This window comes from Glycine soja, chromosome 3 (assembly GCF_004193775.1).
Source record: "Glycine soja cultivar W05 chromosome 3, ASM419377v2, whole genome shotgun sequence".
NCBI lineage: Eukaryota > Viridiplantae > Streptophyta > Magnoliopsida > Fabales > Fabaceae > Glycine > Glycine soja.
In genome coordinates this window covers 44,733,289-44,794,236 of record NC_041004.1, presented here as the reverse complement: position 1 = coordinate 44,794,236, position 60,948 = coordinate 44,733,289, and the positions used below count along the sequence as shown (strand labels likewise).

At 33.9% G+C, this 60,948-nt stretch overlaps 9 protein-coding genes across 11 annotated transcripts in view; 3 read left to right on the top strand and 6 right to left on the bottom strand.

Moving 5' to 3' along the window:
- Positions 1-3,963: 3,963 nt before the first annotated feature.
- On the bottom strand, positions 3,964-5,403 carry LOC114407503. The gene has a single exon (XM_028370621.1). The coding sequence runs from the start codon at positions 5,192-5,194 to the stop codon at positions 4,751-4,753; it is 444 nt and encodes a 147-aa protein (XP_028226422.1). The 5' UTR covers positions 5,195-5,403; the 3' UTR covers positions 3,964-4,750.
- Positions 5,404-6,644: 1,241 nt separating this feature from the next.
- LOC114407502 (translation initiation factor IF-2-like) lies at positions 6,645-11,970 on the bottom strand. Of its 2 annotated transcripts, none has more exons than XM_028370619.1 (8): positions 11,850-11,970; positions 10,790-10,830; positions 10,505-10,625; positions 10,342-10,408; positions 9,835-10,153; positions 8,184-9,224; positions 7,411-7,560; positions 6,645-7,297 (listed from the first exon to the last, which is right to left on the bottom strand). In XM_028370619.1, exons 2-8 carry the CDS (start codon positions 10,814-10,816, stop codon positions 6,866-6,868), a joined length of 2,157 nt encoding a protein of 718 aa, XP_028226420.1. In that variant the 5' UTR covers positions 10,817-10,830; positions 11,850-11,970; the 3' UTR covers positions 6,645-6,865. The 2 variants fall into 2 exon arrangements, with proteins under 2 accessions (XP_028226420.1, XP_028226421.1); XM_028370620.1 differs by having other exon boundaries at positions 10,790-10,843; positions 11,850-11,953.
- A 7,815-nt stretch (positions 11,971-19,785) lies between these two features.
- LOC114407501 lies at positions 19,786-20,627 on the bottom strand. Its single transcript, XM_028370617.1, has 2 exons — positions 20,537-20,627; positions 19,786-20,381 (listed from the first exon to the last, which is right to left on the bottom strand). The coding sequence occupies exon 2, from the start codon at positions 20,356-20,358 to the stop codon at positions 19,999-20,001; it is 360 nt and encodes a 119-aa protein (XP_028226418.1). The 5' UTR covers positions 20,359-20,381; positions 20,537-20,627; the 3' UTR covers positions 19,786-19,998.
- A 2,815-nt stretch (positions 20,628-23,442) lies between these two features.
- On the bottom strand, positions 23,443-26,921 carry LOC114407499 (cytochrome P450 72A68-like). Its single transcript, XM_028370615.1, has 5 exons — positions 26,602-26,921; positions 25,587-25,804; positions 24,833-25,077; positions 24,055-24,442; positions 23,443-23,974 (listed from the first exon to the last, which is right to left on the bottom strand). The coding sequence occupies exons 1-5, from the start codon at positions 26,873-26,875 to the stop codon at positions 23,543-23,545; spliced, it is 1,557 nt and encodes a 518-aa protein (XP_028226416.1). The 5' UTR covers positions 26,876-26,921; the 3' UTR covers positions 23,443-23,542.
- A 306-nt stretch (positions 26,922-27,227) lies between these two features.
- Positions 27,228-31,292, bottom strand: LOC114407500 (transmembrane protein 184A-like). The gene is made up of 6 exons (XM_028370616.1): positions 31,137-31,292; positions 30,973-31,046; positions 29,742-29,891; positions 29,163-29,448; positions 28,133-28,366; positions 27,228-27,934 (listed from the first exon to the last, which is right to left on the bottom strand). Exons 1-6 carry the CDS (start codon positions 31,290-31,292, stop codon positions 27,569-27,571), a joined length of 1,266 nt encoding a protein of 421 aa, XP_028226417.1. The 3' UTR covers positions 27,228-27,568.
- Positions 31,293-33,089: 1,797 nt separating this feature from the next.
- On the top strand, positions 33,090-38,811 carry LOC114407498 (DEAD-box ATP-dependent RNA helicase 3, chloroplastic-like). Its single transcript, XM_028370614.1, has 10 exons — positions 33,090-33,600; positions 33,697-33,830; positions 33,969-34,383; positions 35,058-35,156; positions 35,686-35,910; positions 36,572-36,949; positions 37,358-37,498; positions 37,620-37,715; positions 37,830-38,155; positions 38,296-38,811. The coding sequence occupies exons 1-10, from the start codon at positions 33,187-33,189 to the stop codon at positions 38,381-38,383; spliced, it is 2,316 nt and encodes a 771-aa protein (XP_028226415.1). The 5' UTR covers positions 33,090-33,186; the 3' UTR covers positions 38,384-38,811.
- A 970-nt stretch (positions 38,812-39,781) lies between these two features.
- On the top strand, positions 39,782-41,364 carry LOC114407497 (anaphase-promoting complex subunit 13-like). 2 transcript variants are annotated; one of them, XM_028370613.1, is made up of 4 exons: positions 39,790-39,950; positions 40,212-40,320; positions 40,408-40,461; positions 40,962-41,364. In XM_028370613.1, exons 2-4 carry the CDS (start codon positions 40,245-40,247, stop codon positions 41,021-41,023), a joined length of 192 nt encoding a protein of 63 aa, XP_028226414.1. In that variant the 5' UTR covers positions 39,790-39,950; positions 40,212-40,244; the 3' UTR covers positions 41,024-41,364. The 2 variants fall into 2 exon arrangements, with proteins under 2 accessions (XP_028226413.1, XP_028226414.1); XM_028370612.1 differs by lacking the exon at positions 40,962-41,364 and having other exon boundaries at positions 39,782-39,950; positions 40,408-40,573.
- Positions 41,365-43,424: 2,060 nt separating this feature from the next.
- LOC114407495 lies at positions 43,425-55,962 on the bottom strand. Its single transcript, XM_028370609.1, has 21 exons — positions 55,388-55,962; positions 55,220-55,304; positions 54,557-54,596; positions 54,223-54,465; positions 53,228-53,324; positions 53,079-53,153; positions 52,719-52,817; positions 52,201-52,317; positions 51,989-52,104; positions 51,771-51,870; positions 50,990-51,348; positions 50,344-50,668; positions 49,688-49,902; positions 49,377-49,595; positions 47,825-48,011; positions 46,729-46,973; positions 45,728-45,820; positions 45,536-45,637; positions 45,032-45,416; positions 44,563-44,700; positions 43,425-44,491 (listed from the first exon to the last, which is right to left on the bottom strand). Exons 1-21 carry the CDS (start codon positions 55,517-55,519, stop codon positions 43,829-43,831), a joined length of 4,035 nt encoding a protein of 1,344 aa, XP_028226410.1. The 5' UTR covers positions 55,520-55,962; the 3' UTR covers positions 43,425-43,828.
- Positions 55,963-58,917: 2,955 nt separating this feature from the next.
- The window catches only part of LOC114407496 (cathepsin B-like protease 2), a 6,423-nt gene continuing 4,392 nt past the window's right edge, over positions 58,918-60,948 (top strand). The window contains exons 1-8 of the mRNA XM_028370611.1: positions 58,918-59,078; positions 59,154-59,213; positions 59,592-59,672; positions 59,764-59,920; positions 60,049-60,053; positions 60,148-60,222; positions 60,414-60,539; positions 60,714-60,932. Of these exons, the coding sequence (XP_028226412.1) occupies positions 59,013-59,078; positions 59,154-59,213; positions 59,592-59,672; positions 59,764-59,920; positions 60,049-60,053; positions 60,148-60,222; positions 60,414-60,539; positions 60,714-60,932 (789 nt within the window). The 5' untranslated portion in view covers positions 58,918-59,012. The remainder of the gene's footprint in view (positions 59,079-59,153; positions 59,214-59,591; positions 59,673-59,763; positions 59,921-60,048; positions 60,054-60,147; positions 60,223-60,413; positions 60,540-60,713; positions 60,933-60,948) is intronic.

Sequence of the window (60,948 nt, the reverse complement as noted above, 5' to 3'; positions counted from 1 at the left end):
ATCCAAAGAAGAGGAAGCATAATAGCGAATGGGTGTCACGTGCAGCCCTCAAAGCAGAGAGGGTTTTACAGCATAACTACTAAAAAGTACTAACAACAACCACATCACAAGCCACAATGTGTTCCATTACAACTCGAATGATGAAAATTACACACACGGAAACATAAGCCTCTCTGTATGGTATTTACAGTGGTACACTATTTATTTGTTTATTTAGTTATTGTCGTTCGTCATGTTACAGAAACTCAGGTGATCCTTGATTTAAGTGCGTTTTCTGTTTTTATTTTTAATGAAAACAAAAAATAAGAATAAAAATACGTTTCTTTAACATTTGGATATCATTTTTCTTAAAAAATATCATAAAACATGCCAAAAATTAAAAACTAACAAATAAACTTTTTCATACTTTTTGTAAAAGTGGAAATGCAATTGTTTTTAAATCTTGAAATTTTGAAAATAAAATTTATTTTAAAGAATAAACAAAATAGCACTCAAATAAACAGTAACCTAACCTCTTCTTCGTACTATTATTAACTCTTTTTATTATGTTTAACATTTTAAGATTTTACTATAATTAAAGTTTTATTTCTATAATTTTGATATACATCATATATATCTTTTACGAAAAATAATTATATTTAAGTTGAATAAAATTATTTTAAGTAAAAAAATTCTTCCTTTCAATATTTAAGACAATCAGCATATGCATAATTCAAAATTGAGAACTCTTTTATTAAACTTAAATAACCATTTGCATGATTAATATTACTTATTAATGTGAAACTTCAAACACATGTATATTTACAATACATCTACGTTAACAATACTCCTACTAATATATTAACAATGCATCTATATTTTACTGCTATAGTAAACTCAAATTAAGGATGCTAAATTTACAGAAGCATCTCTCTAGTGCAGGTTTGGCCTTATCAGCAAAGTGTAGTGTAACTTTATCGGAAGCTGGTTTATTCAATGATAGCGTAATGTGCACGTTGGGTTGCTCTCATGTGGTGGTACTTGCGACTTGAGAGCTACAAGCTTGAAAATTGGAAAGGCTTCTAATCAACCAAACACAATAAGACCAATGACTTTTGATTTGAATCCCATGATGGATAAACCTGACTTTTTATTATCTCCATTTGGCCACACTTTAGTTAGATGTCTATAATTAAAACTTGGTCCATTGATCTTTTATTTATTAGTCTATATTATAAGATTCAATTTTTTACTTTTTAAAAATACTTTTTAATTCAAAGATAATTTTAAATTATATAATTTTTGTCCTTAAGAAAATTGTTTTACTATTTTTTAAAAGTAAAAAATATAACCTTTTAAAAAAATATTAAAATCATTAAATGACCATTTTTTTACTTTAAACAGACTAGTTCATAACAATTAATATCAAAGTAGTGTTTAGCTTCGTTCTGCCGTGTAAAGTTGAAGCAAATGATTGTTTGTAAATATTACCGTCCAAAGTAAATAACGGAATCTTCAATAATGATTATGATCCAGCAAAAGTTACGTATTGATTTAATAGCAAAGGGTGTTGCTATCTAATATCCTCAAGACACTTATTAAAGAATAAAACAAATATTGTTTTTACATTAAAATCACAGTGAGAGTGTATTAGAAATTATGATAAATTGTATTAACAATAATTTCTAATGATAATCTCATTTGTAATTTCTTAGTTTTCTGTAAAGATTTTGATTAACATTTGTCAAAAAGAATGTGAATGAGATGAACGATGGGCAACTTGTTAAAGTAGTTAGTAAGCCTCATTAATATGTGCAAATTACAGTTTGAGTTTCTCCTTAATTACGTACATTCTTCTCATTCTCTTGCTGGCTGTTCCCTACCCCACCCATATGCAAATCTGTTCCATTGATTTATTAGTTCATCTTTCAGATCATCCACCAATTCTAATGCTTTCCCCACATCCTATAAAGCTTTTCTATGTGATCCTTTCCCCACATCCATTCAAAATTAATTGTAGTGCTGAGGAGACGGGTTCCTGACGGTGATTGGTGGAGTTGTTGACATATCTATTACGAAAAGTGCCTAATTAGAGAGTTTTCTCGTTCAAAGCTTCCTATGTTAATGGAATATTCGTAGTTGGTGTCATTGACATTGTTAGGTCCGGAAAAACATTAATGTTGACAGTAATGAGCTTCATCACAGTCTACAGATAATATTTGTTGTGAAAATATAATTAAGGTATTTTATGGACAAATTATTAAATATACAATTCTTTAAGATACTTGTTACAGTCGGTTAAATTTTTATGACCATCAAGGGTTGCAAAATTAGTCACCTCCATCAATTACTAGTGTGTCTGAGAATATGTTAGGCGTTGCTGGACGTGAAACCCCAATGCAACTATTAGTTGCTTCTGCATTTTATTTATGTCATTTTGTACTAAACGTGAATCTCAAATAGAGAACCAAATAAGCACTACAACATGCTTTGGTGCCTATGCTTTGTGCTGCTTGCTTGTATTTGGGTTGTAAAGAATATGATTCAGATTCAGACCACCTTGTTTTGGTAGCAATTTGGTTTCCATCACTAGTTTATTTAAGGAAAAGCTAAATAGCAAAAAAACATTTCATGGAAACAATCACTCAGAGATAAGCCAATCAAATGAATTGTTATTCTAAAGTTGAATCTCAAGTTGGATATTATGTTTTATGGTAAAAAGAGTTTGGTTTGATCAAATCTAATCCCGACAATATTTGTTATTTGATTTTCATATTGTTTTATAATGTTTTTATTTAAAATTCAAAAATATTTTCACTTGTATCTCTGTTTATTTCGTCTTTATCATTGAATGTTAAGTTCATGTTCTTATTGTTTCATTTGTTAGTTTAGAGGGTATAAATTTGTGTGAAATTTGCCAATACGCAAGTCCTCATGAAAACAATATTTGTTACTTATTGAATACTACTTGACGACTTTGTAAGCTTGCCAATGAGTCAACATCTATCTCATCTAGAATGCACTCCATATCAGAAGAGACGAACAGCAGCACACACAGAAGTCCTCTAAACCAAGTAGACAAAGGGACAGTGCAGCAAAAGAAATTTGCCCAAACACTGCAGTACACATCAGCAGCCATCTAATGTGGAAGTGCAGGAAAGATAGTTTGCCAACCTATTAAATTCTCCATAGCACATAAATTTGAGGAGCTTATAATAGCAATATCTTACTTAAATGACAAAGTTAGACACCATAAAGGGAAGCATGTGGTGCTTCGAAATGCTTCCAGATTAAAAATATAAAAAGTCAATTAAAGGAACCTCTAGCTTTGCTATAGATCAAAGATACAAGACTCAGCCAAGATGAAGGTGTATCTCCTTTCGTTTCTACAATTCTACCATCCAAGTTTGGGACCAATCAGTAGATCACAAGCAGAAAGCCAAACCAAACCTTGCTTTTAGTTTCTTTAGTCAACATGGAAAAACGCATGGGCTTCTACACAACAAAAGAAAAGGATTTCCATCCTGCCCGATGAAAAATGGCATAAAAACCGCTATAAGTTTGCTTTTAGCTGGAATTTGGAGCAAATAATTTTTTCTGGCAAAAACTATATTAATTTTCTTAAGATGAAGTACCAAAATTATATATTAAAAGTGATAAATGTCTGAATTAAGTAGTAACCTTACAATTTGAAAACACTTATGTGAATTGAACCCATTAATTAGAAAAGTTCACAATTTAAATCCCTAGAAATTAGATTTGAGCATCCAAATGAAAAGAGAGCACAAAAATTGTTGGACGCAGAAAAGATCTTGCAGTTGCAGGGAACCATAGAGAACTCAGTATCTGGAAGAGAAAGATAAGATACTAACTATGTATACAACTACTACTTATTATGAAAACCCATTGATGCCAGCAGCCTAACCAAAATGAGTGACAAACATATAATCTGTATTAAAAAACTTGTATATAGCAACAAACATATGTCAGGCCAATCTACTATCCAACAAATTTGTCCAGCTTTACAACATACTTAAAAACGTTGCTTCCTAAGTCTCTATGCTTTTCCAAATATGTGCAGACTCAAGAATGGGAGCCATTGCCAAAGATCATCGAACACATATGAGGACATGAAAAATCAAAAGAATCAGAACAAACTAATGATGAGAAGAACAATTTGTGTTTAAATCGCTATGCAGAAAACTTTCCAAAATTACAACCACTCAAGACCTCTCACAAAGCCGAATGAAAAATTTGTATGCACGAGTAAAGCACCAAAAGTTTTAACAGCTGGAAAGAGAATATGAAAATAGCAGAGTCCAAAAAAAATTATGTATTGATATGTACAGTGTACAGTTGTACACCACTTCTCCAACCTCTGAGAACAAGTGGAGATAATACCAGAATGACAAAAAATCCAGTTTTCACCAACCGCTCCAACAGCAGAAGTTGATCAAGCAACCCTTTCATTTTTCCAATCCACATTAACCTGTTCCAATTCTTCAATCCTTAATAATTGAATTGCAGCAAGTTCCCTGTCTATAAACTCTTGAACCACATTACTCTAAATGAATACAAACGCAAACAAACAAGGGTTTGACATTTCACTGTTCCCACCTCTCAGGCTTCAACTCTACCATTTTAATTGAACATCCAATCCAATCCAATCATTGCCCCTTTTGAGCCATACTGTTACAATCTCATCATTTTTCAAATTGAAATTGGACAGAAAAGGCACCAACGCAAGGAATCTTCAACATTAATAACTAAACTAATCCAGGTCCAAGTGGGGGTTGCATTCTTTGGAATAGAAATCATTCGTGTCCAACAAAGTTGTCAACATGGCATGAGTGAAATTAGGGTCATTAGGATCACTCGTTGGAGACTCCTCATAAAGCGATTCCAACACTTTGGGCCGAGAAAAACAAAACCTGCACCCACTCCTTCCACTAACGCCACCTTCAACATTCACCACCTTACCTTTTGGTTTCGGAACAAGACTCTTTCTGCTACTGATCCTGCGCACTTGCTTCTTCGCTTTCGTGAATTGGTGCACCACCACCTTTCCAAAACCACTACCCATTCTTCTTCTTCTGCTGCTGCGATGTTCATTCTTTCCGATTTCGGAATCGTCATCGTCACTGCCTCCTTCGTAACCGTGACGATCGGATTCTGAGAACGAAATCTCCTCCTCCTCATTGGAACAACCAGACATGAAATCAAACCTCGTTTGTTTCACGGTCGCAGCGAATTAGGTAGCGCAAATTAGGATTCTTCTCAACAATCATCAAAGTTGAATTTCGGAAACAATAATGAACAGTTAAGAGGAGAGAGAAAGAAAGATAGCGTGAAGTTTGCTATGGTAAGTAAATCAAATGAATGCGTAGTAGAAAAACGTGTATCGGAACCTAGCTGGATTTAAAATTCAACCTTATATATATGTGAATGTGTTTCGTTCACTTGATTTCAATATGCGAACCCGTCTTGTTCACTTTTACGACTCTCGCCAACGCAGAGACTTCCACGTGTTAGATGTTCATTTTAGGTAATGCCTAGTGCTCGTTTTTAAGATAAAACAATTAAAACTTAAGTTTATTAATAAAAAATTATTTTTTTGTTAGTTTTTAAAAATTAAAAAGACATCATATGCTATGTTGATAAAAAAAAAATCATTGACATTTGAAAAATAAATCTATTATATATCTATCTTATTTAAAATAAATTATTTTTAAAAATTTTATTTTGGGTCTGTTTCGTCATTAGACCCACCCCTGACGGTGGCAGCTTTATCTTTCAGTTTAGTGTTATTTTTGGTTAGTTTCGTCTTGATATTGATTTTATGTGGTCTCTCTGACACATTATTGCTTTTGGGACCAAACCAATTGCTCAATCCTGTGAAACAACCATCCGCGTCCACCTCATCATAAAGGCCAAAAATTAAAAAAGGAGATCACATTACAAATTTTTTTACATAGAGGGAAAATTATGACTAACCAATCAAAATAGAACAACATAGTGAATCAATCAAAATGAAGTTGGCACGTAAAAAATTTTGTGACCACCTACCAAAGAAATCGACCTAATTTGGGGCGTGATTGAAAATTTTGAAACAATAAGAAAAAATTATATTTGAACTCTATTCATTCTTTTTTGAATTAGAAATTATGAGTATTTTTTAACTTATTATGTCAATACTACTAATTTCACTTATGATAGATAGTTATCGTTGATTGTTGATAAAAAATGATTATCAAGGAAATTTTACAAAAAAAAATAAAATCAAATTCTTATTAACCAATAAGGCACTGGTTAAGGATCTTTTTTTAAAAAGGCAATAGCTAAAGAATTAATCAATAAAAATGCTTTTTAAAATCATAAGAGAATACATTTTTTTGTATCCAAATAAAATACTTTCTCAATCCACTGGTTAACATTTGCATTGCAAACTTTTATAGAAAAAACATTTGCCTGACCAATTATCATCCAACAAATTTGTCAAGCTTTACAACAAAAATGACTACAAAATTTTGTTTATTTCTGGAAATTTTATGACATTTTATCCATTTAGGAATCTCCTTATTATTATTATTATTTATGGTCTCATTATTATTTTCATAATTACAATAAAAGTTTTTTTTTAATTTAAGGAATTATAAAACTGAAGGTGGGTGTAACTTATAATTCTAATACACTGACTATTGTTCTTGCAAAGCACATGTCAAAAAATAACTACTAGGCGTTTCAAATAGTGCTCAAAATTTAATTACACTTTCTTTCAGTGCAACAAAATATACTTACTCTAACAATCCACCCATACGAGGTTATTTTGTCGGCTCAGTGTAATGTTATAAAAAAATGTGCGTTGAAGAATCATCAACTAACTTGATCAGCACTCGATTCGAACAGCACCACTCTCTGACTTAATGAACTTGGGCTTCCTTATGACCTGTTCCAAGCACTGAATAACGTCTCCAATCTGGAAATCACACCAATTATTGATTACTACTCCACACTCAGTTCCCTTTTTCACAGAATCCACATCCTGTTTCTCCCGCTTAAGCGATGTACAAAGTCCTTCAAACACAACTTCCCCACTCCTAAGAAGCCTCAGGGTTGCTGATCTTGTCACAGAACCATCGATAACACGACAACCCGCTATCTTAACATCAGGCCCCTTGGACTTGCTCCCTTTGATTTCAAAGATATTCAGCACTTCTGCTTGCCCAGCAACATGGGTTTCAGAAGTCCCAGGGGCCCTCTCTATTATCAAATTGCCTATGTCTTCCAAGAGGTGGTAAATTACACGGTGCAGAACTATCTATATAACCAAACCAAATGGATGTTAAAAGGAAGTCAGAGTTTCATCTCACAGAATCTTAAGCATAACCACAATGTAGTTAAATATGAGCATAAGCTTTAAAAAGTTAATACCTTGATACCGGCACGAGCTGCTTCCTGACTAAGAGCAGTAGGTGGACTTTTTACATTGAATCCAACTATGCAAGCACCACAAGCTTGTGCTAAGTCTAGATCAGATTGAGAAATAGGCCCAGCGCCAACATGGACAACATTTACGAAAACCTAGCAATATATAATGTGTTAGCAACAAATAGTAAATGTTAGTACAACGCAAAATTAAAAGTTCATAACAACTTATAGTACGTGAGTGTCACAAAGCTGGCTCACATGTATGCCACACCCGGTAATAATTAAAAGCAAACAATTCTCAGTTGTCCAAGATATATAGTGAATGTGATGAACAGGAACTGACTAGTGATTGCATTTTTTTTTTCAATACTGATCACTCAAGCAAATACCTTTCCACATGTCATTTTCATCAGGCCACCATATAAACCTTTATTAAATGGATTACTCAAAAGCATTCATAACTGTTATATCAAGTAATCAAACATTTCTTTTAAATAAAAGCATTTCACTTGAAACCTTAATCAGTTAGATGCATGCACTTTGGACAAAGCATAAACTGACTAACTCACATTACCTTCTAATAAATTTAAGTTGTTAGAGTTTAGGAAAAAGAAAACAACAAGAAGGTACCAATCACTTGATAAAAAGGCTCTGATACCAAAAGGGTAAAAGGTGAAACTTTTACATCTCTAACACAAACTGTTTTCCTTGCCTGTGATCAAGCATGCATGTGTATGCAAAAAGAAAAGTTTACTATAACTATAATCTTCACAAACCTGAGCACTATTTAAAGTTTTCAATGCATCAGTGACAGCTTGAACAGTTCCCTGAACATCTGCTTTTACTATTACTGGCATTTCAACCCACTGCGGAACCTCCTTGGAATCATCTGAAGTAGTTGGCTTGTCCTGTATCATCTTATTCCTAAGCCTGTTCTCCTCATATTTCCTTTGCCTACCAGAACTAAGCATTCTAGCTCGCTCCTCAGAATGAACAACAATAACATCATCACCAGCCATTGGCAGCCCTCGAAGCCCTTCAATCTCAACAGGCATAGCAGGTGTTGCTCGTCGAGTTAACTTCCCTGCCATATCTTTAATAGCCCTTATTCTTCCCCATTGTGAGCCTACAACCACATGCTGACCACAAACTAGAGTCCCTGCCTTCACTATAGTAGTTACCAATGGACCCCGTCCTTTGTCGAGTCTTGCTTCCACCACATATGCTTGAGCAGGCCCATCAATTCGTGCTTTAAGATCCATCATATCAGCCTGAAGTAGTAAAGCTTCTTCTAGGTTATCCAGTCCAATTTTTTCAGTTGCTGAAACCTCGACAACCTGAACATCCCCACCCATCTCCTCCAGAAGCAAGCCCTCTGAAGCAAGCTGCATTTTAACTTTTTCAGAATTTGCACCTGGTTTATCACATTTGTTAATTGCAACTACAATTGGTACATTAGCTGCTTTTGCATGGGACATGGCTTCAAGTGTTTGAGGCATCACACCATCATCTGCAGCAACAACCAGCACCACTATATCTGTAACTGCTGCACCTCTTGCCCGCATTGCACTAAATGCAGCATGACCAGGAGTATCAAGAAATGTGATTGATGCTCCTGACGGCATGACCACCACAAAAGCACCTATATGTTGAGTTATGCCACCAGCCTCCTTGGCTGCCACTGAAGTTTGACGCAAGGCATCAAGAAGAGAAGTTTTGCCATGATCAACATGGCCCATCACTGTTACAACTGCAGGACGTGGTAAAATTTCTGCACCTTCAGCTGAATGTAGCCTCTTAACATTGATGCCAGCCTCCTGCACCAGCAATAAACTAATTCAGTGGAAAAAAAAATAGCAACAAAGAGAAACAAATGTTCATCACGTGGCAAATTTAGAGGGGAAAAAGGAGGGTGGAGGGTGAAGCTTTTGAGGTAATGACTCAGAATGAATGCAAACAAATAAAAACTTGTAAGAATACCTTATATAATACTTCAACAATGGTTTTAAATAAAATATTTATCCAAACCTACCTACTCATACTTTAGGCCTAGTCTTCTCAGTTACTTTTCTTCCCCTAATCTTTCTATGCATAGAGCATACTATCAACGAGACAGCCAAATACCAACTAATTTCAGGAAAAACATCTCATCAAGCTCCATAGATCCATCAAAACTTCACAATAAGTCTTGTAGGTTTTATTTCAAAATTCAAAACACTAAAAAATTCTGAAAGCTAGCTTCAAATCTCATATACTTGAAGTGAAGAATAAGTAAAACAAGAGCTATTTTTAATTTCTTCATAACAACCTGCCATTTACAAATGACAAGAACAAACAAACAAGTATTGGGATCAAACGAAGGTAGTAGGTACAAGTTCCTAATATTCACTGGTTTAATGTCATTTGTGACAAAGAGGGGGAAAATACCATTGTCACAAGTTCAGCGATATCCATGCTGAGAAGCTCAAACTCTGATTGAACCTTTTCGCCAACATTAGTGAGGATATCCTGCAAAGAAGATACTGATCTTCCAGTGCGCTTTGCCAGTTCAACAAGGGTCATGCCTTCAAATATTTCTATTGTTTTATCAGGATTACATTTGGTAGCTGGGACATTACGACGGGCATAAGGAGCTCCAGCAGGTAGCTGGTTTCTACCACCTCTTTTCACATATATCCTCTTTGCAGTTTGCAAACCTAATGGTCCATCACTTCTCGCCCAGACTTGTGAACTAGCATGGAAGCACCTACAAATGTAATCAAAACACCTTATCTCTATGCCATTTCTTTTTCACTTAAGCAACTTTTACAAAAAAGTTGAGTACTATTCAAATCCACTATGCATGGGCCATACTTTGTTATCATCCTTATATCACCTAAGCTGTAATGCTATCAATGGTTCATTTTGAAACTTGAAAATTGAATACTATTTTACCGTATTCCACATTCTTTAGTCTCCCTGCCAAAACCAGCCACTCCCAGAGATGATTGGTTGATGAAATCTGCATAATGTAGTTAAAAGAATTTGAGTAGCTAAGTATGTAATGTATAATAAGAGCACAAAATACAATATTAAAAGCACAAAGCATGTCTATTACCCGGCACACATCTTGCTGATGCACAAACAGATTGCACAGTAAAGATGGATGCAAAATTTGATCCTGCCACATGTCTAAATGGTGTTGTCGACAAAGCTCTAGTAAAATTCATATATATTCTCTGCATTCAGATAACATAAAGAACATTATCAGCAACTGAATGAGCTACGACATAATACTTTTTACGGGAAAAGTTCAATCACCTACAAACTGGATAATTATCATATTTGATACAAATTTGCAATGAAAAGAACATATGCCATATGCATATAAAAGTCAACTCACCTTCTTTCCAAGCTCGCGCCACGCCATTCATAAGCATGTAGCTGCAAAATTAGGCTTAATGCAAATTATTAATAAAAAATAGACAGGGAAGGTGACAGAAGTAGTCAGAAGCTCATCAATGATGGATTTATGTATATGTCAGCAATAACGGCAAAAATTACAACACTATTTCAGATTGTATGTGTTTAAGACATCATTTGGCCTCTCAAGTTCCAGCCCAGAAAGGTGTTAGTTATGATGAGGATCATAGAATATCAAATAATAATAATAATAATAATACAAAAGGGGGTCAAAAGCCACCACACATTTTAGATTTTTCTAGTAACTAAAATTTTCAGTTTCTACACGTGACTTAGGAAATCAAGAACTTGACAAGGGCGTTCAAGGAAACCACGGTTACTACTATACTTTCTAAATTGACAATCACCGCTGACATAGATAAGTCAAATTGCATTTAGTCAATTTCAATGATAAAAAAAAACCTTCTGGTCTCAATGTTGTAATATAACATATTCTACAACCATCTCAGTCATCAGACAACATGACACGACTAGAAGAACACATTGCAAGTCAATATGGTAATCTGTTGTAACTTATAAGGGGCAAACTCACTCTTCCTGAAGAAACTGGAGCTTGGGGTAAGAGCTCAACAGCTCTACAAAAACCCAAAACTAAGGGTAGCAAGCAAGTGGATGACCAGATTGATTTTGAGTTGAATTAATCGTAGTATTGATCCATTAAGAAAATTATTTTTAAGAAAAAAACTACCCTTTACATGTTTAATGGATAGAGTCACGGATACCTAATCACGAATCAAAATTCTAACGAAAAGATACCCAATCCGTCCATTACCTATCTATCATATTATTTTTCAGCTTTTGTTTTTCCTACAGCTTGTAATCTAATAATAGAGAAAGTTGATTGAAATAGAATGCAATATGTAGGTAAAAAAATAGTGGGCAGGAGTGGAATGAATGCATAGAGTGCAGGAGTATGGTGAAACTAGTACTTTGATCAGAAATAGTCAGTTATTGATAAGGTGAATAGAGCAGACCAAAACCTGTAATAGACGCGATTCCGGTGATTTACAAAACCATAAGGGCGTGAGGGACGACAACGGCCTTTACCACCGCCATAGCCATATCATAGTCACTCTTCTTTCCTTACAAAACCACTAATGATATTTATGGGCTTCTCTTGTAAGGAAGTCACACAGGCCCAACCCAACTACCTCCTCCCCACAAGGAAGCCCCGTATATATTGTCTCTTTTTTCTTCTTCTTCTTTTTTTTTTATCTAAACACATGTATCATCCAAGAGATTATTAATTCACGATGATTCATATATTTAGACTTTAATATTTCTTTTCTTTTGTTTTGATCAGTTTAGATTCATTTAATCAAAAAAAATTTCACCAAAAAATTAAAAATAATCAAAAGCTTTCATTGATTTAACTTTGCCATAAATTTAATCAAAAACTTATAATTAAATTAAAAATTTAAATAGTGGAAATTATATTAATAAAAACTTACATTGATTTTAAAATATTCAATTACATTTAATATTAATACTCCAAGCCATGAAGCAAATGGTTGATCAGACCCTTGTGTAGCTCAATGGATTGATTATATACGTGGGTGTTTCTCATCTTCATGTGCCAAGACGATTGGAACATTTGCTTGATGCTCGAAACGTGATGGAGTGTTTTGTGAACTTTCTGATATGATTCAATTAAACTTTATTAATTCGAATTAATTTTACCCTAAACTTGAATCAATTTAATCTTTGGACATCCTTAATTTCTCTACTAGAGAAAGACATGTAACTAGGAAAAGTTAGAGAAAATATTTGTAATTAAAGATTGTCCATCGATGTATAGATGGCACAACACTGGATACTTATAAAATATAATCTCACGTCTTATAAAATCTTTCAAATTTAATTAATTTTCTACTATTTTTTTTTTACTTATAAAATTTTAAAATTATTTCACATCCTAATTCCATGATAAGCTCCACAAATATTTGGGTAGAAATAATATATAAAGATTTTAAGCAAAAAAACTAGTGATTTTTTTTACTTAATTTAAAAAAAAAAGTAACTTAATTAGCTCGAGAAAATCACCCACAATGCAACTAGCTTTTTTTAGTGAAAGGATTTTGAAATGGGCATGAGAAGAAATTTGATAAAATGACATAATTATTGTCGGTATTATTCTACAATTGAAATTTAAGTTACCGCAAGAAAACATCTCAATTTCACGGATAAAAAAAAATTGTCAATTTCAATTGAAAAACAACTCAACTATACTATTCTGTGTAAATTTTGTAGTATTAATTAATTTATCAGCTCCCATTTCCAAAGACAATGCAAGGAATTTGGACTTAATCGTACGTGTCCATGATTTGTGATGAATACTTGGTTGGCAAAAAATTATAAGCTCATTATAATTGAACCATCGCTGTAAAGGAGTATTGTGTCAGTGAACACAGTAGCTGTGATAGGTATTGTCCATTTTGGTAGCTTCCCACACCCAATTATTTTCTTAGCATCCAGAAAGAAAAGTGATTGTAAAGTTGGCTAATTTCAGTTTATGACGTAACATGTTCTGTTACTCTATTTATTTCCTTCCCGCAACACAAAATTTCTCCTCATTGTTATGTAATTGCCGTGGATGACGGGTTATCGTAGATTATGACACTATAGTGGATAGTGTCGTCTTTATTTTCTGCTGCATAAATAAATAATAAGATATCATGGTCTATACCCGCAATGAAACGTGAAAGTCAAGAAGTAATTTAATTATAGAAGAACCTTTTACTTTTAGTTCGTGATTATTTTTTCTTCAGATTCAAATTTTCCTTGATTATATAACATGTTGGAAGGCAGAATTTGTGGTTGCGGATATGATAATGATGCTCGTGGAAAAGTGATTCTTGCCAAATACATTTTAGAACAGAGACAAGAAAGTTCAGAGTCAGGCTTGGTTCATGATAGTTAAGATGTATCAACATAGCAGAATTAACCCTCAATCGTTTGCTACTCAGAAAACAACATTTAATATTTTAATACTACTATGAAAGTTGAAAAGTACTATATCATCGTCAACAAACTCGAGGGAAGATTCAAGGTTAGGAATAAGATTATAAGATGTACCATCAGATGCACATATACTTCAAAATTGGTGATATATCCTTACGGTACTCATACCGGAAAACTGCTGCACAATATACATATTTGTATAACTGATTCCGTACCAGAATTCAGATGTTTTATGTTCTAACCTCATATATATATATATATATATATATTCTTTGGATAGAAATTAAATTAATTATTATGATTACTACAACTATAATATTTTTTTATAATTTAAATTTGGCTATGATAATGCTTTTCAGCAAATTTATAGAGTAATAATTGATAATAATATATGCATGAAGCTGATTGCATATATTTAATTGAATTTACTATAGAATAGAAACAGATTTAACCGTGACTCTGTGAGCCAAAACATTATAGAAGTTAGTAACATAAAGTGACTTTAATTTCTGTCAAGAGGGATGACCCTCCTTGATCTGCACACGTGTGAGGAATGAGACAGAACGGGAAGACCCCATTGAGTGGAGAGAACAATAGCAGGATATATGTTTTCCATGTTCATCATTTGGTTGACAACCTCATTGTATAGTCTTACAATTCTGCTTGACAACACCACAACTCCTAAGGAAAGTTTCCTAGAACGTGACAACCTAAGGCCACGCAATCTTCCATTCAAAGACTTCACCCAACAGCTTCTTCCATCCCTCATCATCTTTTGACTCGAACTTGTTAGCTTCTCATAGCCACATCTAATGCGTTTGGTAGCCAAATATTGCCAACCCATCTTCAGCATTGTGCCCTAATTAATCAACAGAAACAGATAAGAGATATCAGTGTGTGGAGAATATAAGAGTGAGCCTAAAGCTCCTTCAATTCGAACATACACAGAGAGTGATGGTGATGGCGGTTTGAACTAGCTACATTAGATACCTTATATAACCCATGAATGTGCCTTCATATTCAACACACTTATTCTTCCTTGTGGCAGATAGAGACAATGTTGCCTTATTTTAAAACTTTTTAACACATGGCTACAAAAATGTTGCCACTTCAGAGGTCTGTTAAGCTGTTCAGTTAAATATATGTAGCTAGTAATCCAAATTAGTTGGTGGTTGGAGGAATATTTGGTGCATGTGCAATGATTGATGTGCTCATTAAAAATATATAAGCTAAAGCTAATCATTTGCTTAACTGTGGAATGTATGTGGCTGTGATATTTAGTTGCTAACAGATAGTTAATCATTTCTAACATTGTTTAATGATTTTTTCACAAAATCAAGCCTATTAACTGTTCCTCTAATATGTCCTTTTATAGCATAAGAATATATAATAGTATGTACTACGTGTTTAGTCCAAGTTTCAAATCTTGTTCTTTGACTAACTTAACAAGCCTTTTATTTCTTAATTATACATTTTACAAAAATTTAGAAGGGTTAAGCTAGCTGTAGCCTGGCACCATATTGTGAACGTGGCTATTATGTTATAGACATGCAAGCAACATATTTTTAACACCTTTGAACACATTTTCTGTTATTAATTAAAATTTATTAAAAATAATATTTTTTTTTTCTTCTTAATGAGAATCATATCACTCATAATTACCTTTTTAATAAATTTTAACAGATAATGAAGAGTATGTTAAAAAAATTATATTAGAGAATATATTTATAGTATTCCTTTTTTTTAGATGGACCTTACCTTAATTTGGTCTATAGCATGCTTCAAGTCAATATATGTGACTGAGGCTACGAGTAACCAGTGTGAATGCCCAGCAATGACAGAAGTATATATTATTGTGTCTTAAAAATTATATCGGTGATTAAATTGATTCAAACATTGAAATAAACCGATAAATAATAATTAAAAATATAAAATAATATTAAAAAAATTAATACCGTAACTTTATAATACTAAAATAAAAAATAAAAAACTATTTTATAAGTTCTTAACATTCAAAATATGCATAAAAATCCATATTGAATATATCATAATACTGGCACACGTTTTAACAAAACACGACAACATTCATTAACAATAAAACGTTTACATATCTAGAATAGAAAATATAAAATCACAAATATTTAAGATTGTTTTATTTTTCAGAAAAAAAAATTCAAAATAATGTCATTTTAATTTTTTTTTTATCCATGACAAACTGACTATTACCATTTTATTTTTTTTTACCGATTTTACCTGTTTTGACCAATTTCCTTTTTTTTATCAGTTTTTCTCAAAATTAATTCTGTAATTTATTGAAATCAAATACTGGTTCAATTCACCAATTTTCAGTTGGACTGACTCGTGTGGATATGTTTTCAAAACACTGATATTACCATGGTTGGATCCTTGGCACAAATACCTCAGCATTAGTACTAACATGACAAATAGGCTATTGTATCTTGCATTCTCATTATTTCATCATGCATATCCTGTTATATTCTGAAAAATTCATTTCAAATATAAATTTTTATTCTCAGAATGAATTTTGCAAAATAAAATAGAGGTTTCCGATACAAGAGCAAAGGATATAAATATCCTATTCATGAATCATAACCCACAGCCCAGCAACCTAATTATCACCACCTAACTCTTTTTGAACACGCCGATTGGCCTTTCAGAATTATTTATTCCTACCAAACCCATGTGTAAAGCTACGAACAATGGCTTACAGTGTAGTATAGGCTATTTACCTGCATATTTGAAAATGTGCCAAGTCTAGCGTAAATTGGTGTGCTATATATATATATATGCGATGGGTGAGATCTACATCTACTAGTAAATTTATGATAAAGAGAAAATAATCATTTCATGGACATTGGGTCCCATAACAGTGACAAATAATTTTCATCTGTTTTATGATAGAAGTGTGTTTGTTATAAACTTTTTTAACCAACTTATAAAATTCTTTGATCAAAATTTAGCAATCTATATAATCTTTTTTGACAGTAGAATAATCTATATAATCTAAGGCATAGAAGTATGGGACTGCGAATGTAATTGCAATCATACAATTAATGACTAAATAACTAAATTATATATTTGATCTTTTATTTTATTTTTTATTAGTCTCTTATCTTTTTTAAAAAAAAAATCAATTTCGTACTCTATATTTTAAATTTTGGCCAATTTTATCATTCTATTAGTTTAGAATTAACATTGTTAACAATTTTAACATAACAACGGTTATAAACCACCACAAACAATACTTAATCACAAAGTGTTTTCACATGCCTTATTAATACTGTGACAATTTTGAACTGGCAAAATGATATTTAAAAACAGTAAAAATAAAAAGTCTCTTTGTGAAGAACTAGATTGTTTTCATGCTCAATTTCTCTCATTTTGTTCTATAAATCTTAAAATTGATATGGGATTACTATAGATCAATGTGCATTCTAATCAAAATATCTTAAATTTTGCAACGAACGGATGCCTACATCAAAAGGATTGAGCAAATCATGTTAAACTTGTGCTGTAAAATAAATGAAATTTTCTAACGCAAAAACTTGACCCAATTTATTTTTCTTTTCTTATTGATTCGAGTGAAACATGTTTTAATATGTTGCTTTTATGAGAGAGGTAATCTGAATCTTTCAGTCAATTATATAAAATGTGGACCCAAAACATAAATCAAAACAAAATGAATTACATAAAATTTGTAATTATGTTTGATTCTCACATATATGCTTCAACAAAGTTATTTGACTTTCGACTATATTAAATTATTAATTGAAACACATATGATAAATTCCTTGATGACTATGCCATTTTTGTAATTTTTAAAGATTCAAAATCAAGCACATTTTTTGTGAACTAAAATTTAAAATTGTGATATTTTTAGGGACTAATAATAACTTATTTAACTTTTCCATTTTTTTAATCTTAAGAAGATTCTTTTTTATGCAATCTTATGAAGATTATTGATGTGATATTTGAAAAATCTAAACATGATTACATGTTTGATTCAATTTTTTTTTTTCAATCTTTTGAAAAGACTTTGAGAAAAAAATATTTCTTCTCAAAATAAAATTGCCAAAGATGTAATAAATTTTTATCACAATTCAGAAACACTACCATATAGATTCTGGAAAAGAACATCCACAATAGCTTGCAGCAGCGATATCACGCAAGTTTTTGCTACATAACGTGTTTTCTTTTTTTTTTCTTTTTTTTTTTTTGAAACATAAACTTGTTTTCGTTTGTGTTTGTTTTTCTTATTTGCAAATTGCAATTGCTTGCACGTCATTTCATGTTAGTCTGACAGAGGCATTTTACCCGTTTATATTTATCAAATGGCCTTGGATCAGGATTCAGGATCTATTATAGAATCTCTCAAATAAATTGCATGTTCCATTTGCTTGGCCTCTATGTTATACCCTTGGCAACTTAATGCGACAGCCGTTGACATTTCTTCACATTAATTTAAACAATAGTAGTAATTAAAACCCACCTTATAATTAACATACTACTGCTAATTAATTAGGACACATAAGAATATAAGAGCAACCCGAAAAGAATAAAGGAAAAGAAAATCCTGGGCAAATTACAAGTTACCATGACCAATGTGTGGGTGTGCTTGTTTCTTTCCTTAATTATGCAGTTTTCTTCACGAGCGCTGATTTTCTTCTTTAAGAAGAAATGTATGATTCATATCTATCGGTTTCATATATTTTATTTACTGCTATTCTCAACCTTCTTTTTTTTATATAAAACTGCTATTGCTATTGTCAACCCAGTGCTGAGTTCACGAGCTGTACAAAATAAATATTGGCAAAAAAATTTATGAATTTTTAATCCATGGATACGTCAGGCTTTAGAACGGGGAGATGGTTTTTCCAATGAGATAGACTCCAATTAACTTTTCACCAGAAGATACCACAAATTCAAAAACTTAACAAATAAAAAATTTCTACGACTAGAAGAGTCAATATTGACATGTGCAAAGTTACAAGGATTACGATACAAATACATCTATTTCTAAAATCATTTTTTACACATATCAAATAATAATTTAAGTATTTTTTAAATAGGTCTATCTAATACTTATTCTGATGATTTTTCTTTCTCCAAAAAGTAGGTCGTGTTATTATTCATTTATTCAATTATTCTATAATGAAATCAGGTTGTTGAAAATTTATTTGCCTGACGGAAAAGCGTAACTTTATCTGCTGATGTACCATTTAATTATGGACTGTGAGTAAATAGGAACAGAAAGAATTCGAACATTTGTTTTTGTTATCCTCCATATATTCATAAATAAAATAGTGACAGTAGCAACCACCAAACACAGAGTTGCCCGTGAGTCTTGAATTCTGAATCAACCATTGGCAACTGAAAAGTAGTGATGATAATAATGTTACTATTTAAAATTATGGCACTTAGTTCTCACCCATACTGAAAAAGAAAAGTATGTATGGACATATGGGGGTTGCATTCTGAGTTCTCACCGTTTAGTGGCAAATATGCAAGCCACAAACTTGGGAAGAAAAGTAGAAAATCAAGCAACTTTTCAATGCTTGAACTTTTTGTTCTTTGGTCCATACTAGTTAATTTCAATTTTGAACCAAGAAGCCTTACGCTTACCACAAGAATAACATACTCTAATTATTATTGATACCTCTAACGTTATACGTATAAATAATACTATCAACTATCAAATAACAAATCAATTACCTAAAGACATTACCTATTTTAAGAATGATTGTGCTGAAGCAAAGAAGGCCTCGCAATATTTCAAGGTACTTCGTATATACGAATAACAAAAATATATTGTTACATGTTATCGAATTAGCTGCAGGGAACATGGCCTTATAACTGTTAAAGATATATATGTCTTGTTTTTCTTACAGAATTTAAAAGGAAGAGAATTAAGAGACAGAGATGCCGTTCTGAGACTAACAAGAAACAAACGAATAACAATATGTGCTGTATATATATTTTCTTGTTCCATTTTCCAATTTGTCTTTGTAATAAAAAAGTAAAAATAAAGAACTACAAATAGCAACTGATGAATAATGAAATAAAAAAGTGATAAATAATTAAATATCATGAGATTTTTTTCTTCTTCTTTTTCTTTTCCTGAATTGCCAAGAGTTGTGAGTGGTGGTCCTACCATAAACAAGAGGAAGAGTCTATTTTGCGGTTATGGGCACTGAGAAGGCGTGAAAACCTTCTCCTCCGGTAATAGAAGCCGCATTTGATTCTGATTCTGGAAAAAAACAACCTTCTGAGTTTCTTAGCAGATCTTAGCCTCAGCCACAGAACCTTCTTGACACGAACCAAAGACCCTTTGACTCTCTCTTTGAGGCTCTTCTTTCTACAGAACTGATAGCTTCTGAGGAACAATTGCCTCTTCTCCATCATAGTGTAACTGTGTTCAGCCTCAGGGTAGTAATGCCCAAAAGAATCACTCCTAAATAACGGATTCATGTTAAAGCTACCCTTTTGATTATTACTAATCATGGGCATGATGGCACCCACAAAAGTTGCTTCTGAAAAGTTAAAACAGATAGAGCAAAATAAGAATTCTAACATTTAAATAGCATGAGAAGAAAGAAAGAAAGGGTTTCGTATGTGACATAACATAACATAGAAAAGAAAAGAAAGAAAGGGGGTCTGAACTCTGAAGTGTAGAAATTCGACGCACCTTATTGTTGTTGCTTGCTACGCGAGCCAACCTCTGCGCCGCCGCAATAGCTCAAGACAAGTCCTTACCCTTTGATGATGTTGTAAAAGAGTTAGGCACTTTAACACGTGGATCCTTGGATAGGTTCTTGTCTTTTTATATAGACGGTCACGTGCATTTTGTGCTTTGACCACTTTTTTTATTACTACTACTTTTTACTGCACAGATACTGTGATACTTAAAGTTTTTTTTTTTAGAGGGAAAGATACTTAAAGTTTGTTCTTTCCTTATTTATTTTATTTAGTTTGCTATGCTGTATGTGCTTAAGGGATTCATCGTTAAGACTTAAGACAGTCACATGGTTACATTCATTTCTCGTGCTCTCCATGGATTCCCTGGTTGGGTTAAATCAGAGCCATCCTTATCCTATGATTGTCCAATGAGGGGAATATAGTTGAATTTGGATCCTTGGACTTGCTTATATATATTGTTAAATAGTAATTAAGAAAATTCTATTGTGCATTCAATTTTTATTAAATTAAAGACGATCAAAAGGTAAAACTATCTGATTATATATTTAATAATAGTTACATTATTTTTAAACGTAACCATATATATCATCAAATTTCCCATCAAAGGAAAAAAAAAAAGCTTTGGTAATGTTGGTCACGGTCTAAAGCGTGTAACAATAAATGCAAGAAAGGCCACTAGTCTTTGCACACAAGTGACAACAGCGGTACACAGTACCTAACAGAATCCAATTAAATGACTATATAATAAAACGTTTACGATAACATGACGATCTCTACGTTACTACAGGAATAATCATAATAATAATAATAATCATTATAATTGGCTTTATGAATTGGAAATAGGAGCAATTTAAGTAGTATAAGAAATTAGACTAAGGTAATCTTGTTGTATACTTGTTCAAAGAATTCGATAAACAATTGAGTTTCCTTGCCAATCAAAGAGAGGGCGATGAGTTTTGGCAATATGATTCATGAATAGTAAAATCAGCATGATACGCAACGCGGCTGACGTAGCAATATAATAGTGTTTGTGCTTGTTCAAAGAGTTAGATTAGAAAATTTGAGTGCATTTCTCTTGGGTTCTAACAAATCAACATATAGGGGCCTAATAACGTGGATAGGTGCAACCAACTCTTTGATTTGGCATCTTTCTACGTTAACTGCAAGTTTAAACATTTGTACGTGGATCTGCAATATTAATCTGCACCTTCTTCCAATTTAGAAAACATCATTTTTCTCTGATGGTTTTGTGTTTTATTTTCTTTTTTGCGGGCCATAAGATGATTGTTTGTTTTTTAATTTAGACTTCAACAGATAATTAAGATGAAGATACCAACAAATGAGCTACGGAAAAGGTAGAATGTGTAGTATGAAAGCAACTATTTGGTACAGTACTTGTCAACACCTTAAAATTTGGTATACATCATAACAAAGTTTACTCAAATTAGAACATAGATAAAGGATTTTATGGTATATTGTTTTTAACACTTTATTTGGAAAATGAGAGAAGTAGGCACTATATAACACTACAAGAAATCCATGCTCTAGCGTCGATAAAACCCAAAAGTGAATGCTAAATAGACTTAGTGTCGACTTTGTGTCAGCCAACTATCTAACGCTACAAAACTCAAAGCTAAGCAGTTGCGTCCAACTTTTTGGCCAATGTCACTTAGTGTCGGCCAAAAACAGACTTTAAGTACAAGATTTAAGTATATCTTTACTGAATTTTTTTATTGCAAAAATATCTTAATTTACTGTTTAAAACTGTCTTATCTTATTTTTCATCAAATTAATTCAAGATTTAATTTCCAAAATTAATTGGGATCTAAATTTGAAAGTGAACCTTTCTCCCTTAACCTTTCTGCATTCTTTACCTTTTTGTATTATTGTTTTCCTTGCACTTTTAAGTTCATCTTTAATTTTTGAACGTTTACACTAATTGAGGTTTGACACTAAGATCCTATGTTGATTCTCTAAAGGACCGTCACATCTAGAATGTAAGAGGTTTGACTTGTTGTAGTTTGGAATGATATCACAACATGACTCTACCTTTTTATAGAACAAGGTCACTTTTGAGGGGAAGATATCATGTAGAGCTCGCCACCATTACTAGCAGCACTGGACCTTCTTCTAAATGATTAAACCTTCATATCCAAATGACAAACACATTTTACAGTAAAAGTATCCCTGGGGCTAAAGTGCCATTGTGATAATAAATTGTTAACTGAGATACTGAGTATAGCCTGAAAGTCAGATGGGAAAAATAAATGTGTAACCAAATGCACATTCCATTGTCGTTCTCCAGGTCTAAAAGAGCTTAGACCAAAACCTTTTTCTCCATGACTACATAATCTACATAATGGAAACTTTTTTGCTTTCAATCCCAATTTCAATATGGTGGTTATAGATTATGCAAGTTAAAATATCATAACGATGCTAGTCTTTGGTTGTTGGTGCCAATTTTTCTAGGACATTATTGGACTAGAATGAACTTGGAAGAGTTTCGGAATGAACAAAGAAAAATTTAGAAGAATGCAAAAGCATTAGCATCATCTATTGTCATGATAAACAGTTGCATGTCGTAGCATGACAATAACACTTGACTTTCTATTTTGAATGTGTCCTGCCATAGTGCAACAAAAGCATATCACAACAGAAGGAGCTGATAAGCCAACAATATTGAGCCATTTTACATTTAAATTAATGTATTTGATTAGGATTTGATTCTAACCTAGGGAGGCAGTTTTGACTCTCAGAAAGAGAGAGTATTACTCGGAGGCATAGTCTTTTCAAGCTGTTACATATGAAGAAAATCAATTTTTTATGAAGATTTGAGAGAAGTTCATAGCATTTCACATAATATTTTTTTAGAAAATGAATCAATAATATAGAATGTATCAAAATGCATGAATTGGTAGCAAACTGCTATTATCATTGCTTTATAAAATTTGCAATTCTGAAATGCAAATCAAACAAGGCTTGTTACTATTATTTTTTATATTTCAACTTTACGTAAAATGACATGAGCACCATATTGGGGCTGAAGAGTAAATACTGTAACAGGAGCATGAGCATAAGCTGGAGAAAGTTCAAATGAGAAATGTTGTAAAATCGTTGACAAAGCCATCTTTGCCTCCAACAAGGAAAAGTTTTGTCCAATGCATATTCTAGGACCCCATCCAAATGGAAAAAATGAAACTCTGCCATTTGTGGCCTTCAGAACTCCTTCAGAAAATCTCTCAGGTTTGAATTCATTCACATCATCACCCCAGAGTTCGCGGTCATGGTGAACCATAGTTGTTGGTAAGGAAACTTGCACTCCAGCAGGTAATGATAGGTTTCCGAGTTTCATATCTCTGTCAACATTTCTATTAAGGCCAACTGCTGGTGGGTATAGCCTAAGAACCTCATTCAAAATCATGCTGACCTGTTACAAAAAAAGCATTTAAGCCAACAGTTAGTATCAAAGCCATACTCTTTACATCAAGATAATAATAGGACACTTACAATCTTAAGGTGACTTAGCCCATCAAAATTTGGTTTTTGTTTGCCAAATACTTGTAAAACTTCCTCCCTCGCACGTGCTTGCCAATCAGGGTACCTACTTAACAACACCATGGTCCAAACAAGTAAAGCTGAAGTGGTCTCTTGCCCTGCGAAGTAGAATAGCTTGCATTCCTCGATTACATCCTCAAGACTCATTCCAACATTCTTACTGTTTCCATGTTCTTCAGTTTCCTTGTGATTTGACTCCAAAAGTATACCTAACAAGTCATTCTCGGTAGCCTCACCCGCCTTTAGTGCTTTCTCTCTGTTGCTAATCATATCTGTAAGTGAAGCTTTTATTTCTCTATCAATTTCCTTCATCCTCCTATGGTTAGCAGTAGGTAGAAATCTGCAAGTAAGCAGAATCAATTGTTTGTTTTGTCGATATAAAATATAATTTTCTTTTTAACAGAATAAATTGCATTTGAGAGTAGAGACGTTACATGTAATCTTTCTATCACAACAACTAAACGAATAGGCATTGAATACAACACAGATTCTAAATGAGAAATGTTGCTAGTTAATAGTTTTATTTCAAATTGTTTTTTTGTTATTTAAATTGCAATGGAAAGATGATTCATATTCCGATCACAATATTTGATTCTTAATTACAAATATTATTTGGTAATCAACATTTCCTGTATAAAATACTACTATATGGTAAGGTTAGTTCACTTAAAATTCATTTAACAGGATTGATAACTTTAGTTTATTAAACACTCAAATATTCATATCTTACCTCCATCCAGGGATGTAAAGTTTCATTATAGCTTTCATTGCAAGTTCTGCTTGCTCTTTTAGAAGTTGAAATATTTTTCTTCCTTCTTCATAACTACTTCCAAATGCTGTTCGAGCAATAGCATCACTAGATAAATTTTGAAGGAAAGGCCATACGTCAATTTCACATGATCCATCAGAAGACAACATTTCCTCCCACTTGATAATTAAATCATTGCAACTTTTGTAGAATATTGGTAACATATTCTGTGGTGTAACAATGAAACAACAACAAGGATTTAAAAGTCGCCATGTCAAACTAAGCACATAAACATTCAGACTTCACATCATGTTACTTATAAACCAAACTGATTTTACTTGCGAAAGTATATGTTGCAGGCTAAACTAAGAGTAATTTTGCTATACCAAATAATTGTCTTAAGCGAATGCATTTGTGGGGAGAGAAATTTTTCCAGTGCAAACACACACTCAAAATCCAACTTCTCCGTATTTTGTAACATGTATTCAAATGTATACAAGTTCATTTAGAAGATCTAAATCTAATAACTAATAAATACTAGTAAACAATCTATGCACTAACAATGAAAAGAATTTTTACACTAACATCCAATCACACATTATTATGTGTGGTAAGTTTTTTTACTTTTACAATAACTATCTTAAATATCATATTATCATGATTTTTAATTGATTGACAATGTAAAAAAGTTTTATACTTACATGAAATTAAACTCATCTAATAATGGGAAACTAACCTTCAATTTTTCTAAATTGAATGCAGGGCTAATTATTCTTCTGTGCTTGTTCCATTTTTCTCCCTCATGGTTTAAAAGACCAGTAGCAAGTAACTTGACAAGCGGACTCGTGTCAGGCTTTGGGAAATCATGCATCTTATTAAGTACATCTTTGATTAACTCAGGCTCTGTGATGATCACCCTTGGTTTTCGCCCAAACCAAATAAAAGAATTCTTGCCTACATATCATCATTAACAAGGCTTAAATTTAAAGGTAAATAAGAGAAGGAAATTAAAACACAAATTGAAAAGAATGGGCAACTTCCTGTGTAATTGTGTATGCTATTCGAATTTGACAAGAAAAAAGTGGCTCATAAATCAAATTCGGTGTATAGCTTGCCACACCATATATCAGGGCACATCATTGATTTTGTAAAATTTCAAAGCAGCAAGGCTGTTTATAAATGTACCGCCAACGAGGCTGAAGAAAGATAAATGGGTGTTTATAAATGTAAATATTGTCCACTTTTAGTTTTAACTCTTCTAAGTATTTTTCATTTGAACTAAATGTTTTAATTTAATTTTTGAAGAGTTAAATTTCTATGCAATGTGAATAAAAAAAATTACACTTTTAATTGTTAATAAAAGTTACAAATTCTATATATGTTAATTTATAACGGTGACATGAAGTTAGAATCTATAACCTTGTGCATACTACTCAAACTTCTCACCAAGTCAACCATATAATGGATTTGAATTTATGATTAGATGACATAGCCTATTTACTCTTATTTTAAGTATGCATTTTCGGAACAAAAAGCCTGTTATCTGTGTTAGTTATATAGTATCCTTTGATGGAAAAAGAAGGAAATGAAGAGCCAAATGGATTATGACAATTACAAATAAGAATAGTGTTTTTTTTACTAGAGAAGCTCTCAAAAACACTTTGTATCCAAACAGATAATACCATAAACAATAGATTATGACAATTGCTATATGAAAAGCACAGAAGCATAGACATCATAATTGATAATACCATGTGTGTTGAGAGTGTGTTGGAGAAAGGAAAAGACACGAGGCACTATATCATGGGAGAGATTCATGGGTTTGGATGTGACTTCCTTTTGCATATTCATAATCTCCTTTAAATCCCCAACCAAAAGCCTGTAGGGATTTCCTTGAAGGCCTTGCTCTCTTAGGAGCCTCTCTAACCTCTTTGGCCTTAGCCATAACCAGTTCAGCACCCTCCATGCCAATGTTAGAGCAAGTATCAGTATGACAACTAAGCATACACATGATGCTTCTTCCATTTCTCTCTCTGGCTTGGTGAGGACAAAGAAAACAGATGAAGTTCTGTTATTTATTGAGTTAGAACCATTAGATACGTATTAAAATTGTCTAACTATTTAAAATAGATCTTTGATTTCCATCTAGAAGACTCGGTTAAAGTATGTGATTTACGCAACTCTCCTCTGCCTTTTAATAAAATGTGGCTAGTATGGGTGGTTGTCGTAGCTATACAGATATCTATTAAGCATGTATTTATGAATTTTATAAATATCCGCTAATATTTATGGATATTTGTCAATATATATTTTCTAAATAAAAAATAAAGTAAAACAAGAATATAAATAAAATATACATTAATATTAAAAAAAATTCTTTACCAAAATAATGTTAAAAATAATTAGAATAAATTCTAAATCAATCTTTTTAGTATCTACAATTTACACACAGGACACAACCATTGGACACAATTACGGTATGAAGACAGAGACCAATATCAAGGACTATTTTGCTTTGGAGTGGCCAACTAGATGCTTAAGGTAATTTACACAAACGTATGTTTCCACATGATCTGCTTAATTCCTTTACCAGGATTTAAGAAACCACAATCATAGTTCATTCCAAGCACAGAAAGTATGTTTGATGCCCCTCTCCCTCTAATCTCCTCAAGCGATAACATTTTTCCCATTAAAAATAGCTCTGAACATTCCTCATTGTCACCTACCACCAGCTTTATCAGCCGCAGGAACTTCTTCAGGGTAACTGGATACATCCAAGTCAATGAGGGTCAAGTCGTATGGTTCTGAAACAGAATTTGACATATCCACAAGCAATGAAGAATTAGTTGCATCAGAATTTGAAGCATCAGGCATGGAACCAGAATTTGAAGGAGTGCTACTGGTAGAATAAGACAAACTTGAGAGCTGTATGTCATCTAACTTGTTTCCAAACATATGTTTATTTCTTCTCACAGAATCCATCTCTGGGCCAATTGGAACAAAAGTTCGTGACCTGTACTTCTTAGTTCCCTCCTCACCTTCGCTGTGATTATAAAGAACATATTCGTGATAGGTTGGTGCAAACTGCCACAAGTTTAAGTGGTATAAGATTATCAGCAGAGAAAACACAAAGCAAAGGAGAGTCAGAAATTTCAACTAGAACACGGGGTACCAGAAATGCATTGCCGCATAACATTTGCAAAGCCAGGCATTAAGCCTGATGCAAATGCTACGTTAACACTGTCCATGAACTACAGAGAGAACATGCAAAGCGAGACTCACCTGGTGGACTGTATCATGGTAAAAATCATTTAACTTCAAAGCATGCCCAAGGCTAGCTGTCAAACCACGGGATCCACCTATATTAGCACCAGCATATTCTTTGTATGGAAATGCATAAAAGTGGCCTACGGCAGCAACAAGCATCTCAACACAAATGATAAAATTTTGAAGTAGGGCAGCTTCATCAGCATCCTCAATGAATCCCGACTTTGCAGCAAGGAAGAATAACACGCCCTAAGAAATGAATTCAAAAAATGTCACCCTGCTTCAAACCTCAAAAGTGAAAAGCAAAAAAGCAGTCAAACCAAGCAACACCAAACTAACACATAGTCACATAGTCATCTTCAAATTCTAAATAATCCCACAACACAGCAAACTATGTGCATTCAATAAAAATAATATAAGATGAAGCTATTCAACTTCTTGACAATATATTAAATGAATGTTGTAACACATGCATACGTGGGTGTCATTTTTTTTTTTTTTACTTTTCCAATTTCTATCCCATTAAAAGTGGCCTCAAATAAGTTTATACCATTAAGGAAAATAGCAAAACTAGAGAAACAAAGACAACAGGAGGGAAGATGAAAATTATAGCTGACTGATGACTTTCACAAACAAATCAATTCCTAAAATTTAAACTATGTTGGTGTATGAGAAGAAAACTAACAGACCAAATTCAACTTCTAGTAGCAAAGATATTATTAATCCAGTGTATATCTAATGTCTGTTCAATAAGGAAATATTATTTCATATCCCAGGATTTAAGATGCAAAATTCATATTATCCTTCTTTTAAAGAGATGGAGACTAAAAAAATTTTGCTCCAAACAAATTACAGCTCATCTCAAGATCAAATAGGGCATCCTCATTTTACATGACACTCACATCCTTTCTAATGGTCACAAGAAAACAGAAATATAACTTCCACTCTTCATGTACCCAAAAAATGTCATTTTTTTCGGTTCTTCCTACATTACCATACAACCAGTAACTAGGTATAGCTGGAAATAATAGACCATAAAAATTACCTGCCAATAAGTCAGGAATACAACAGATTTTATTATAATAAACTTCGGAACTGGATTGAATGGTTGAAGCAGATCCTTGCATGCCACATAAAACAAAGCAAGCACATAGAGAGCCATTGTATATGAGATCATATAAATGATCGTAAGATACAAGTATGACTGCTTTGGATTGAAATTTCCATCCTTATACTTCCCCTTTGCATAAAGTATAAGTGTAACAACAACTAAAATGGGCTTCAAAATCACAAATTGCAGACATCCTTGCTTGCATTTACGTATGAAACGCCTGAAATAGAAGTTTTAGAAATGAGAGATGAACGTAAATTGTGATATAATGTCATGCCACCATGTTAGAAGTCTCTACTAAAATCCATTGCATCTCCAGGATGTCTAGGTCATTTTCCAATAATCTATAAAAAATAAATCTTCCATATTGTGTGGCAAATGCATCATCCTAGTACTTTAAGTGACAAAAAAATAGGTAATTAAAAAACACTACATAGAACGTTCAAGGGATATATAACTATTTTCCGGCACAAAAGCTTTTAATCCAAACATATGAATCAGATACAAACCCACCCATCCAGCGGTATAGGAGGAAAGCAACAAGTCATCAGACAAAATGATGGCTTCAGAACTCGACCACTCAAACTTATTACAACAGCTCCAGGACCACCAACCCATGCCAGACACAGTGATAGAAAATTATAAATTACCCAAGCTTCATAGCTGAAACAGTAGACAAGAGAAATCAATTAAGAAATTGCACCAGTCTAATAAACATATATCAGCAAAATTCATTATAATTTTAGAATAGACAACAAAAATTTGCAAGGTGAACTTAAATTTGAAAACTAAAACGTGGTCGACAGGTACACTAAAGAATGAACAAGAGAATAAAATCACACCAAATAGGAAAAAGGGGGATGGGGTATTGCCTTCCCACTCTTGTGACTGCAGCAGCAGCTGCAATCACCTATAACTCCTCGGTCACATCAACAATAGAAGAATGTTACTTTTCTTAAGCATTGTTTGGAAGTTACTGTCTACAACAACAAAAGCCTTATTATCCCACAAGGTGAGGTCAACTACATGAAACACACAATGTAAATCGGTTTGGTTAAAGACCAAATTTTCAGAGGTATTATTTACCATAAGATCCCTCTTGACAACTTCTCCCAATATACTTCTTAGTTTCTCTCTCCCCCTTTTCACAAGACCAATCTACTCTCCTCACTAGTGCTTCCAGTGGTCTTCTTTGTATGTATCCAAACCACCTTAACCAATGCTCGCCTTTTTTCTTGTTATCCCTTTAAAAGCCCAACATTCACCATCAGTACCAGGGTATAGCTGTATGGCAATATGATAAAGCTTGCCTTTGAGCTTAGTAGGTACTTTGCAAATTGCAATCACAGTGCCTTTACCCATTTTTCCCATCCCTCTTGGAAGTCACTGTCTAACAAGGTAAAAATTTAAGTACCCTAATGACATGTTTTCATATATGCTCCAAGGATAAATCAATCTATTTGAAGGATTACACACATTTTTCTGTCCAAGGAATATGGACTCTATCTAGAGTAGGGTACCAGATTGGATAGTCCAATATGGCAAAAATCCAAAGGGGTTTCTGAATGGAAAGACAATAACTACTTCTGAGGATTTGGAAGTCACGATTGGTGTAGAATATGTAATTCGATAGCAATTAATCACAACCAAAATACACACGCAAAAAAAAAGAAGGAATTCAGACTAAACATGAGCAACAACCAAAATAAAAATAGTAAAATAGAGAAAAGACAGATGAACTTACACTTCCCGGATAGAATTAAAATAGATTGAACTGTCAGGTATTACAAGGGACAAGAATGACATTAGTGCATAAACCTGTAAAAGAAAATAACAAGTGAGTTCAATTAAAAGAAAAAACCCTAGTAGAGATGAATTGAAGAAGTGAGTGAATGACTGACTACTGACCGGGACCATGAAAATAATCCGAACGATGTAACGCTGATAAGTGGGCTCGGTGTAATTGAGAAGGTGCCTGTAAATGTGAAGAACGGCCAAAGCGATAGCTGCAATGGTGCAAATGAAAGCGACGATGTGGAAGAAAAGCGGAACCAGAAACCCCATTCTCTTCCCTTCCCTTCAGAAAACCGTAAACCCTAACCAGCAATCGAATATTGATTGGAGGAAGATCCACTAAACGATATTGAAAGATGAATGCTTCACTGGCACAATAATGGCGACTGCTGGTTGGCTGGCTTTGCTGCCAAGGAAAATCTAAATCAAAATTGAAATTGAAAACTTATAATAACAGCTATTTTACGCTAATACCATGTTTTTTAGTTTTTCAGTTTTACTATTCGCAATCGCAAACCAACGTGCATTACACGCTGTAAGAAACTTCATCAACTAAGCGTGCATTAGACTAGACTAATACTTTTTTTTCTTTTATATAATTCTCTCGTCAAAAAGAAATAATAAATTTTCGTCCAGATCGTAAATCCATAGAGGTGGATATTTATTTTCTAAACTTATTTATTTCATATTCAAAAGTTCAGGTCATTGCTTATGTTAGTATTAATATTATGAATATTTATTCTAGTTTATAAAAATGGTTTCACAAATATGTTGTTGATTACTTACACGGCGAAAAATCAATTTCTCTCATGTCAACTTCTTTTAAGTTTTTTTTTCTAATAGTGTTAGTAAGTGGATAACATACAAGCCCCTTTTTCTCTGTACCAAAATAAAATAAAAAAATACAAGTCACTTTTCCAATACACTTTCTTAATGGTGAGAAAATTGGCTTATGTGAAATCAATTTTCCCATTGATTTTTTTCATTTTACAATTTAATTTTTGTGTAGGCAACCTTTTCAATTGTTGTCTCTATCAAATTGTTGCCCAAAATAAAGTGGGATCTAATTACTCATGCAGCCTCTCCCATGTATACTATCTTTTAAAAATATGAATATAGAGTGAGGAGATTTATATCTGCACTCCCATATGTGTATCTTACACCCTCCCCACCATATTTTAGTTTGAAAATATTAAATTACTCTTAATAAGTTGACATCTCTTTTTTCAATCCTAATATCTCTCTCATTTAGAAACATTTAATCAACATAGCAGCTCTCACTCACCGCGACAATTTTTTTGAGAGTGCCTTCTTTCTTCCACTACATTTCGTGTCCTTCTTAAGATGGTTCCTCTTTGTCCCACACCACCTCCTTCTATTGACACCCTCCTCACAATATCGTGACTCTTGTTGCCTTTTGGACCAGGTGTTCTTTAACAGCAAAAAGTTAGCTTTCACAGTAGGTGTTTCATAACATTAAAAATAACTTTAGGAATATGTGTTCCTTATCACTAAAAAATAGCCTCCAAAATAAATGTTCATAATAGTAAAAAATAACTTTCGAAATGACTGTTTCATGACAGTAAAAAAATAATGGTTGAAAATAAAAAAATCTTTTATGCATTTTGGAAAGCCTATTCTAAAACTCAATCTATATTCCATAAGGCTACTATATAGCTTTTGCAATCATGTATTCAAAATAATGGTTGGAAATAAAAAAAATCAAAATTGTCATTTTGAAAGATAAAACACCATGTTTTAGATCACATTGTTACCTTCAATGATGACACTCAAAGGAATAAGTTGTTATCGCAAGAGTAATTTATACAAAAAGAAAGGTGTTAGGATTTAGAAAAGATAATTTGATATTTTCAAATAGAAATAAGGGTACAAGATACATGCATGAGAGTGCAAGATTTAAATCTCAAGAGTGAGGTAGTATAATAATAATATCCTGCCTCAAGATTACCCCTTGGTGGAAATATTGAGGATAAGGCGAATTTAAAAATATGAAAATATCCAATAATCCAGACACTATAGTGTCTATATATGTTCACTAAAGCGAGCGAGGTGGAGGTTGGAAGGGCCATACATTCCCAAACAACAACGTGGCCTCTCTGCAAAACCCCTTATCATCTCTCTCTTTATCTCTTTGTCTCCAAAAATGGCTTCTATCATAGGCGTTTCCTCCATTTACCAAACACCTTCTCTCGAACTATACCAGAGGCCAAATACTGCTGCCTCCACTTCCTCCGTTAGGTTGCAATGTTTAGACTCCAAGTCTCACTTCAACAACGTCCTCCGAGCCCACCAACGCCACTCCACTGGGCCGGGCCTCAAGCCCACACCGACTACTTTCGTCCCCTCCGCCGTCGCCACGCCCAATTCCTCCCTCCTCAGCGAAGAAGCCTTCAAAGGACTTGGCCGCGACTTCGACGAATTCGACCACGCCTCCGATTCCGACTCCGCCGCCGAATCCGTTCACCCCGACGAGCTTGACATTTCCAAGCTCGACTTGCCCTCGCGCCTCGTCGAGTCTCTCCAGAGCCGTGGAATTACTCAACTTTTCCCCATTCAGGTTCGTTTCTCTTTTCTTCCTTACTTGTTACTACTTGCTACTAGGGTTACTTCATCATCATCATTTAGCTTCATTTACTTTTTCGCGTGTGATTAGAGAGCGGTGTTAGTACCTGCACTAGAAGGTAGAGATATCATTGCGCGAGCCAAGACCGGTACCGGAAAGACGTTAGCGTTCGGAATTCCTATTATTAAAGGCCTCACTGAAGATGAACACGCACCTTCTCACAGGTAATGTTTGTTCATGTGCTGCACTTTGGTTCATGTATGTATAAATATAATATAATAATTAAGGTTTAATTAAACCTATAACTATATATCATTGGTAGTTGTCATGGTCATGTTCATGCATTTGTTACTTTGTTGCAGGAGGTCTGGTAGGCTTCCGAGATTTTTGGTGCTTGCGCCTACGAGAGAGTTGGCGAAGCAAGTGGAGAAGGAGATAAAGGAATCTGCGCCTTACCTGAGCACTGTTTGTGTTTACGGTGGTGTTTCTTATGTTACTCAGCAGGGTGCGCTTTCGCGTGGTGTTGACGTGGTGGTTGGGACACCAGGGAGAATAATTGACTTGATAAACGGGAACAGCCTTAAGCTCAGTGAGGTTCAGTATTTGGTTCTCGATGAAGCGGACCAGATGCTTGCTGTTGGGTTTGAGGAAGACGTGGAAATGATTCTAGAGAATCTTCCAGCTCAAAGGCAGAGCATGCTTTTCTCTGCTACCATGCCCAGTTGGGTGAAGAAGTTGGCGAGAAAATATTTGAACAATCCACTCACAATTGATTTGGTAAATTTTTGTTACTTTTGGCATCTCTACTCTAATCATATAGACTGTGCATTGCTAGCAGATAGTACAGCATATGATTGTGTCAGCAATATTATAAATACAAAGAATGTTTTTATGAAATACGCATGTGTTTTTGGTCAGTGTATCTGCATATGCGGTTTGTGTTGTTCTATGCAAGCTGGCTTGGAATTAATTATAAAAGGCATTATCTAACGCTGTTCCAGAGTTGACTTTTGATCTTTTCCAGAGTGTGGTTTAGATGCTCATATAACTAAATGTGACAAAATAGGTGGTTGTCATATTCATATCTGTGCTGAATAATTTGAAGTTGTGGTGATGTGGTGAAGTTTCTTCTCACAAACCTGCCATCTGTTTGGTTTTGGATGCATCCTATGTTTGGTTCAATGGATTTGGAGAGAAAAGAAAGGAAACATTTATGTTTGTGGACTACATCATAATGTAGATGCATCTGTTCTTGTCTTAAAATTCTTTCTATTTAGCATTAGCCTTAATTACTTTTACATTTCCTGACCTTATCATCAAATAATTCAGGCATAATTGTGCATGCTAATGTTTAAGTTGTCGTAGGATGAGAATTGAATCTTGATTATGATGCATTTTAATCTGAAAATCATAATCATGAGAATAATCCTTTCTCTTTTTCTTTTAAAAAGGTTGGTGATGAAGAGGAAAAGCTTGCTGAAGGGATAAAACTTTATGCTATAGCAGCCACTGCCACTTCAAAGCGGACAATTCTTTCTGATCTTGTAACTGTAAGTTGTCAGTTAAAATTATTCTATCTTAGCTTGATGTTCTTAATCTCTTCGGATTGCATTTTGAAGGTTCTGTTTAGTCATTATATTGAATAATAGTACCAGTTACTAGTTTAGTTAACCAAAAAATGTATCCATTAAAGATCAAATGTTATTGTTGAATGTTGAGTACAATATTGTATTTAAAACAGATGATCTAATATATTTTTTGTTAACTCTAGCTAATAAATCCATCATTTTCATTATCTGTTTGTTTTGAAAATTATCAAGTGCATTACTTCCTAGTTATGTAACTTCTGGATTTTATGCACTCAGCACAAACTTATGGCAATGTATTCTTCTATAACTCATCTGACTGTTGTCACTTTAAATTTTAAAATATATTGAATCCGTTAATTTTCTATTTCTGATGTTTTATAAGCTATTATTTCCTGTCATGGTGTCATTGTATCATTTGCTTTAGGATACTCATGAAGAATTTTTTTGGCGAGGGGTCAATAATTTCACTTACTGTTCCTTTGTCTTTTAGGTTTACGCAAAGGGTGGGAAGACTATAGTTTTTACACAGACAAAAAGAGATGCTGATGAAGTATCATTGTCATTAACAAATAGTATAATGTCTGAAGCACTGCATGGTGATATATCTCAGCATCAGAGAGAGAGAACACTGAATGGTTTCCGTCAAGGAAAATTCACAGTGCTTGTTGCCACTGATGTTGCAGCTCGTGGACTGGATATTCCCAATGTTGATTTGGTAAATATAAAGGATGCTTTGCAGTCTACATTTAGCAATCTGATCTCCAGTGTTGGTTCTGTATGAATCTGTTTGAAGTTGAATTCCAGCTTTACTATTTGTTAGTTTAGATTTAATGCCAACCGAGGCTGTGATGTAATAATAAAGCAAAACACTTTAGTAAATTTTAGGCTGGTAATTGGGGTTTTTAATTATGGATTCAGGATCTAGCTATCATTATTTTTTAATTCAGGGTTTAGTAGTTTGGGTTTTGGGATGTCTTACCCCTAGATTGGACTAGAGCTTTATTGCCTATTCTGAAGTATGATTCGTCTAGTCTTAAGTTTTGGTGCTTGCTATAGTAAAGTTAAGGTTTCCCATTTTGTTAAGATGATTTCCACTACATTTGACCTTTTCAATCTTTTTCACTGTACACTGTCTCATCTGACTCAAGAGTTAGAGTTTTATATTTGATATAATATAATTTGTAAACCATGGACATAAATATTTTTTTATTTTAATTTCATTGTTTAATTATTTCTTCACAATCTTGAATCTGTTTAAAGAAGTTTAAAATCTATATTTGAATTGGAAGGTTCTTTTTAATGTCTTGGCCTTGTACTGAAATGCTGTATGTTCTCAACATATTGAAAGACTTATTGATCTTACCCATTTCGTTCAGATTATCCATTATGAGCTTCCCAATGATCCTGAGACTTTTGTGCATCGCTCTGGTCGTACTGGGCGTGCTGGAAAACAAGGTAATGCCATTCTTCTGTACACCAGTAGCCAGAGGAGAACAGTTAGATCCCTCGAACGTGATGTCGGATGCAAGTTTGAATTTGTTAGTGCACCGGCTATGGAAGAGGTTTTGGAGTCATCTGCTGAGCAGGTTGTTGCCACACTTGGTGGAGTTCATCCTGAGTCTGTTCAGTTTTTCACCCCAACTGCACAGAGACTGATCGAAGAACAAGGAACAAGTGCCCTTGCAGCTGCACTCGCACAACTGAGTGGATTTTCCCGACCACCATCATCCCGGTCTCTTATCACCCATGAACAGGTATTGTGAATCTTATATTTCCAAATGAGTTATCCAGTCTAACAATTTTCTAGATGTTGCCTTTGTTTTAAAGAAGCCATATTGGACAGGGTTTTTTGTTTTAGGAATTGCTCAGAATAACTTCCCAAATGATAACGATATTAATTCATAATCCAAACCAGTGTGATCTACATCTTTAAGCATTTAAACTAGTGTCACAGTCAGTCCCTAGTTCATGTAGGTTATAAAACATGGCCTGTAGATATTTCATGATGTCTTATTATTTATATGTTCAGCTATTATCTAAGTATTTTTAGTGTGAACAAGCACAACATGGTGCATGATTTTTCAGTTGATCTTTCATAAGTATGCTGCTATTTCTGAACCCTTGTATTATCTCATTATCTCACTAAAACTGTTGTGTGTCAGGGATGGATTACATTGCAACTAACTCGAGATTCAGATAGTAGAAGATATTTTTCAGCAAGATCAATCACTGGGTTTCTTTCTGATGTTTATCCTGCAGCTGCTGATGAAGTTGGAAAAATCCATTTAATTGCAGATGAAAAGGTTTGTACCTGAGTTATTTTCTTCTATTTATTTTCTGTACTTGTCTTACTTGGAACTTCAATTCTATTGGGAACACACCCACACAGTTCAAATCATTTGACATTCGATACCCTATGATCAGGTTCAAGGAGCTGTTTTTGATCTTCCTGAGGAGATTGCTAAAGAATTACTTAATAGGGACATACCACCTGGAAACACCGTTTCCAAGATCACCAAGGTAAATTACAATATCTGGTTCATATTTTGTTTTGTAATTCTGTTGTCTCTGCTTGTTTTCTTCCCGCATAACTGATTATATAAACACATTGCTTATGTTATTCTGTATTGGCAGCTACCTTCTTTGCAAGATGATGGGCCTCCAAGTGATTTCTATGGGAGGTTCTCTGACAGAGATAGAAGTAGCCGAAGAGGTTCTACTTCTAGGGGAGGTTTTAGTTCTAGGGGAGGTTCCGCTTCTAGGGACCGGAGAGGTTTTAAATCCTCACGGGGCTGGGATGTGGAAGACTCCAATGATGACTTTGGTGATCAATCCAGTAGGAGAGGTGGTAGAAATTTTAAAACTGGCAACAGCTGGTCTCGAGCAGCAGGTAAAAGCAGTGGCGATGATTGGCTAATTGGAGGTGGTAGACGATCAAGCAGGCCTTCATCATCAGACAGGTTTGGTGTTTTTTAAAATCATCATGCAATGTTAAATGTTTGCTATTTTTTTTTCTCCTGTGCGAATTATAATATCCCCTTTTGTGTGATATTTTTACTATCTCTGCAACTGATATGGCATATATGAATGTGCATTGCAGATTTGGAGGGACCTGTTTTAATTGCGGGGAATCTGGGCATCGTGCATCAGATTGTCCAAACGTTTCAAACAGACGAAGCTTTTTTTAAGTTCCCACATATATATGTTTGGGCACCACTTTTGTCCAAACGTTTCAAGACGTGAGCTGCTGCCACTGTTTTTGACCTAATGGGTTCCGGAAAATTGAAAGATGCTTCCCAAAACAGTTACAGAATCAATTTTAATTTGCATCTCACGTGTTGGCGTGATCTCCAAAGAGACCTCTGTTTTTCGTGGAGTCTCAATGAAATTTAGTATTTGTTTTGGGAAGTGGTATTGGATAAAGAATAGCGTTAACAGTATGATTATGTTATCTTATTTTTGGGGTGAGTTTGGGGGATTGTATGGGCCTGTATTCTATTTAACCATGTTACTAGTATTTAATATCTTTCTGAACCTTCCTGGTTTAGGAACAGACAGGAAAAATGAATGAAAGATGAAATCCCAAAGGTTTATGCAGAAGATTCATTTACATTCACTTTTTCTGCGTCATATTTAAATGTTAAAAAATCACAAAATGATATAAAAATTAAATTTTTATCCTTCACTGTTCATTTCGTATTTTTAACGTTTTAATATTAAGATTGACATTTTTTTCAATTCCATGATATCTTAACTTGATTTTGAGAAATAAAAAATGTAACAGAAACATCAAATCCATTGTTGTCTTTGCGAGATGCTTCGAACAAATTATCTTAAATTATTGACTGACATTTATATTATTATCCTTTTCTCTAATCTTGTCGCGTTTGGTACAAATTATGTTTTTCTTTTAGATTTTTGGATATTTGAAGTTTTTTTAGGGGAAAAAAACAATTTGTTTTTCATGTTTGCTGTATTTCGGAAAAAATTTTAGCTATGAGAGGTGAGAATCTATTTTTTTTTAGTTCAATTTTATATCTCATTAACTTTTTTGTGGTAATCTAAAAGTTCAGATGTTCATAATTTTTTTAATTAATGTTAATTACTTCTTGTCTTTATGTTATAAACTAATTTTTTTTAAAAGAAAAGCTAATATTACAATGTAATTTTTGGTACAAAGTCACCGGTATCTTTCATTGAGTAGAACCATTATTAGTGATAATTTTCAAAATGTAATTTAAATTTTCATGATTAATTTTATTTATTTATTCGTCAGTATAGTCTCTCTAAAGGACTAATTTTGTCTATTTTTAATCTCTTAGATCAACATTGATGTATAAAAATAAATTAAAGACTAAAAATAATATCTTTTTATAGAAATTAAAAACAGAAATATAAATTTTAGATGTAAAATTTTAATCTTGATTAACCATTGAAAATATCTATAGCTATTATTTTTGTATGTGTTTACGACAAATATTAGTTGTAAATACAGTGCTTCTTACCAATATGCCACTATCATTGGGAAGAAAAAACAAATTAACCCTTAAAAATACAATAAATGCGTGATATCTATATGGTTATGTCTTACAACAACACAGGCATTTTGAAAATAGTTCAGTTTGTTATTCACCAACGTTAAACGTTAACGCTAACGCGGTCTTATAAAATGTTAGCTTAATAATAATTTGAAACCTCTTACTTTGAGAGACAGTGGCAGCGGTGGTACTCTGAAATTGATCCTCTCAGTCTCAGGTTCGTTTGCTTCTCCTCAATTTCATTCCTTCTTCCCTTTTTTTCATTACTTCAAATCGTTTCTGCATCTTCGCCGCCGGCGACACTGACAAATCTTTGGGTATTAAGAAACTGTAAACAGATTTGTGTTGGAGCTGATTAAAATTTAGGTTTTGCATAAGAAGCATCCAATTTTTTGTTGTATTAATAAATTAGGCATTTATATTTATATTTTTTTTAATTTTACAATTTCAATGGTTATGTTATTTTGACACTGAATAGGAACACGGTGCGTTAGTAAAAAGTGAAAAAGAAATGGCAGAACTGAGTTTGGGAATTCTAATTGATATTGTTGATGAGGAATGGATGAGAGAAACTCTTCCTGATGATGGTATATTCTTTTTACTTTTTATTTTCTCATATGGGTCTTTTTCTGCATTATATTATATTCATGTGATCTTTCTTGCTGTTTCTACAGATCTTCCACTGCCCCCAACACTGGTTGTTAGGACAGATGATACTGAGGACTCAAGTGTGTTTCTTCATTCACTTATTCAATCATATTCTGTGGACAATTTTTTTCTTAAGCTTGGTGTATCAAATCATCTTCAATTGAACACTTATTATACTGATTAGTGTTTGGATGTACGTTGCATCATCTAAAATTATATTGAAATACTAGTTATCATGTATTTTGCAAGTTGGATAAAAAAAATTATACTAACTTACTTTTAAAATAGAGTTATCTTAAACATAAATCAGTCCAATTCAAAATCAATTTTCACCAAAATTATTTTGTAAAACTAATTTTATTCAAAATCAATTTCACAAACTGAAGAGTTTTTGGAAGATAACTCCACATTTTTGCATTAACAGAAGACACAGAACTATGAAAAAAATTATGGTTGTTAGAAAGAGAGCATGCGTTTTGGACATCTGTAATGATAAATAATAGTGAGATGGGTCTTTTATTGGAGGGTTGTTTCTAATTTTCTTGACTACTGACACCGTGTGCTTTGCTATCTTGATCAGATCAGGAGATTCAACAAGTTAATGTGGATGCTTGGCACGATCTTGCCTTTGGTCAAGAATAGAAGTTTCATCATTAACTAGTGTCTAGTGTTGTGCTTTGTAATTAGTGAGTGGATGATGGTGCTCCCTGGTATTTGGACTAGGCATCTTCCTTTCTTTTTCCCTGATAGATTGTAACTTATTCATGTTTATCAACTACTAGTAACCGTTAAGGTTATATTAAGGAATCGTGCTATCATTGCTGAATGTTAATGTTTGCTGTCAGGAAAACACTGTTGTATTTTTGCTTTAAGGTTGAAGCAAATTTAGGGCAACTAGTGCCTACTGGTATGCTCTGGAGTCTGAAACTTGTATTAATATGTTTAATAGTAATATATAGTAGTACTACTGTTGTTTGGAATCACTTGCTGTTTAAAGAAATAGTTTCTTATTTTTAACAGTAATAAATTTGAACGCATAATTACAACTTAAATTTGATTCATGAATTACTTTCTTGTCTGAAAGGTGCTAGAGGTAAAATTTATTCAATGAAACAAAATAACTATTCTGTTTCGTAAGAATTGTGTAATTTTATTCGGATAATCAATTTGTATATTTATGAAGTCTACTCATCATTCTCTCTTTATGTTATGCAACTTTGGTTTTGAATTGATCAGATTCCTCGGATGTATTAGCGTTCGAGAGTCCATGTGCTGGCTCTCAATAGACTCTTGTGTGCCAACTTGTCATAATCTTGTTTAAAAGAAAGTGTATTGAGTAATTTTTAGATGAACATCTTATTTAAGTTTCATGCAGTAAATGGTAGGAGGCCACCATTGGCGTTAAATTGCTAAAAACACCAGAGCTCATTTGCAAAGGATGTAAAGGAGCAACGGACCAGTTGCCTCCCAAACCCTACATAAGGGCTTTGCTAGGTGCACCAGGCATATTGCTTGTGCACCCAGCATTAAAACAAAAATTTTAAAAATATCCTTAAATGTTTTTTGTTTTTACGGATTACATAATCCGTATACGAATTACATAATTCGTAAGTGTTTTTTTAATTTATTAATAAATTAAGTTTTTTTAATAGTAAATATTTTTTTTATAAAAAATATGCGGATTAAATAATTTGAGTTATATCAAAATTAATTGTCACAAAATTTATTATTTAATTTTACATGTGCATTAAATATACATTAAAATTTTTAGTGTTATATATAGTAACATTATTTATTTTATAATATAATTGGCCTATTAGCTCAGTTATTTAGAGTGTTGTATTAATAACATGAAAATCACATGTTTGACTCCTACTTTGACCATTAATTTTAAATTAATTTGTAACACATATTTTTTGAAAAAAAAAATACTTACGGATTGGGCTCATATGAATCAGTTAATTCGTCCCTTTTACAAAAGGGCAAAATGGGAAAATCGCGTAGAGTACATGCAGGCAATTGCATCGAAGAATTGCTCTGCGCACTAAGCAAATTTAATTGCTTAGTGCATCCAACACTTTTTCATTTTTCCAAAATTATCCCTGACAAACTTACGAATTCATAATCCGTAAATTTACAAATTCGTAATCAACAAGCTTACGGATTGACAATCAGTATGTTCATAAGGCTTGTTGTGCGTACGGATCAGCAATCCGTATATTCATACAAATTGGCAATCTATATGTTCATATGGGTCGACAATCCGCATGCACGTACGAATTACAAATTTTTTTAAAATGTTTTACAAATTATTTTTTTAATTTCTAATATATATTTAATACACATGTAAATTTACATAATAAATTGTGACAATTAATTTTGTTAAAATATACTTAATGCACCAAAATTAATTGCCACAAAATTTATTATGTAAATTTACATATGCATTAAATATACATTAAAAAAATTAGTGTTATATAACGACATTAATTATTTTATAACATAATTGACCTATTTGTTCGATTGGTTAGATTGTCATGTTAATAACCTGATATGGGTCCATACGGATTACAAGTCTGTAAATTTGCCAGAAATAATTTTGGAAATAACAAAAAATGTTAAGTGTACAAGAAAAAACATTGGGGGATCAAAACAATTTTCATTGCATCAGCTGCAATTAGCCCACATCAGGCTGTAATGAAACCTTATGAATAAATAAGGATATATATATATATATATATAACAAGTTATACATATAAAAAATACTACATTAATATAATTAAGCCAGAGTAAAATTTCTAGTAGAGGAGTGCTAAAAGCACGATAAATAAGAAAAAATGTGTTGAAAAGAATGTTAAAATCAATCTTTTGAATGCGAAGAGGAAAGGAATGACAGTCAATAATCATTTAATTTTAATACCTAAATAAAGAAAACATCTCTCAGGTATCCTTCAGGAATGGCCACATGTAAAGAGAGGGGTCACAACAAATGACAAGCGAGTAAGGAAAAAATAAAGATCAAATGCATAAAGACTGCAGTGGATGGGTACAATTGTGTATGGAATCCATACACTGTTGCAACTTACAAACCATTGAACTAGAGAGACCCGCATTCAACTTGTACATTTTAAAACAGCAAAACTTTAAATTCAGTCAACAAAAAATTCAAAACAGGAAGAAAAGAATACTCTCGTGTGTCAGGATATGTCACAATCACAATATGAGACAACCCGCAGCTCGGTACAATTTTCTACAAAAATTGAGGTAAAAAAGGGAAACACAGCTGCTCGGTACAATTGTACCTTTGGAATTTAAACTTGTTACAAACTAATACACTAGATTTGCTTCATCTCTAAAATGATTTCTTTACAAACAGTAAATAAAACATGAATTATAAATGAATTCATTTTCCAAGTGCTTATGTCAACAATGTGGTGGGTATACCAATCATATAAGGGGATCACTCGTAGGAACTGCAGGTGGAGTTGGAACTGTAGGTGGACTTGGAGCAGTAGTCTCTGAAACCTCAGCTGCTGGTGATACGGGGAAATCAGGTGGTGTTGGTGCTGGTGCTGGATTGCTCGTAGATGCTGCTTGAACATTTTCACCATTAACATTTGGATCTCCATCACTTGCTGGTGTAGAGGTAGGAATGCCATTATCTACAGTGCTTTCACCTGATTCTGGTTGAGGTGGAGCAGTCGCAGGAGCTGGCCTGGTGTCTGAGGTAGACTCCGATGGAGGTGGATCATTACCTGATGCAGGTGTGGATTCAGGCTGCTGTGTTGTAGCACTCTCTTGTGCAGCTGTGGTTGTAGGAGGTGCTTCCAGTGCCAAAGGCTTGCCTGGGGGTTGTTGGGAATTCTGTGCAGCAGAAGCTGGTTTTTTCTGGATGGAAATAGGACCATTAAGAGGTGGCATCCCCGGAGGCAGGATTTCAATAGGTGGTTTCTTCCCTGCATCTGCCAAACTTGTGAGCTTAGGCTCCTCAAGAGAAGCTAAAAATGCAGCTGCAGCATCTGTCTTCTGTGATGGAGTAGGTTCAACCTCTCTCTGTAGCGCTTGGTTCCAAATCTGAACTAAGTTCTTCAAAGTTGGACGTCCATGTGCCTGGAAAATAACAAGGTCAGATTACAAGTACTAAATTGAGGGATCAACTAGCTGTACGTAACAAATCATACATGAGCATGAAGCACAGCCTCTGCCAGCATTCCAGTATCCTGCCATGCTTTCTCCATCAGAGCATTGTCACCCAAAACAGCACCAGCAAATGCAGCTTCCCGTCCCAAGCCAAGCGTGACTAAGTTGTTAACCAAACTCTGCAGTGCAAGAACATACTCCTTTGTTTATGATTCAAAACAAAAACAATATTAAAATAAAAGAGCCGAAGAAGAATAAGTTATCCCAAAGAAAGACATGTATGCCATCTCAAACAGTCATTTAATTATTTAAACATAAATTGAAGGTGTTAAGTTCAATAAAAAAAATTGGAAATTTAAAATATCAAAGAAACAAAAAATTAGTCCTTTCTTTTTCATCAAACTATGTGCTACCTTTAAACCAACAGTACTGGATGATCATGGCCAAAAAGCAGAGGAATAACAAGTAATAGCTAAATTAACATATGCAATATTAAGAAAGACTGCCTACACTTAGCCGAGTCAACTCTCCATGATTTGCTAGGCGTAATGCTAATCCTCTCAATTCATGACCTTCTAAAGCACCTTTGACCGAACCAGCTGCAGCTAACCTCTTGAGAGCCTCACGGGCAATTTCACTCTGTGCTGTAGCATCTGCAGCATCAATAAGATCCAAAAACTCTTTTGCGAATTTCACTATACCCTGAACACCTTCAACTATATCTTGTTTTTTATCAGATACTTTATTTGGTTTTTTATCTGATAAATTAAGAATGTCATTCAAACCAAGTCCTTGAGTACCATCATGTCCAATATCTCTGCTATTACTCATGGTAAGAAGACAATGAAGAGCTCTTCTCAAATCATTGCTCTTAATTGCCAAATCAAACTCCAACCTGCAGAACGTAAACAGAAATGTTTTTGCTCTAACCATACCTTGCCATAAGGAGTAAACAAAAATCATAAGGATATCAAATTAAAATCGCAGGCTCTTATCTCTATGCATACAGCATACCTCTTAGATATTCCAGGCAAATGAAGTGCTTCAGTAGCATAGCCCATTCCTAGCATAAATTGTGCTAAATCATCATGGTGTTCTCTTCCAAGTCTACTTGCCCTGTTAGAAAAAGTATAATGTGAGAATACCGATATCTGAATTAAAAAGCAATGATTATGGAAAGAGGGAGAAAAAAAGTAATCAAAATACCATTTTACTGCACTAACAGCATCACCATAAGCAGCAAGACATCGGCAACGAATACCAGGATGACTCAAGGATACGGCATGAGCAACCATGTACCTACCACAACCCAGGTATGTATGAATAACATCATTCTTGAAGTTGAAAACAGTATCTAATACAAATGAATAACCTTAAATTTGACATCCATATATAAATAAGGCATGCCCAAGTTAACTATGCCACATAAAAGTTACCCTGAGGCCAGAGCTGAGACAAAGAAAAAGTCAACCCTCAATTTAATCAGCTGGATCTAGTCATCCACTCAACACATTTAAAAATCATGTCTTTAATAAGTGCAACTCCAACTTTCTCCCAAATACATTTTACTCCTGTTCACATCATTTCTTGTATGTCTTCCCATTCAACACGATATTTGCTACCAAGTACATAACATTACAACAAAACGTTGAGCTCTCAAGGTTTGAATTAAACTATAATAAGACCCTCCTGAGTTGTAGGTATACAAATGGTATATGTTCTAGTCATAATTTAAAGGGTGGATTTCATAGGAATTCAGCGTGATTTCATCAAAACCTGAAGGGAGATAGATAAGCATAATTTACCTAGTGCAAAAGCCATTGCATTAATGTGTTCTATGCATTAAAGGGGAAAGACAGAACACAAAACTCAATGTGAAGAAAAAACATCCTACTGCACATATGTGGAGGTGCTGGACTGTTGGTGCTGATTGGATGCAAACAGTTATAGTATTTAGTGCTGTATTAAAAGTATTGGAATCATTAAATTATAACTGTTGAAAATAATACACTGCAGGAGTTAATGAAAAATTGGAACTTAGGATCAAAGGGAATAATTAAATTTCTATATATTGTCATGTGTGGATTTATTTTTTTATGCATATAAATACAACCTGCTGAGTGCAAAATGAAAATCACTTGATCAATTATTTTCCTAGCCCATTTTCAAGTTTAAACATGCAGGTAAAACTGCCAAGTTCTAATTACCTGTCAATTAGCCAAAGAACTCCATCCCTGACACCTACAACCACAAGAGGCCCAACAGGACGCTTCTGCTCCATTGGAAAACGAGTAACTGCCACAGACACCCCACCACCACCAACTGCCACCTCACCTGCCTTTCTCTCTTCTGTTGCCATCCAAGAGTCATCACTATCAACTCTAGATTGTTTTGGTAATGATATGAAAGGTGGAACTGAAGGAGCATGCTGAAATGAAGCCAACCGAACCACCTAGAGTAGGGACAAGAAAGAAATAGCGTTACATTTTTTTGAGAGAAAAACAAATTCCAAAGAGAAACCAGAAACATGTTGAGTTTTAACATATGAGATAGTAACCAGTATACATTAAAAAGAAAAAAATGCAGCAAGTATAGAGGTCAAAAACAGAATTTCTAATTTTCAAAGAACGATGAAAAGGCAGACACCAGATATATAACCGACAAACCAGCGTCTATTGATTCAAGTGGTGAGGATCTTGGTTCCTTCCTCCTAATTCCTAAACAAGGCCATGTTTATGAATGGAGAAAAGAGGTGCTAGGAAAGCTTTGCTCCCCCCCACCCCCCCTAAATGGGTCTACCTGCCTTGATTTAGATCAGACGGGGCAAATTTGGCTCCCAGGGTCTCAAACCAAAAGATATATAACCAATAAGAAACTAAGAAAGCAACTTGCCTCAGCTTTCAAATTTCTCACAAGACATTATTTTGAATAATTTGGAGCATAGTTTAACATAAAACCAGGATCGCACAATTGAATTTCATTTAATTGTTTACGACTATGTAAAAAATTAAGTCAAGTTATCAAGCAAAACTTGCATATATTCATTACAACCTTCAAAACTTAAGAAATTAATCGCTAATCCAAGATGCACAGTAAACCAAATTTGTTAACAGAAGAAGGTTTAAAAGATTAAAAATATTCTCATTAGACAAACTTCAATCTAAAATATTCATGTGAATTCCTTCCAGCAACCTATAACAATCATATCCAGAAACAAAATATTAAATCTGAGGAAAGACAAAAATGGCGCTGAATGTTGGCAATCATTTTCATAGATGATACAAAGTTGAAAGCTTTGGTAACCTGCAACATTGGTGGCCTCAATGCTATTCTTTCTTCCTTGGCAGACTGGATACCTTCTACAGTAATTAGTGCTAACTCTCCATGCTCTGCCACTGCTCTTGCCTGTGCTTCTTTCATTTTTTGCTCTTCTTTCATCTTCTTAGTTTCAATGTCAATTTGAGCAACCCCAGCATCCACAAAAACAATTCTGAAAATCAAAATATATATTAGTAATTAGTAAAGGTAAAATGATTACAAATTATGGCCATAGCAGATATCAATCAAAAACCATTTTAAATTTTCACCTAACAATTTATAAGCTTGGGATAGTTGGACCATTGACATTAGTTCCTTTAATATGTTTAGCAAATTATTAATTGCTTAAACTTTAAATATCTTAGTAAAGATTTGAAAATGAATGAAATGTCCTATGCTCATACTGCAAAGCAATGCAAACACAGAAGATTGTCAGTAAAACAAATAAATGAATTGATTTGTCTTATTATTATTGCTATTGCTTGGAAGAGTGAAGGATATGGATGAGGAGGAGATGACAAGTGTTTGGGTATCAAGTGTGTCAGTGAAGAGTTCCAGTACAAATAGATTTGCTCCAGCCAGACTTAATCCCATACCTTTTTTCAATTCATAATGGAAAACTGATTAGATTAAACACAGTTGAGATGAAGGGCACTGGTGCATGCTTTTTACTAATGATATTGTTTTGGTAAATGCTAATTGTGAAGAAATGCTTTGGTAGACCAATTGATTATATACTAGAATATATGGAGTTTATGTTCAATCAACAAAAGAGTGAAGATGATCAGACAGTAAGAACTGAGCATGAAGAAGTGCTCAAAACAGAGCTTCAGAGATTTAGGGATCTATTCTACTAAATGGGATTGATACTGATATCACATCATATAATATCCAAATTCCAAACGGGAAGGTAGAAGTTGAGATGTGCCTCAGGGTATGTCTGATTAAAAGTGCTTATAAAACCAGAGGAACCTTTTATAGAAACACAGCAAAACCAATCACATTAAACTCCAGTTAATGGAAATCAGGTTAGATTGTTGTTTTTGTTGGGATAAATTGAATTGAGGAAATCCAAACAAACAAATTCCCTAGGAAAAAATTTACCACTGTTGAGATTTCTAGTTAACCATTAAGGGTGTCTTTGAAAAACCCCGTTGGGTCACATTCAAAGCCAATTCACTGCAAGAGAAGGATTGGTGCTGAAGGTGCATTGGAAAGTAGGAATTGGAAAAAACAAACACACTCTAAGGCATTAACCAGTATTTGGACATGGATTTAACAATTTTTTATTACTTACTAAACAGTATTTATGTTCATGAAGATTTCCGGCATTGTAATTTTCCCTCTTCTTTCTTTGGTTATGATGAGTAGATGATATTTTGGCTTATTAGAAGATAGAAGAATTGACAATGTAAAACACAGTTTGTCATCTCCACTTTCTAAACAACTAAAGCAAACTTAGAAAAAATAATAGAGCAATAAACAAAAAAATTACAAAAAGGACCAAAAACATTGAAGGCAATGCCCATAGGCTTACTCTATAGTAGTTGGGGTAGCCACAAACAGTTGCCTCCGGTGCCAAACAGCACTAGTAGCATATGGGATTGCAACATCTCCCAAGTATCTATATTGAGGGCGCAAAGAAGATATGACTATGTATTGCTGGTATGCAAATGCACAGTACTCAACGGTTTGGTCCCAAGCAGTCCATTCTGGCTGAGGAAGTAAACCCCCCACAGGCTGAAATGTCTCCCAACTGAATCACAAACAAAATTATAAAAGTGATGTCAAATCTATAGAAAACTTGTGAACTTGTAGTTGTACCCTCACAAAAATTATAAGTTTCACCTGTATAACTGGAAGTTTTGAGGTGCCGCCTCAGTAGGAGGTCTTTGTGAAGAAAATCCATCATCATAAGTAGAAAAAGAAGAAACACCGCTGCTTCCATAGCCTGATAAGGGCATAGACTGGATTGTTGAAATAGCTGTAGCAGCAATAGGACTGACTCTCCTAGATGTTCGGTAGGCAACACCAAGCAGTGCCCCTCCATGCAAACCAATGACCTACAAGAGATACAAGTTAAAAAAAGGCACCTAAACATTCAAATAATCAAATTATTGTTCCTGTTTTCAATGACACTTTCTTAGAAGAATAAAATGCATAAAAGGACATATCCAAAAGACTTAAAAATATTATATTTATTTAATACATCTAGGATGACATTACTGCAGCCAATTTCATACAAAGTAGGTAAACCTTCAATACCACATGTTTAAATGATTTATCGGTGAGTATTAATCTATCTAAGAGCTCTTGCCCCCTCACCCCTTTTCATATATACATCTAAGAAAATAATAGATAATTTTCTGTTGTAACTATCTTAATTATTGTCACTCATTTACTTTAAAGTTTTATTCATAAGAACAGAAATCATCCAAGCCTAGTTTACTATAAGAACTTTTTATTTTTTATAAGGAAAGTTCCAGATTGAGAAAGAATCTTACTGGTTCACTGCGTGCGCCAACAGACCTCATCAGTATATTTGATGTTCCATCATCTAACAAGATGCGGACTTGAACAGAAGCTGTGGAAGCAGCAGCAGCAGCTGCAGCAGCTGCTTGTGCTGCAGCAGCTTCTTTAGCTCTTTTTGATGAACTACCCTTGGGAATTATAGGAATTCTAGGCGGTGACGCTGATTCCAATATAGCAAATCTGTCACGACAAGCATCCCAAGCGAGAAGTCTTGCACTTCCAGAGTCAACAATTGACCAATCACTAACCTTGTAGACAGAGAAATAAGGAATATCTGGCCAAACAATTGCTAGATACCTGTAAACATACGATGCAGTAAGAAACCAACAGAAAATGTACCCCAATTTACCAAACTAAATGCTAGAAGAGGAGGAAGCATAGCCAAAGAAAGATCTGGGAATACAAAAACACAGTAAAGATAGTATTTATTTTGAGTTATCACTGATATATATGGAATGCCAGAAGTTAGAATTTTATTCATCTTATATTCTATAGAAAAAACCAAAGCCACTAAATTATATTGAAGAACAAAATATTAGTTACTTTTTAATTACAAAATTTCTTTACAAGAAAGAAAAAAAATCAATCGAGGTGTAGCAAAAATCAGCGGCAACTTACTTTCCTGAACTGCTGACAGAAAGAACTGAATACGAATCATGTGGAACAGGAGTACTAATGTGCTTCTTCCCCTGCTTGACAGGTAATGGTTCAAAAAAATCTCCCTTGGGTCTTCCTGTTTCTGACAAGGAGCTGTTATTTCCAAGAGATGGATTTGCAGAGTTGTTTAACTGAAAATTTAATAGCTTCAATTCCCTTTCAATTACAAATATGGCAGAATGCTCTCTACTGTCTGATGGAGTTGGTAGAGGAGCAACTGGAGGAAGAGATCTAGCATCAAACTCACAGATAATAACACCAATGTTGGTTCCAACAGCTACAAGATGTGGCTGCAAAGTATGTGCAACCATACAATACACCTGCCCCAAAAATCAGAGGCAAAAGTAAGTTTGACCAAACTCATTAACAGGTAGAGTCAACAAAAAGAATGGGAAATTGGGCAGGGAGTAATGAGGGCTGGGCTCAAAATTCAGTTTCTTCTTTGTTAAAGAGGATTTATTGGCCAGAGGTATGATAAGCATATTATACAACATACAGAAACTGATAACAGGATTGAAGTAAAGCTTTCCACAGATTTTGTTACACTCAATTTTGATCTATTCTTGCCTCCATCCAAAATGATTGATCTAAAACTATTTGAATGCTTTGAAATATATTCATATCATTCCAAGTTGGATAGCTTCAGCAAGAAGTCATACATGGAACAAAAAATACTATGCCAATTCAGAAATTAGAAGAAAAAAAAGATGATAAATGATAACCAACTAACCAAACCACATACCCTCAGTTTCTTATTAGGAGCAAGGGCGTGTGGAGGAATAACTGAGGTCAATTCACACAATGGCCTCGTGAGAGCAGAATAAGTGGGATGTTCAATTGCCCTAACAAAAATTAAAATTAAAATTCTTTATATATATAATGAATATAGTGCATGGTCACACTATCAAATAAAAAATATACGAAACTTTAAGCCACCAAAGGAGAAAGAAAACTACATACCATATGTGAGAATCTTTGACGCAAGTTAGAATATCAAGGTTTGGAGCTCGAGGATGACACCAAGAAGCCACACTGTGGCAAGCCAATTTGGGAACTGGCTTTATACGCCGCAGCTCCTGGGAATCAAAAGCTTTTTCACACTAAGTCTTTCTATTACCAGGAGAATTTTCACAAAAAATTAAAATAGCCAAGCATTAGCACCACTACCACACCTTAAAGGAGACAGTGTCCCATATGGCTAATGTCTTATCTGCACCAATTGTGATTAGCTGAGGAGCACCTCCCATCACCCTTGACAACTCAACTGCCACAACCCCTCCATCATGTGCCTAGATGCATTAAGTGGTATCATTAACCAATGAAATGTGCATGCACGGAATCAGCATGAGTCATACAGAAAAGAAAAATAAGGTAGAAAAAGGGAAGGCGGGAAAAATAAGCTTGCACATAAATGAATAAAGATACATTATTAGCCTCAATGTAAGTTTGCATTTCACTCTGTGCCCAAATTTTAGATGTTCCTTTCTATTATAATAATAATAATATGTTATTCATCTCATATCCTTCCTTTCAATTGCATTCTCACCTTCCAATGTAGAATGCAATTGCTTGAACAACAAAAAGGAAATAGAAACTGTAATTAAGCCACAACTAAGAATGGCTTATCCCTGTTTTGCAGCCATAATAAGCAATTGACAAATAGGAGTTAGAATGAGGAAAAGAATGGTACTTTTAAACTCAGCTTGGGTACAAGTTCACGTGAATCCTGTCCGTGGTCAGCACTCCAAATTATGAACAATCCATCACTAGCACCCGAAACCAGAAGAGCCTGAAAGCCAAACATACCCCACACAAATGAAATGCCATACCAAAGTAAAAAAGCAACTTCCAATTATAAAAGCAATATATAGAGATAATCAGTCATGCAAAAAACCTGCACATACATTACACATATCAACTAGCAATTGTAATTTCTCAATAAACTATCTTGATTGGGGATGCCAGAGAATCCTAACTAAGTTCCCAAAAATTAATGCAAGTAAAATACAATAAAGTAGAACAAGTTCTTCAATAGGGAATCAAGACTTACCTCACCAGAAGCAGCCATGAATGACATCAAGCAAGAGATAGATCCTTTATGACCTCCAGTGTACCTTCGCACAAGCTGCAAGTAGAAAAAGTATCACACAATTTGCTAATAATTGTAACTAGATTAATATTAATTTTTCAGGTGCCCACCTTCCACGTCAGCATTGATAGAACTCTAATGACACCATCAGATGCACCAAAAGCAACAAGAGGACCATCACCACCAGTTCTATAAAGGAACTCCATGCTGCAACAGCATGTAAAATTAGAAAATTGAAACAACTTATACAGTATGCATAAATATTGCAAAGAAAAGTATAAGAAGTAAACAAAATATGTATTCATTGCAATTAATTATTACGACTAGGATGCAAAATTATGTCATACAACATGTGATGCCAAATTTCCATCAAGAATTGAGACAACAGATAAAGCAGCAGTTTGATACATTTAATGAAACGGTGGAGATTTTTCACACCAAGGACTTTAATTTTTACAATAAATAGAATTAGAATATCAGAAGAAAAGGCGGCAAACAAAAGATTGCTTAGAGAGAAATCTCCATTTGGAATTTGGCAATTTATTCATGCATATGCCCACCCACGTTGTACTTTTATGCATGCCTCAACGATTGCTTCTGTGAAAGAGAGATATTTGGGAGTGGGGAAGGAAAAAAGCTCACACAGTAGAGACTAATTAAGGAGCAATAAATTTTAATTTACAACTAAAATGTTTTACAGAATAAAATGACATAGCTTTAGAAATTATTAAATTTAAGGAATCCTAAAGTATATGTTAGATGAATCCACCAGAATTAAACTACTCTCATTGTTTGATTAAGAGTCGTATAAGGTTGACGTGATTCCAGATGTGTCAGGAATGAATGGAGCAAACAAATAAATATTTGTACAGTTTGATACAACATAAAAGTATTGCTTAAGTTGAAGAGCGTCAATTTATATCAATGACAACTTCACAGTTATAAAAGGATCTAGAACAAAAATCATCTGGATAGTCATTAACACAAGCACCACCATCTATGAAATAGGCAACACAAGTCTTGCCTTAATAGATACAGCGTGTAGCAATTTTTTAGCATCAATGACAGAAGAAGCTGAAGAATATTGAATGCAATAAAATTTTACCATAGAAGGGACTTATTATCAAGCTCTTGCTTTGGTACATCACGGCCACGCATTGTCACCAAGTCCAAAAATATAGCTTTGTTTAAACAACATATGACAAGAAAATGTCTCCCTTTTGTTGATGGGGCAGGAGAGCTAAAAGCTGAAGTATGGACAGCTGTTGGAGCCTCAGCAGCGGCAGAGCGATTATGCCAAAGTTGCCAAAAGCGTACATCATCATCATAAAAATTCACCTGCTTGACACTTTAAGGCCGGTAAAGAGTCATGGTAAGTAAATGAACCATAAAATAAAAGCCGGAAAAAGATATAAAATCACAAAGCAAACACATATTACCTTCCTCCCCGAATGGCTTCTGTCGGCTTCCCTTTTGACTCTACCAAACAAGAAACACGTCATAAAAGTTCAGTTACCAGATCAGCACAGAAATGTGGAAGGCCACAAATAATGTTTGAGACAGTTTCTCACGCCGTTTTTCATTTTGCATTAAATGAAACTCACTTGTAAGTTGTTACAATATCCTAAAGGCTATGTTAGCAAGCTACAAATTCAACCATGCAAATATGTCACCAAAACTAACTAGTGGCTAACATCAAGAAATCCAAGCAACTCTCACTGTCAAACCATAAATTCTCAGTAAAACTTGCATTCTGAGAAAGTTTAGCCAAACAAGAACAGCATCATGCCTAGAAACTATAAACTATCATAGCTATCAGACTCACAAAGCAAATTTACCTGATTAAACTTTTCACTACTTAGAACAAAACAACTTGGCAAGTGGCAACGATGGATAACAGGTTAATTACTCAAAATAAAAAGTGACAATTAACAAATTCCTATCAGCAATTGTTACTAAAGACCACTAGCACAGTAACATTGACAGATCACGAGACTTGTGCTTCCAAAAGCTCCAAAAAGCAAATGCACCAGTCTACAATAAAACATCGATTACGAAGACTATCTACACATTCATTTTTACAACTTTGAGGAGAATTGAACCTGTTTCTCCCTCGGCGAGCTTCTCCAACTTGGCGCCGACCAAACGCCGTTCATCCACTCCGCCAGCTTTCAACTCATACACCACCTAGAACGAGATTTCCGTTAAAACGCAACAACGAAAAGCGAAAACATCGAACCGAAACGGTGAATTGCACAAGAGTTGTGTACCTGGCGGTGCTCCCAGTTCCAAACCGAGACTCGATCTGAATCATCGGCTGTCACCATCCATGGATGCGTCGGATGCAATTGGATCTTAACGATTTTATCGCTCGTAGGCCGAAACGCTTTCAGGCGCAGCATCTTATTCTGATTCGAAAGGTAAATAGTAAATAGAGTGAAGAATTAGCGACGACGGAGAAATATGGCTTTCGGAAGTAGCCGATATCGGAATCGCGTTTCAGATTTAGCTCAAATCTGTCTGGAATTTGAACTCCATGCAGATTTCAGAAATGTGCGTTCATTGAACGCACGGAGTTAAAAAATTCTTCCGTCGTCAGCAACTATGCCCCTTTCCGTTATTATTTTCTGAGCAACCAAACAGGGAATAAGCAAAACCTCGCCCTGTGTGAAGTGATAGTTTTCGTGGTTGGCGTTGGAGGGTCGAAGTTGAATTGTCTTGGAGCAATTGCGCTTGTATGAAGAAGCAAACCGAAGATCTCTGGTCTGATGCTTGCTCTGTTAAGCTTTCAAATTTTTCCTCGTCTTTTTTATTTATTTTTGCGTCTTTCTCTTCTTCTTTTTTATCTTTCATTTTCTTTTCGAGGCTTTCTAATATATATTTTTTAATTGGTCGGGTCACGGGTAACTTGGTAAACGCTTTTGGTGCTCTTAGTGGATAATTACGTAATGCACCTTGGTTTGCTAGGTACACCTCCAAATTTCCTTAGTGGACAATTTACTTAGCAGGCATGGTGGTAGGTTTGGTGTGATGTGGATGTGGCGTGGGGTGGTTGCAGTGGAGGTGTTTGGGTGCAGCGTTGCTGTTTAGCAGTTGGTGGAGGTTGGGTGTGGTAGTCATGGAGGTTTGGGGGAATTTGTTTGGGAAAGCAAGGGTAAAAAGGGAATATTACAAATTTTGGAGGTGCATCAAGCAAAAAAAATAGGGTTCATTAAGTTATTGCCTTAATTATGAATTGTTATTATTTAGGCATCCCAATTTTATTAATACTAGTTGAAAGAGAGAGACACTTTTTGTCTCTATCTTTATTTAATAAAAAAAACAATTAAAAAAATAGTGATAGCATATTTTTTTAGGGGAAATGATATAGTTATATTTTGAATGTTTATGAAAGAAATATAAATAATTATATATATTAAAGGTTAATTTAGGAATAATAAATGTGTATATCAATTGAGGTCATTGTCTTTAGTAATGACTAGTGGAGATGTGCACTTTGTGCCTCTTTACTTATTTTAACTAAAAATTAAAGATAAAGAATTAGAAGTAAAAAAAATAATAATAACATAAGAGTAGTGGAGTAGTGGGTAGTTATTAAGCGAGAAATAATAAAAATTAAAAACCTGATAAAAGATAGAATGATTTAGTGAAATATGTACAAGGGTATTTCCTTTATTATTAGCATAGATTATTAATACTAGTTGAAAAAAAGGTGTGTCTCTATCTTTATTAAATAAATCAGTTGAAGAAAGTAGTGATAACAATTTTTGTAGAAAAAGTGACAACAGATACATTTTGAAGGTTTATGAAAAAAAATAAAATAGTTATATATATTAAAAGGGTAATTTAGAAATAAAAATGTATGCATCAAATGAAATAATTGTCTTTATTAATAGTTATAGATAATTCTTTTATATATATATATATATATATATATATATATATATAAAAGACTTTCTAACAATGTTTTCATAAGTTAAAGATCTAACACTTTCAATAACTACTACTTTTTTGAAAGTTAATGTTTAAAAAAACCACAATATATTTAGGGAAAACTTAGAAAAAAAATGAAATTATGAAATTTTAAAAGTCATTGATATGAATCTCATGGCGCATCAACACTCTCATCACAATGATGATAAGTTTTCCAAGTGAAAGTAATCATTGAAATCATTTACAATGACAAGAAGCTTGGTCGATGCCTAAGTTCTCTACAACCAAGATGTTATCGTCATGAACTATCCAAAATAGTGTAAACATTTTTCCCTTGAAGGCAAATTGGTGTTCCATTTTCCCCCTAAAAAATGACTTCGGAAAGTACTTTTATGAATATGTTAAATTTTCAACACTTTTGTAAAAGTTTTTTGAGAATGCTAATTTTGTTAACACTTCTAGAAAGTACCTTCCAAAGTTTGTTGAAATTTGAATCCATTTCAAAAAGTAGTTTTCAAGAAAATATATGTTAATGGGAGACATATTAATAAATTTAGGAGCTATAAATAACAATCGTCTTAACTAAATATGCATTAATAAAATTTTGGTTTGGTTTCATTTTTTTAAAAGACACTTCTCTAATGTAAGTTAGGTCATAAGTTACTTTTGAACTGTTCGACCTATTTTCACCTCACTTAGTAGGGTCAACCTACTCCACCTTTAACCTACTATATTTATGGGTTTTGAGATTACTCGACTTCCTTTGCCTTTTCTGGATAGATCATGCGAGTTGATTTGTTAAATCCAACTTGTTTTATCATCCATATCGCTACTTGAATTAAGAATTTGGTTAGTTGCTCCATATGGGAGATAATGACAAATTTACATGGTAAATCACAATCCGAAAGAGAGAAATATGTTAATGTTCAAAAAGGACTCCCAAGGAAGTGAAAATAAAAATATCACTTTCTCAATTTTAGTATGAGTCTTGGAAAAATATTTTGAAGAATTATTGATTCCCATGAATATAAAATATTTTCACCTACTATCTTATTTATTTATTTTGATTAATAAATGTTAATTGTTAATTTTATTAACAAGAAATTTTGAATCAACAATCATTTTCCATCCATATTTGGTAAAAAATAAAGAATCTCTCGATATAATTGTTTTAAAATATACAATTTTTTGTTCAATCATTAAAAAATAATCAAAACAATTCATTCAATTTTAATATAATCTCTTGTGATTCCGTACCATTCAATAAATTTATCTTCTTTATTAATATACAAAAAATGAAATTAATAAGAGAAATAAATTTAATGAATGATATAAAATTATAATTTAGAAAACTACTGTAATAACATAAACTTATCTCATCGTAAGATTGATTACATATATCACACATCTCATTCTCTATGATTTTATACAAAGTGCTTTTTATCTTTTTTTATTTATTTTCTTTCCCCTAGACTAAAAATCATACAATCTTCTACTAATCTAACATATGTCTCCTGTGACATTCTTTGCACGTAGGTACATGCCAAAATCATCTTAATCATTTTTTGTTATATAGTTATGTTGTATTATATAGTTATATAGGTACATGCCAAAATCATCTTTTTTCTTATGTAGTTATATAGTTATGTTGTATTATATTTTTTTTATATGACGACGCATTCATTAAATCATCCCACCTGTATGTATTTTACCTGTGACATCCTCATTATTTTCAATTAAAAAATGGAAAAATCTAGTCTTGGAAACGTTGGGCACAAAGTTCATTGCCACAAGACACACGCATCACTCTATTATTTTATACATAAAAAATAAATATAAAGCGGGTAAGAGATTCTCTTTCTCTGTCCCACACCCACCCCAGTTGCGTGTGCAAAGAACATTGCTCTATTAAAAATCTGCTCCCAGAGTCCCACCTCTCAATTCATTTTCATTCCACGAAATATGGCTTCAACTCATCTGCTTCCCCTAGCAACCTTCTTCTTACTTCTCTCCGCTTCTTATCTCCAGGTAGGAGTATTCTTCTTTCGTCTCTTTAATCAATACTAATCGTGATTAGTACTGAACTCACTTTCTTCTTGACAGATTGCTGGGGCGGAAGCACAACCGTTGACTAGTCTCAAGCTTAACTCTCATATTCTTCAGGTGATTCATTTCGTTTCCCATGTGTTTACGTCACTCACTAGGGTCAATTTTATTTATTCACATGAAATTGGGGCAAAATCATAAATGATCTTATTCTTTGTAGTGCTAGTGGCTATGCTTACATTTTTTTTTTCATTTTTTTTTGGTTGGGGGTTGGGGTGAGTAATTTTGTTTCAAAGACCACATGTATCCTGTGCGAGAGGCAATCCTGCTCGAACTCGAGTGTTTAACGTAATTGCATGCCTAGGACTTAAACTAGAACAACCCGTGTTAGTTAGTTGATTCATGTGTTCGATGGTTTGGTAGATGAATATTTGAACATATGATCCATCTCATGTGATTGATGAACCTTTTTAACATTATGATATTATGATGCAGGAGTCTACTGCTAAAGAGATTAATGAAAATCCCGAGGCAGGATGGGAGGCTGCTATAAATCCTCGTTTCTCCAATTATACAGTTAGACTTCATTTTTTCTTTTACGCCTTTAAAGTGTGGATTTCACAGTTTCACTTGCACATCTAGTTACACAATGTTGCTTTGATCACAGGTTGAACAATTTAAGCGCCTTCTTGGAGTCAAACCAATGCCTAAGAAGGAACTTAGAAGTACACCTGCTATATCTCACCCAAAGACGTTGAAATTGCCAAAGAATTTTGATGCGAGGACAGCTTGGTCGCAGTGTAGCACTATTGGAAGAATTCTAGGTCACCACTTGCTCTTTCTCCTTTATTTATTTATGTTCTAATTAATAATTGCGTTTGGAAGGAGGCACTGACTCTTGTTTTTATTGTTGACGATGACATGGATTGCCAAACCAATTTCCTCATTAAAGATCAGGTGATCCTCATATTTTCTCACACTGACATCTTTAAATACATTCAATGTTAAAAGAGTTTCTAGCTGATCCTTCATCCTTGTGCTGATGATTCAGGGTCACTGTGGTTCTTGTTGGGCATTTGGTGCTGTTGAATCATTGTCAGATCGCTTTTGCATTCATTTTGATGTTGTAAGTGAAATTTCTTATTGAATCAATTTTGAACTACATCTTGCTGTATTGTGTGTGATTTTGAATATTCACGATGATGATAATTTTTTAGTCTTTTTCTCTCCCTTTCTCTCTGGACACACACCTACTTGAGACTTGAGAGACTGGATTACTTGAAGGAAGAATTTTATATCTTATCTGTTTAATTGCAGAATATCTCTCTCTCTGTTAATGACCTTCTTGCATGCTGTGGCTTTCTGTGTGGATCTGGCTGTGATGGAGGATATCCCTTATATGCATGGCGATACTTAGCCCACCATGGTGTTGTCACTGAAGAGGTAATACATTTCCATTTTGCCTTGGTAATCATAAAATGGTTATTTGTCAGAGACAGAAATCTTAGGCTTCTTTTCACCTAGATCTCCCCTTCACTTGATGCTAATTTTTGCTGAAGACTTATATTTCACAACTTACCCAACTCTCTTACACTCAGCATTTTTATTATGTGGCAGTGTGACCCATATTTTGATCAAATTGGCTGTTCTCATCCTGGTTGTGAGCCAGCTTATCGGACTCCCAAGTGTGTTAAAAAGTGTGTAAGTGGAAACCAAGTTTGGAAGAAGTCAAAGCACTATAGTGTTAGTGCATACAGAGTCAACTCTGATCCCCATGATATCATGGCGGAAGTTTACAAGAATGGGCCAGTTGAAGTTGCATTTACCGTTTATGAGGTAAATGAAAACTCTT

What these genes read in the sequence shown, in the direction of transcription:
- LOC114407495 (XM_028370609.1), bottom strand. Translation starts at nt 55,519, where the DNA reads ATGCTGCGCCTGAAAGCGTTTCGGCCTACGAGCGATAAAATCGTTAAG. An exon ending in GGGACACTGTCTCCTTTAAG is followed by an intron (nt 52,105 to 52,200) that starts GTGTGGTAGTGG and finishes TTTGATTCCCAG; the next exon opens with GAGCTGCGGCGTATAAAGCC. An exon ending in GAGAGTTGACTCGGCTAAGT is followed by an intron (nt 44,701 to 45,031) that starts GTAGGCAGTCTT and finishes CTTGCACTGCAG; the next exon opens with AGTTTGGTTAACAACTTAGT.
- LOC114407497 (XM_028370612.1), top strand. Translation starts at nt 40,245, where the DNA reads ATGGCAGAACTGAGTTTGGGAATTCTAATTGATATTGTTGATGAGGAA. An exon ending in AGAAACTCTTCCTGATGATG is followed by an intron (nt 40,321 to 40,407) that starts GTATATTCTTTT and finishes CTGTTTCTACAG; the next exon opens with ATCTTCCACTGCCCCCAACA.
- LOC114407498 (XM_028370614.1), top strand. Translation starts at nt 33,187, where the DNA reads ATGGCTTCTATCATAGGCGTTTCCTCCATTTACCAAACACCTTCTCTC. An exon ending in CTCTTATCACCCATGAACAG is followed by an intron (nt 36,950 to 37,357) that starts GTATTGTGAATC and finishes GTTGTGTGTCAG; the next exon opens with GGATGGATTACATTGCAACT. An exon ending in AGGCCTTCATCATCAGACAG is followed by an intron (nt 38,156 to 38,295) that starts GTTTGGTGTTTT and finishes TGTGCATTGCAG; the next exon opens with ATTTGGAGGGACCTGTTTTA.
- LOC114407501 (XM_028370617.1), bottom strand. Translation starts at nt 20,358, where the DNA reads ATGCCCATGATTAGTAATAATCAAAAGGGTAGCTTTAACATGAATCCG.
- LOC114407499 (XM_028370615.1), bottom strand. Translation starts at nt 26,875, where the DNA reads ATGGAAGAAGCATCATGTGTATGCTTAGTTGTCATACTGATACTTGCT. An exon ending in ACACACTCTCAACACACATG is followed by an intron (nt 25,805 to 26,601) that starts GTATTATCAATT and finishes GATGATATGTAG; the next exon opens with GCAAGAATTCTTTTATTTGG. An exon ending in TCAATTTAGAAAAATTGAAG is followed by an intron (nt 25,078 to 25,586) that starts GTTAGTTTCCCA and finishes GTTACACCACAG; the next exon opens with AATATGTTACCAATATTCTA.
- LOC114407503 (XM_028370621.1), bottom strand. Translation starts at nt 5,194, where the DNA reads ATGTCTGGTTGTTCCAATGAGGAGGAGGAGATTTCGTTCTCAGAATCC.
- LOC114407502 (XM_028370619.1), bottom strand. Translation starts at nt 10,816, where the DNA reads ATGGCGTGGCGCGAGCTTGGAAAGAAG. An exon ending in GGCGCGAGCTTGGAAAGAAG is followed by an intron (nt 10,626 to 10,789) that starts GTGAGTTGACTT and finishes ATCTGAATGCAG; the next exon opens with AGAATATATATGAATTTTAC. An exon ending in AAACTTTAAATAGTGCTCAG is followed by an intron (nt 7,561 to 8,183) that starts GTTTGTGAAGAT and finishes ATATATTGCTAG; the next exon opens with GTTTTCGTAAATGTTGTCCA.
- LOC114407500 (XM_028370616.1), bottom strand. Translation starts at nt 31,292, where the DNA reads ATGGGGTTTCTGGTTCCGCTTTTCTTCCACATCGTCGCTTTCATTTGC. An exon ending in GGATTATTTTCATGGTCCCG is followed by an intron (nt 31,047 to 31,136) that starts GTCAGTAGTCAG and finishes TTTCTTTTACAG; the next exon opens with GTTTATGCACTAATGTCATT. An exon ending in TATTCCTGACTTATTGGCAG is followed by an intron (nt 28,367 to 29,162) that starts GTAATTTTTATG and finishes TTCATTTCTTAG; the next exon opens with GGCGTGTTATTCTTCCTTGC.